General features: G+C 44.4%; 3 protein-coding genes across 3 annotated transcripts; 1 reads left to right on the forward strand and 2 right to left on the reverse strand.

The window, feature by feature from the left end:
• The first annotated feature begins 6906 nt into the window (after positions 1-6906).
• Positions 6907-9206, forward strand: LOC119844097 (olfactory receptor 52E4-like). Its single transcript, XM_038374391.2, has one exon. It carries the CDS (start codon positions 7111-7113, stop codon positions 8128-8130), a length of 1020 nt encoding a protein of 339 aa, XP_038230319.2. The 5' UTR covers positions 6907-7110; the 3' UTR covers positions 8131-9206.
• Positions 9207-27347: 18141 nt separating this feature from the next.
• Positions 27348-28286, reverse strand: LOC119842947 (putative olfactory receptor 52P1). The gene has a single exon (XM_038371786.1). The coding sequence runs from the start codon at positions 28284-28286 to the stop codon at positions 27348-27350; it is 939 nt and encodes a 312-aa protein (XP_038227714.1).
• A 32835-nt stretch (positions 28287-61121) lies between these two features.
• On the reverse strand, positions 61122-62082 carry LOC119842710 (olfactory receptor 52K2-like). The gene has a single exon (XM_038371147.2). It carries the CDS (start codon positions 62057-62059, stop codon positions 61124-61126), a length of 936 nt encoding a protein of 311 aa, XP_038227075.1. The 5' UTR covers positions 62060-62082; the 3' UTR covers positions 61122-61123.
• Positions 62083-72089: the final 10007 nt, after the last annotated feature.

The raw sequence follows: 72089 nt of genomic DNA on the forward strand, positions 1-72089 counted from the left end.
GTCTGTATGCATGTATTATTTTTGTATCTGAAGTTATAAATACTGACTGCATATCTATATTTCACATGTAGTTACAGCTGGGTAACACCCACCTGTCATGTTGCTTTCAGTTTAGATAGATTTTTGGGAAGGGACTATTCAGGGCAATGAGCCATTAAGAAAACAATAGTCTGTAGGAGAAAATGATCTCTTACCTCGTGAGCCTTCCTGAGAACGCTCCACACAGTCTATAATTAAGTCTAAGATTTAGTAATGGGCATTTTTATTAAAAGACATAGACAGGTCAAGGGCAATAAACAAAAATTCACTGCTCCATGACCTGTCCATGACTTGTACTAGATACCACTAACTAAATCTTTGGTGTTCTGTGGGAGTTCCAGGGGAGCACAGCTACTGCCCTGGATGGGGGGGGGGCTTTGGGGCAACCGCTTGTGCTGGGGGAGTCCAGGGTGATCACTGCTACTGGGGGTCTCTGGGGTGCCCACTGGTGATCTGTCATTGGGGATGGCCTGGGACCACTGCTGCCCCTACTGGCGGGGGAGAGGGGGACACCAGCCCTGGACCAGGGCAGCTGCTGCTGTTTCAAAGCAGCCCAGGACCCCCACAATGCTGCTGGTGGAGGACAGCCCCACTGTCCTTGGATGGCAGCAGCTACTGCTGGTATGGGGCAGCTCCGCCACCCAGAACCGCTGCACTGCTGCTAGCCTGGGGCCACCTGGGACTGCCATTGTTTTAGGAGGCAGCAGCGAGGCTTGCCATGTGGCCACCTGAGCTGCTCAGGTGGCTCTGGGTCAGTGGCACCTGCTGGCTGCAGAAGTCATGGACCTTCGTGACAAACTCACAGCCTTACCTATAAGTCCTGGATGCTGTGACACTACAAGGCCATGTGACAAGGCCACATAACCCTGGACTCCATATTGGTGAGTCTGTACATTTCCCACAAACTGCTCTAAGAACTAAGCTTTGAAACAAAGGGTTCCCATCATATGCTAAAGCTATATAAGGCAGGCAGTGACACCATCAGTGGTTCTTCACTCCCCACACAAGAGGACTCCTGCAAACACCTGAGGATAAAAGACTGAACTGGGGGAAGTGCAGGACCCAGGCTAAAGGGATTTCCAGCCTGTGTGTGGAACCCCAGGAAACCCAAGCTGCAAAGCAAATGCAGCTTGTGCCTTGAGATTCCGCCACACTGCTTGCATCATCAATCAGGGTGAGAAACTGCTGATTAATAGTCAGTGTTAAGCTTAGTTTGTGTTTTTATTTATTCACTAGGTAATCAAATTTGATCTGTTTGCTAGCCCTTATAATCACTTAAAATCTATCTTTTGTAGTTAATAAACTTGTTTTATGTTTTAATCTAAACCCAGAATGCCTTTAAGTGAACTGTATGGAGGTAGGTTTCAGAGTAGCAGCCGTGTTAGTCTGTATTCGCAAAAAGAAAAGGAGTACTTGTGGCACCTTAGAGACTAACAAATTTATTTGAGCATAAGCTTTCGTGAGCTACAGCTCACTTCATCGGATGCATTTGGTGGAAAATACAGTGGGGAGATTTATATACACACACAGAGAACATGAAACAATGGGTTTATCATACACACTGTAAGGAGAGTGATCACTTAAGATGAGCCATCACCAGCAGCGGGGGGGAGGGGAAAGGAGGAAAACCTTTCATGGTGACAAGCAAGGTAGGCTATTTCTAGCAGTTAACAAGAACATCTGAGAAACAGTGGGGGTGGAGTGGGGGTGGGGGGAGAAATAACATGGGGAAATAGTTTTACTTTGTGTAATGACTCATCCATTCCCAGTCTCTATTCAAGCCTACATGCATACATCTGCATGATCCCCAATCATCCCTGGCTCTCAGAAGCTCCAGGCCGCCCCAGGCTTCCCACAGCTCTTCATCTGCAAGGGGAGAGGTGCCTCTTATCACACCTGCTCCCTTGGCTCCGGGGTAATCACTGGCCGTGTCTCACAGGTGAGAAATCTCACACACGAGTAGCAAATGCTAAGACAGGCACCTGTGCGGCTTCTCTTGCTATACCCATATACACCGCAGGGTGATTCAAGGACTGCTACATAAGAACAACTTGCAAGCAGAGAAGTATGCACATTATATAATGAGAACAGGCAACTCTGGGACATGTGAGGGCCTAGATAAATACAGCTGCCATGTGCATGAGCCACTAGTAGCTGACTGAAACTGTGGACCACTGGGATACAGACGTTAAACCCAGGATGCTCTGGGATCATTTGCTCGCCAGCTTTGTTTCTCATTAATGGCGAGGGGTGTATATTCATTCCTCAGTGAGGAGATTTTATGGGGTCAAACCATTATTTTTCTCACGCAGAACATTCATCCATGCAGTGCCCCATGGGATCCCTCAGCCTCGTGAAGTACACACCTAGTGTAACATGTACAAGACTCCAAAGTCACATGAGAATTTCTCCCCATAGGGTTAAATTCAAACAATCATGAATAGAAAAAATGCCTTCGGTAAGCTCAGGCAGGAGTTTGCAGACAAAATGTCTCCAGCTCACTTCCAGGTACATGTCCATAGATTCCAAGAACAGAAGGGACCATTGTGATCATCTACTCTGTATAACACAAGCCTGAGAATTTCCCCCAAATTATTCGTAGAGCGGAACTTTTAGAAAAACGTCCAACCTTGATTTAAAAATTCTCAGTAATGAAGAATCTATGAATACCATTGGTAAATTGTTCCAGTGGTGAATTACGCTCACCATTTAAAAATGTACACCTTATTTCCAGTCAGAATTTCTTTACCTTCAACTTCCAGTCATTGGATTGTGTTATACCTCTGTAAACTAGGCTGAAAAGCCTATTAAAAATATTAGTTCCCCAGTTACCTAGTTATACACTGTTATCAAGTCACCCCTTTACCATCATTGGTAAACTAAATAGATTGAGCTCTTTGAGTCTATCACTATAAGGCAATATTTCTATTCTTTTACTAATTCTGATTCTTCTCTGAAACCTCTTCAGTGTATCAACATCCATCTTTAATTGTGGACACAAGAACTAGATACAGGATTCCAGCCGCAGTCACGTCAGTGCCAAATACAGAGGTAAAATTACTTCTCTAGCTCTTCTTCAGATTTTCTTGCTTATCATTCCAGGATCACACTGGCTTTTTTCACCACATGGTCACACTGAGAACTTATATACAGCTAATTATCCCTTTATGCCCCCAAATCTTCTTCAGAGTCATTGTGCTTCTCACGATAGTCCCCCATCATGTAAGCATTGCATGAATTCATTGTTCCTAGATATAGATATCTACATAGCTATATTAGAACACACATTGTTTGCTTCAACCCGGTCTACCAACCAATCCAGATTGCTCTGAATCAGTGATGTGTCCCCTTTATTATTTATGATCCCCCAATTTGTGTCATCTGCAAACTTCATTGATATTTAGGCATAAGAATGGCTAGCAGCTGAGTTGTTGCCACATGTCTCTGCTTACACTTGTCAGGTAACATCTGTAACTTGTATCTCAGACAAAGCAGGTTGCCTGCAGGAAAGTGTCTCACCAAAAGAAACAAGGGAAGTAACAGAGCTGCAGGCCTGTAGCCCTAAACACCAAGACCCTTGTGCCCTTCGTGCCCATTCTGTTCAGAACAAAGTCATAGCCCAACATTAAAATGACTGATAGACTAACAGACATATTGAAGCATGAGCTTTCGTGGGTGAATACCCACTTTGTCCATGCATCTGACGAAGTGGGTATTCATCCACGAAAGCTCATGCTCCAATACCTCTGTTAGTCTATAAGGTGACACAGGACTCTTTGCCGCTTTTACAGATCCAGACTAACATGGCTACCCCTCTGAAGATTAAAATGATTGTTTTCTTGGGGGAAACTTGGCTATTTTCAATATACGAATTGCAATGTGGATCAGACCTATAGTCCATCTAGTCCAGTATCCTGTCTCTGACAGTGACAGCCCAGATGCAGCAGAAGAAGTTAGAAACCCAGCAGTAGGTGGATTCAGGGTGTTACCCTAATGCCTGACAGCTAGCTCTTGGCTTGTGCCTTGAAACACCTCGGTATATAGATATTTAAAATATTTATTTAGCTGTAACTATTGTAACTGGATAGTCTTTCTGTCCATGTAAATCTCCAAACCCTTCTTCATTCTCATTTACCTTACAGCCTCAAATACCTCAAATATCAAAAAAGAAAAGGAGTACTTGTGGCACCTTAGAGACTAACAAATTTATTTGAGAATAAGCTTTCATGAGCTACAGCTCACTTCATCATATGCATTTGATGGAAAATACAGTGGGGAGATTTATATACACACAGAGAGAACATAGATTCATAGATTCATAGATACTAAGGTCACAAGGGACCATTCTGATCATCTAGTCTGACCTCCTGCACAATGCAGGCCACAGAATCTCATCCACCCTCTCCTACGAAAAACTTCACCTATGTCTGTGCTATTGAAGTCCTCAAATTGTGGTTTAAAGACTTCAAGGAGCAGAGAAGCCTCCCTCAAGTGACCCATGCCCCATGCTGCAGAGGAAGGCAAAAAACCTCCTGGGCCTCTTCCAATCTGCCCTGGAGGAAAATTCCTTCCCGACCCCAAATATGGCGATCAGCTAAACCCTGAGCAAATGGGCAAGATTCACCAGCCAGATACTACAGAAAATTCTTTCCTGGGTAAATCAGATCCCATCCATCTAATATCCCATCTCAGGGGATTAGGCCTATTTACCCTGAATATTTAAAGATCAATTACTTACCAAAATCCCATTATCCCATCATACCATCTCCTCCATAAACTTATCGAGTAGAATCTTAAAGCCAGATAGATCTTTTGCCCCCACTGCTTCCCTTGGAAGGCTATTCCAAAACTTCACTCCTCTGATGGTTAGAAACCTTCGCCTAATTTCAAGTCTAAACTTCCTGGTGGCCAGTTTATGCCCATTTGTTCTTGTGTCCACATAGGTGCTGAGCTGAAATAATTCCTCTCCCTCTCCTGTATTTATCCCTCTGATATATTTATAGATAACAATCATATCTCCCCTCCACCTTCTTTTAGTTAGGCTAAACAAGCCAAGCTCCTTAAGTCTCCTTTCATAAGACAAGTTTTCCATTCCTTGGATCATCCTAGTAGCCCTTCTCTGTACCTGCTCCAGTTTGAATTCATCCTTTTTAAACATGGGAGACCAGAACTGCACACAGTATTCCAGGTGAGGTCTCACTAGTGCCTTGGATAATGGTACTAAAATCTCCTTATCCCTACTGGAAATACCTCTCCTGATGCATCCCAAAACTGCATTAGCTTTTTTCACAGCCATATCACATTGGCAGCTCATAGTCATCCTGTGATCAACCAATACTCCAAGGTCCTTCTCCTCTTCCGTTACTTCTAATTGATGCATCCCTAGCTTATAACTAAAATTCTTGTTATTAATCCCTAAATGTATAACCTTACACTTCTCACTATTAAATTTCATCCTATTACTATTACTACAGTTTACAAGGTCATCCAGATCCTCCTGTATAATATCCCGATCCTTCTCTCAATTGGCAATACCTCCCAGCTTTGTATCATCTGAAAACTTTATTAGCACACTCCCACTTTTTGTGCCGAGGTCATTAATAAAAAGATTAAATAAGATTGGTCCCAAAACTGATGCCTGAGGAACTCCACTGGTAACCTCCCTCCAGCCTGACAGTTCACCTTTCAGTAGGACCCGTTGTAGTCTCCCCTTTAACCAATTCCTTATCCACCTTTTGATGTTCATATTTATCCCCATCTTTTCCAATTTAACTAATAATTCCCCATGTGACACGGTATCAAACGCCTTACTGAAATCTAGGTAAATTAGATTCACTGCATTTCCTTTGTCTAAAAAATCTGTTACTTTCTCAAAGAAGAAGATCAGGTTGGTTTGGCATGATCTACCTTTTGTAAAACCATGTTCTATTTTGTACCATTTACCATTGACTTCAATGTCCGTAACTAATTTCTCCTTCAAAATTTTTTCCAGGACCTTGCATACTACAGATGTCAAACTAACTGGCCTGCAGCCAGCTGGTAATAACTCATCTTAAGTGATCACTCTCCTTACAGTGTGTATGATAAAACCCATTGTTTCATGTTCTCTGTGTGTGTATATAAATCTCCCCACTGTATTTTCCACCGAATGCATACGATGAAGTGAGCTGTAGCTCACGAAAGCTTATGCTCAAATAAATTTGTTAGTCTCTAAGATGCCACAAGTACTCCTTTTCTTTTTTGCGAATACAGACTAACACGGCTGCTAATCTGAAACCTCAAATATCAAGTTCCTCAGTCTAATTAGGCATTGACCGAATAAAGCATTTTTATAAATTTGTTTTGATTTTTCTACATTTCAGTTTAATTTAATGTCCTCTTGATCTTGTGTTATGAGACAGGGAGAACACATTCTCCATCTACTCTCCACCAATCTGTATTTCATAGACTTTTCTCATGGCCCCTCTAATGCACCTCCTTGGTAAGGTAAATATCCCAGTCTTTACAACCTATATCCATATAAAAGTTTCCCCAGGCCCTTGATCATTCTTTTTGACTATGCCTGAACTCCTCTAGTTCTGCAATAACGTGTGTGAAAAGGGTGCCCTGTACTTCACAGAGGAGGCCAGAGGAGCGTGAAACTTTGACTGATTGATCTCATGGCATTTTATTTCCTTTATGATTCCCCATCCCATTCCTCCTGGATACCAAAGTTTTGCTTAGTTTCTAGCCATACTTGCACTCCGAGCAGGGTTTTACAGAGCTGTGTACCATGATGCCCAGCTCCCTGTCCTGAGTTCAGATAGTTAAATTAGAACCTTGTAAAGAGTTTAAGGAATTCAAGCTTTTCCCTCCAATGAGCATGCACATTGCAGTTTTTGACATTGAAGTGCATCTGCCATCATGTTGCCCATTCATCTTTCTTGGTTAGCTCCCTCTGAGGACTTCTCTGGACTTGACTCTGACCTAAATAATCTGGAGCCATCTGCAAATGTTGTCACCTCACTGTTCACCAATATTTCTAGAGTGTTCATAACTACACAATATTTATTGTACTATTTGTTATAAAACATGTTACTCCCCTCACTCGGCTTCTTTCCCTTTACAGACACCTTGAGCATTTCTGAGCCTAATCAATGCACAGACCACCTCATGGCAGCTTTCAACCTCAGTGACTCTGACCGTTCATCATTCATCCTAACAGGCATCCCTGGCCTGGAAGCTGCTCACATCTGGATTTCCATCCCTTTCTCTATGTTCTACATTATTGGCCTGTTGGGAAATTTCATAGTTCTGTTTGTTGTAAGCAAAGAGAAGACCCTGCATGAACCAATGTACCTGCTGCTGTGCATGCTGGTGCTCACAGAAATCGGCACGTCTACTGCCATCGTGCCAAAGGCACTGTGCATATTTTGGTTCAATTTGAAAGGCATTACTGTGGGTGGCTGCCTCACCCAGATGTTCTTCCTTCACGTGGGTTCAGTAACACATTCAGCCATCCTCATGACAATGGCCTTTGATCGCTATGTTGCCATATGTAACCCTCTGAGATACGCCATGATCCTCACCAACACACGAATAGCTAAGCTAGGGCTAGTGTGTTTGACAAGAGCTGTTCTCTTCATTCTGCCCCTGCCTCTGCTCCTGAGCAGGCTGCCATTCTGTGCCAACCGCATTATCGCCCACACGTACTGCGACCATATGGCTGTGGCAAAGATGTCATGTGGGGACATCACAGTGAACAGGACGTATGGCTTATCGTTAGTATTTATAGTCCTTGGGTTTGACCTGACACTTATTGCTGTTTCGTATGGTCTGATAATCAGGGCCATCCTCAGAATCCCCTCCGAGAAAGCCCATCAGAAAGCCTTCAACACCTGCACAGCGCACATCTGTGTGATTCTGATTTCTTGTACTCTCTCCCTCTTCTCTACTCTGACACACCGGTTCAGTCAGGGCATCGCTCCCTATGTACACATCATCTTGGCCAACCTGTATTACCTCCTCCTTCCTATGCTCAGCCCTATCGTTTATGGTGTGAAAACCAAAGAGCTTCGTGACAAAGTGCGCAAATACATCTGCACAATGTGATCACCTGGGGTCACTGACTCCAAACCTCTGTGACATGAGGGGGAAATGATATCTCCTCTTTAATCAAGGGTGTTCTATCCAAGTTTGGCTGAGCTCATCATTGTGGAAGTTCACAGACTTTAAAGCTCCTCACACCTAACATCTTATCACTCCATCATCAAGCACTGCTCTCTCTCTGTTGCTGAGTTCCCTCTCTCTGACCATATCCTGATCACTTTCAATGTCACCTATCAGCCCCCACCTCTACACACCATGTCACTTGGCATTCCTTTTACTTCCGTACCACCAGAAGACACTGCAGCTTTCTGAAGATCCTGTGTGAACAGCATTCTTGATCAGTTTGGTGAAATAAAGCTATGCTTTCTGATAGACAAAAAAAAAAAAAGAAAAAAAAATGAAAGCAACTATATTTCTGAACTTCTTTATCATAACTACAGTGATCTGGTTAGCAAAATTTACCTGATTTTTCTATGACCAATAATTCAGGAAGCCTGGAGGATAAACCAAATGTTTCAGTTGAAAAGTGCTAGTACAGGAAAGCTGCTGCAGGAATTGAGGACACTCTACTAGAACTTATTGCTGAGAGTTGTGAAACTGTGTGTTTTTGAGAACTGGACCGTGTTACCCTACATTTGAGGGGTGTGTACCCCAGAATGTGATCAAGCTAATTGCAACCATATGGTGTGCATTCAGTCACTATGAATTAATAAAAGAGAACATCACATAGTTAAGTGTTAATTGGAAAGCAGGCTTTTAGGTGCAAGGTTACAATCTAGCTGGCAGTTTCTGCTAATCAGAATGGGAGGAGTGGACAGACTAATAAATACATGAGAAAGAAAGTAGATAAATCGATGTAAACCTTGACTTTAGATGCCTCAGACAGTAGAATTTTTTTTGAAAGTTAGGAAAAGTGATGATCCAGTAGGGGTCACTATGATCTATGTGTTTTGTAGAAGTTATAAAAGATTACCTAATACAGAGTACTTTGGAGCAGTCCTCTGAAGCCATCTTTAGAGATGTTTTTCCTGACACTCTTTCTCCCTGGTGGGTGAGCAACTGGTCACTGCGAACCTGCTGTTAATTATTCAATACAGTTCCAGATGTTAGGTAAATATGTGGGATATTCTAAACCTATTGCTTATGTCTCTGTGTGCTTAAATAGAATAAACTGCAGAGTTAGACAAGAGCATGTTTACTTGTATTTAATCCTTGATCAGACAGAATTGCTGTGCTCTCATTTATTTATTCCTGACACTGCCTGGAGTGAAAGAGTTAAGTTGCCCCACCTGGGGGTTTTGAAAAACCTGCGTAACATATTGCTGTGTTAAATTATGAAATCACCTTGGAGACTAATAACTTATCACTTTTCATAGTCAATTTTGGAGTCACTTTCAGCTAGAACTTTCAAAATACATACTAACTATTCCCGTTGTCCAAGACATCAAATGCAGGTGTCGAGATTTCATCTTGGACTTTGTGAAAGACTTGAAACATAGACTGCCATCAAATGTCCAGGTGATTAGGGAGGTGGTGGAATCTCCATCCTTAAAGGTTTTTAAGGCCGGCTTGACAAAGCCCTGACTGGGATGATTTAGTTGGTGTTGGTCCTGCTTTGAGCAGAAGATTGGACTAGATGACCTCCTAATGTCTCTTCCAACCCTAATCTTCTATGATTCTATGATTGAATTGCTTGCAGTAGTAAGTCCTTCATGGCCTATATTGGTCGATTTCTCATTTTGCCATTGTTTCATGGAGACTTTGGAGAGTTGGAGCAGCAGTGGGGAGTTTTGCCTATGGTTCACTGGCCTCTTACTCAGAACAACCATGTAGAACAGTTTTGTGTCAAAGGTCTCAAACACATGGATGCCACTGGGGACAAAGGTTTTAGTGAACTTGACTTGTTTGCTCTTTCATTGTTGTTGCTATCTTTTAGTAATGCTGCATTTGAAAGACTGTTTTCTTAAATTAACTTGATACAAACAAAACTGTGCAACAAGATACAAGAGGAACTTTAAGAAAAGATTTGTCATGGTAGGGCATGCATGCAACAACAAAATCTGTGGGGAAGCATTTGCACCCACAAAAGAAATGTTCAAACTGGTCACCACTAATATATATGGCCAGCAGCAGAGGCATTCTTCTTCTTCCAGTGATGGGAGTGAGGATGAAATGTTGCCTTCTAGAGATTAACAGTAACAAACTAATTCAAATCGAAACATGGACATTGACTACCATCGCTGAATGCATTTAGAAAAACATAATAATATAATGGTCTTGCTGTTTTTACACTACATATGTTTTGGGCTCCTTTTGGCTATTTTACACTGTTACAGGCCTGGTTTGGGGTTTTTTTTAAACACCTGCCAACCCTCAGTCTGGATACAAGTACCAGTATTGGGGTTTTAATTTTGAATTTGATTGTCATCTCATGGCTTTGTTGCTAATGTGGACAAATTCCTGCTGGTAATAAAAAAAAACAATCCTTTGTTTCAAGAAATACATTTAAGTTGATTACATTTAGATTACTTTTTAAGTGATTTGGGGCTCTTAATGCAGTAGAATTCTGTCAAACCTGAGCAGCACCTCAAGCTGAACTGGACGCACAGGTGAAGCATCTGGAAACACAAGGGCCAGAGAAGCATCCCAGGAAGCAGAGCTGGGCTGGAGCCAGAGAAGAAGCACTGAGCCAGAAGAGTCAGAGCTGGTTTGGAGGCAGAGCAGCAGTGCTGAGGCAGAGCTGGGGACCTGCAGCTGGAGGAGACCAGAAGTCAGGGCTGGATTGGAACAGACCAGCTGTGCCAACAGGGAGAGAAGGCTGAACTACAGCAGGGAGCTTTGGGTTCAGAGCCAAGGCATTGTGTGCCAGCCATGCTACAAGTAACATGACAGCCAAGCACAATGGGAAGAGCAAGGTTGGACCATGGGCAGAGGGCTCAACACAGGGAGATGTCACCAGACTTCAGGTCCTTGAAGGCTGGACTCAGAACAGGAGATGTGATTCTGAAGGGAGGGTAGCTGCTGGGGAGAAAGGTCCTGCCACTTAGAGTCTGAAGGTCTGTGGCCACTGCCAGACCAAGTGTTTGACCCAGGGTATCATCGCAGCACAACCAGAGCCTGGGCAGGAGGCCTGGGACGAATGAGGAACAGACTGTGAACTTTCCTAACATCCCAGAGATGGTGGTTTGTAATGTCCCCATCCCCAACAAGTGGGGTTCCTTATTTCCTTGATTCTTTCCCATTTTTCCTTATTTTTCTTCTAGTTGGTGTTTTCTAAATTATATTAAGTTTGAATTTAATGCAGTCATTAGGGGGTCAGGGAAGCATCTGGTGTGAAGGGAGTAACCCAAGTGGGGACATCCTAGCCCCTGTCCTATGTGACCACAATGAGACTGGGGGTTTAGCCTCCCAGGAATCCTGGGCCCAGCTGTGTCGCCATTATGAGGACTCTGCCACACAGGAGAGTGGAAGGGGAGTGCTTGAAGTTAGGCAGGCCTTGGGGTAAAGGGAATGTGCGTGGGGACTCCGACCTCTTTCATTAGCCAATTCCCCTGTAGTAGTGCAGAAGCCGGAAAATTCCCCACAATGCTTCCCCACTTAGATTAGGGAACTGGGACAAACTGATGGGTTGGATTTTAGTGATGTGTAAAGAGATGTGTAACTTGTGAAATCTTCAGTTAACTGATAAAAGCTGAAATGTGTAACTTTGGGGAACTATAAGGGGAATATAATGTCACTGCATGGGATGGCTTCCCAGAGACTGTTATAATATAAAACCTTTCCCCCACCTGTAATATTTTATTATGGGGTTAGAGCAGTAAAACTGATATTTTGTGTTTGGCCTCTTGAACAGATTTCATAAAAAATGAAAGCTTGTTCAAGGAATTGACTAGAAAATTGACCAACAACCAGAATGAATCATAGAATCATAGAAGATTAGAGTTGGAAGAGACCTCAGGATGTCATGTAGTCCAACCCCCTGCTCAAGGCATTACCAACCCCAACTAAATCATCCCAGCCAGGGCTTTGTCAAGCTGAGCCTTAAAAACCTCCGATTTTGGAGATTCAGTCACCTCCCTAGGTAACCCATTCGAATGTATCACCACCCTCCTAGGGAAATATTTTTTCTTAATATCCACCCTAGACCTCTCCCACTGCAACTTGAGACCATTGCTCCTTGTTCTGCCATCTGCCACCACTGAGAACAGCGAAGCTCCATCCCCTTTGGAACTACCCATTAGGTAGATGAAGACTTCTACCAAATCCCCCCTCATTCTTCTTTTCTGCAGACTAAATAATACCAGTTCGCTCAGCCTCTCCTAATAATTCATGTGCCCCAGCCCCCTCATCATTATCATTGCCCTCCGCTGGACTCTCTCCAATTTGTCCACATCCTTTCTGTAGTAGGGGGTCCAAAACTGGACACAATACTCTAGATGTGACCTCACCAGTGCTGAATAGAGGGTAATAATCACTTTGCTCGATCTCCCTCTTTGATCTCACTGCTTCCTCTCAGATTTTGGTATTTAGACACAATGAAAGCACCCACAGAAATAATTCTCCTGAACAAAAAAAGGCCGATGATGTTTATGAACCTTCAGCTTTAAAGAAATATTGGAAAATTTTAGTTTAGTTTTTCTCATTGTGCTTCAAAGAAAGATTGTGGAAATGGTAAATTCTGTTTCAAAACTGCCACAATCCAAAGACACAGACCAAAGCAGCAGTATTACTTTCCAAAGCCACTGAACTTGTAGCTACATTTCAAGTTGAGTTCAAAGGAGCCAAACATTCAGCAGGTAAATTATCAGGAAAATGGGTCAGACAAATCAAGTCTGAAGAGAAGTGCTTGAGAAGGGCAAAAAGGCAGGGGAGCAGCTCATTTTGTGGCAGACCAGAGAGGAGAGAATAGCTCCCAGCAGCTCCAAGGGAGTTCAGCTAAGTGAAGGCAGAATTTCTCCCTGAACAACTGCCCAAATGTCCCTCTCTGAGGGAAAGGAGGGCCTGCTGCAGGGATGCACTGAGAGGGAAGCATTCGTCTGTCATCTGAATGCTGGACTTGATTGATCCCCTTTATTTGCTGTTTGGACTACCCCAGCATCAAGAAAAGGAAAATTAAGTGCTTTATAAAAAAGAGATTTGTCAAATAAACCTCAGTCTACCATATATGGAGAATTAAGGTGGCAATCAGCTAAAAATCACCACCGTTAATTTAAACTTGGATACTATGTAATAGCAACTGTATTAATGCTGTATGACTGTACTATTGCTGTGAATTATTTACAATGTGCATAACATTGCTAAACTCTTTCACAAACACACAGGTAAAAATCAACAAATGAATAGCAGCAAACAACATTAAGGGAAGGAAAAAAAAAAGTGGTAAAAATATTTTACAAAATACCTACAAAAAGGGGAAACAATTTCCGTTAGTACCAATCATAGTTTGCGTTAGTGACACTACAACCTAACGGAAGCCCATGTTATTCAAAACCATCTTGCTCAGTGTCTGAGTACCAACATTACATCCTGACACAGCAACATTTGAAAAATTGGTTACTGTCCATTCAGTAGGCTATCTGGAAGACAGCATCCATAAGAAACAACTGGATCTACATCAGCTACTAGTGTATCACAGAACAATGCAACCCCTGGACCAAAGAAAGTAGATATTCCTGTTTCCTGTCCAGTAAATTTTACCAGAGGGCATCAACCAGCTGTAAGAGTAACCTACAACATGAATGGACACTACTGTGTAGTAACTAATTACAAGTTTCAGAGTAGCAGCCGTGTTAGTTTGTATTCGCAAAAAGAAAAGCAGTACTTGTGGCACCTTAGAGACTAACAAATTTATTTGAGCATAAGCTCCGATGCATCCGATGAAGTGAGCTGTAGCTCACGAAAGCTTATGCTCAAATAAATTTGTTAGTCTCTAAGGTACTCCTTTTCTTTTTAACTAATTACAAGACGTTTATATTTAAAGGCCTCATTTGTAAGGTCGCTACTCCCAATGTCTGTTTCACGTCTCATACACATAGCACTGTGAAACACACCGTAACAATGCAATTTTAAAACACTCAGGCTACTGGTAGGGATGATAAAGGTGATAACTCTAATTTCCCTAATAAAAGTGTGGTGGCAGCATACTGTTCAAGGACAAGTCAAAGTTTGTACCTTGGGAAAGTTTTTAACTTAAGCTGGTAAGAATAAGCTTAGTGTCTTTCATGCAGGTCCCCACATCTGTACTCTAAAGTTCAGAGTGGGGAAGGAACCCTGACATGGTGGCAGTGATGGGATCATTTGAACCACAGATCATTTTGAACCAGAAGCACAGTAGGATTTTAAAAGGACATTTTTTTTCCTTTGGGCTGCTTGGAAGCAGGTTTTAAGCTGAAAGCAGATAGAGCTTTTTCTGTCTCTTTGCCTGGGGAGAGAGCATTTCCATAACAAAGGATTTTTCTGTTAGTTGAGAACAGCTATCAGAGACATAAGTTATCAGGTTACAGCACAACAAAATTTTACAAGCCAGGTTGTTTTTCCAGAGGCTGGAGTTAGCCAGACTGGAAGCCAAAGAAAAGGAAATGGAGGCAGTGAAAGAGGCAGAAAAAGCCCAGGAGGCAGCCCACAGGAGAGCTATGGAGGCAAAGGAAAAAGAAATGGAAGGGGGAAAAAGAGAGGAAGCATACACTGGAGATAGAGAAGGCAAAGGCTCAGCAGAATATACCAGATAACCCTAACAATCCTTCCCCAACAATCCACAAATGGGAGCGACTATGTCCACAGTATGATGGTGATATTCAGTGATATTGCTGAATATTTTCTCACCTTTGAGAGACTGTGCACACTCCATCAAATTCCTGAAGCTCACAAGATGACCACATTGGTCACAAAATTGACTGGAAGAGCTCTGGACATATTCAATATGATGCCTATTAAGGAGGCTTCTGACTATAATAAATTCAAGGATTTGGTTTTAAAGCAATTTCAAGTTACACCTGAAACTTACAGAGTAAAATTTCGAACCCTTAAGAGAGGGCCTGGGCTAAGTAATGTAGCTTATGTAAACCAGATGACAGATCTCTTTGATAAATGGCTCAACAGACGGGCTGTAACTAACTTTGGAGGAATGCGGGATTTGATGATACAGGAGCAATTCCTGAATATGTCCAAGGAAGATATAAAATAGTGTTATGGGATAAGAAAATGGACTCAGCAGGAAGTCTTGCTTCTTATGCTGAGCAATATGAGCAGTCCCAGACCGCCAGAGAGGTGGGGCAAACTGGAACAAAACAGGTGGAGGGAGGAGAGAGAAAAAATCCTGGTTGCAGTTGGAGAGGATACCATAAGGGACACCCTCAGACCACACCCTACTACAGGGAGCAGCCCAAGGCCCCAAATACACCCCAAGAAATACTCCAGACATCTTATCATCTTGCCACACCATTCTCCAGCAACCCACCTCACCCCAGTGACCCATCAGCTGGGCAATGTTTTAAAGGTAAGGAGCTGGGGCATGTAAAGGCCAACTGCCCCAACAGATTACAGTTTATTGCACTGGAATCACCCCAGAGGGCCTCAGGCCTAGATGCCTCCCAGATACCCTCAGAGCGGAGGGAAATTGTGAGTGTTAAAAAGGGGGGGAAGAAAATAAACTTCTTTCTAATCCACTGGGTTACAGAATAAGGAGAATAGAAACTCACTGTTATGAAGGTTCGATGGTTTTCACTCTGGGCTGCTTTCTGTATCTCATTTTTTTTAATTAAAACAAAACAATGTAAAAATGTTAAATAAAGGGCTCTGTCTTCATATAGGTTTGTCTTGTGTTTATTCCTTTACAAAACTTAATAGAACTTTCACTTGTATTTGTTAAAAAGCAGGCGAAGAAGCAGCCTTCTTATCTCTGATCCATGGGTTTACAGAGGCTGTTTTTGCTAACAGCATGCTGTTTCAAACTGTCCTTACTAAAAAAATGGCCAGTGCTCATCTCAAACAGAGGGGGGAAACATTTTTATAACTATACATTACTTTTATAAACAGGATTTCTGTGTTTTTAACCTTGGGTTGTTTCTGCAAACTCACATTTTATTGAAACACCTGTGCCCAAGGGGGGACATATAAAGAAATGTATCTTCAGATAGCCTTGTTCTTCAAAGGGCTCTTCTTCTTTTCTAATCCACTACCCTCAAAAGGCTGTTGCAAGTTGTTCTCACTAAAATCCCCAGAGGGAAAAGCTTTTAAAAACTTTCTCTTAGTCAGGGTTTAGACCTGGGGTGCTTCTGCATGCTCTTTTTTTATTGAAACATATGCAAAAGCTTTAAATGAAGGAATGTGTATTCATACAGTTTGTCTTTTAAAGTGTTTATCCTTTACAAGCCTTTCACCTCTATTTATTAAAAACTTTGACAAATTACTTTTATAAACTAACTGGCTCTGGTTTTAACCCTGAGGTAATTTCTTTTTTTTATTTTACCTTGTTAATAAGCTTAGTTACAAAGCATTGTCTTCTTCACATAACAAAAGAAAATGTTTATTTCAACAGGTATTTGGCATAATTTTGTTTTAAAAGCAGACCTAGGGCTTTCTTGTTATGTTCTGGCCTTCTTATCTCTGATCCACTGACTCACAGACCCTGTTTTTTGTTAAAAAAAGCATGCTGCTTCAAAATGTTCTTACTAAAAAATGACCCATGTTAGTCTAAAACATAGGGGAAAACTTTTTTATCACTATACATTAGTTTTATAAACAGGTTTTCTGTGTTTTGAACCCTGGATTGTTTCTGCAGACTCACATGTTGTTGAAACACCTATGCCAAGGGGGTTAAATGACAAATTGTGTTTTCAGATAGCCTTGTTTTTCAAAGGGGTCTTCTTTTCTAATTCACTACCTTCAAAAGGCTGTTTCAAGTTGTTCTCACTAAAAACATTGGGGAAAAACTTTTTCTTAGTCAGAGTTTAGGCCCTGGGATGCTTTTTTATTGAAACACCCCTGTAAGTAAAGGGTTGTGTCTTTAGGTGGGTTTTCCTTTAAATGTTTATTTAATAAGCTAGAAAAGAGGGGATTTTAGGCATTACTTTACAAATAAACACATTTTTAAATTGTTTATAGTGTGGGCCGGTCACCTTTTGTTACAGGGTCCTGTTTGTTTAGATAAGAGCAGAGCAAGTGGCCTCTTAAAAGAACAAACAAACAAAAACAAAGGCGGGAATCCTGGGCTACATTCTTTATCTTTAATGGTTAAAAAGTTTTTATTTTATATAATAAGCTTATTTACAGTCAAAGTTACTGTTCTTTTTAGTACAAGTCTTTGGTATTATTTTGTTTTAAAAGCAGGCCTTGGGCTTTCTTATTTCTGATCACAGTGACTTCTTTTTTCACATTGTTCTTACTGACCATGTTAGTCTACAACTTTTTTGTGTTTTTAATTCCTGAACTGTTTCTGAAGGCTTACCATTTATTAAAACATTTATGCCAATGGGACTAAATAAAGGAATGTATCTTTTCAGGGTTTATTCCTTTACAAGACTTTCATCTCTCTTTGTTAAAAAGTGAAAAAAGAAACAAACTTCTTCTCTTTGATCCAGGGGTTAACAAAATAAGGGAAATATAAACTGCCTGTTACTAGAAACCAGGGGTAACTCTGCCTGCTCTATTTTATTGAAACACCGCGGTAAATAAAGGGCTGTGTCTTTTCAAGTCAATATAAAGCAGAGCTTTATTCCATTACAAAACTTAATGTAACTAACTTGTGTTTGTTAAAAAGCAGGTAAAAAAGCAGCCTTCTTCTTTTTAATCACAGCTATCAGCTGCAAAGGCCTGTTGTTTTATATTGGGCTTACTAAAAAAAATAACCATTGCTAGCCTAAAACCTAGAAAAAAAACTTTTAAAAATGTTTTGTTACTAAAAGTGTATGGGTTTAACTTTTATGAAAATCCCCTTCTAAAAAACTACATAGTGGGTAAAATACTGGGGGGTCTGTTTCTTTAGATAAGCATAAGGCAGTTAAGGGGGGGGTGCTTGGGCCTATACAATTGGTTCAGAAAAATAAGCTCTATAACGCCGTTGTAAAACAACCTCTGATTGGCCCAATCCAAAGGCGGAATAACAAATCTGAAAGTTTCTAAACTGTGCAGCTGCCTCATTTTACAGAAAAACTCACAAGCTAAAAAATCTCTCTCTCTTTTTGATTAACCATGTGCTCTCTATCTTTCCTTTGTTCTTTCTTTTAATCTTCCCTGATACTGAGTGCTTTTTGATTCACTTTTTTATCATGTGCTTCCTAAATTTCCTTTTTATAGCTTTTAATGTTTTTTTAGCCAGCATCTGTCCGTGTGCTTACTCAACAGTTCTTTAATATTACTTAATGCTTTCTAATTCACTTTTTGATCATGTGCTTACTACATTTTTTTTGTTTAAACCTGGCTTTTATTGCCTTTTTAGTCAGTTTTTGGCCATGTTACTCAACAAGTTTTTAATATTGTTTAATGCTTTCTTATCGTGTGCTTTCTAAATTTCCTTTTTAATTCTGTTTTTATAGCTTTTAATGTAAGGTAAAGATCCTCTCTAAATCTTGGGACTACAGGATTGGTTCCACAAGTGCATTCTGTGACCTAGCTGTAAAACAACCTGCAGTAGGTGGGGTAGGATGTTTCGCTCTGCCTGAGTTCAGTAACACAAACAACTCTCCTTACTCAATCACACCCAATAAGCTTTTTGCTCTCAATGTATCCAAGCACAAACACTTCCCCTATTCACAGTCAAAGAGGTAAAATGTTTCACTCTGCATGTTACACAAACACTTTATTCTTTACCATCAGCTCCCCTGTTTTTTCAATAAACCTTACCCCAACGTCTCTCACTGTATCACATTTTCTATTCTTTTATAGCATCCCATCATATCTTTTCTTTAATAACCTGCCCTTTAACAACAGCTCTCCTTACACAATCCCCTTTTTTCAATAAATCTTACCCAAACTTTAAACTGCTCTCCATGTATCCAAGCACAACACTTCCCACATCCAAACGAGTACAAAATTTTTTTTCAAAACGGCCGACGGCGCCGAACTTCGGTGCCAATGGAAACAGGGTGGGAAGGTGGGACAAAAGCCCCAAACAGGGCATGGAAACCTGTCAAAAAGGCATAGTGGTGAATGCTATTGAGGTATTACTACTCCTATACTTTAATAATTTAGGTATATGTTTAGCATTTACCTAGTTCTAGAGGTATAAAAGAAAGAATCAAAATCACTGTCTGCCGGTGTAAGGGCCTCGTCTCACTGCGACAGTCTGAGGCCCTGTTCTCAGGCTAAGGCCTTTAGCTAATCAATACAGGCAGCCATATGCTGGGAAGCGACCGGTCACATCCTTACATCTTTCAGAGTAGCAGCCGTGTTAGTCTGTATTCGCAAAAAGAAAAGGAGTACTTGTGGCACATCCTAAACTAGTCACGTTGAAATAAGGTGCTATTGGGCTGTTAGGAATACAATCCTGCCCGGATAATACCTATTGCCTCCAGATAAAGATGGTTAAAGAAAACTTAGTTTGATAGCTTCCTGTCTGGCAAGAAATCACTTCTCAGTAGTTGTGGTTCTGAAACCCTCATTTCTGTATGTTTTATCTTTATGGCCCCCACTTTTCTATTGTTAATCTATCTGGTACTCTACTTGTTTCTGTCTGTTGTACAATTAATTTAGCTAGGTGTAAGTTAATTAGGGTAGTGGGATATAATTGGTTAGAGAATTATGTTACAATATGTTAGGATTGCTTAGGTGAATTTCAATAAAATGATTGATTAAGGTATAGTTGAGAATATTACTATATAAATTAGGAACAAACAGGAAGAAAGTTGCGATTCGAAAATAACGAAAAAGGAACTTGGATTTAAGCTTGCTGGAAGTTCACCCCAATAAGCATTGGCAGGGAAACCCTACAAAAGCCTTCTGGCCCCTGGAAGCCATCCAGGGAGCGGGCGGGATGCTCCTGCTGAGTGTATCAGGGCTCTTGGGAACTGCAGTGCCAGGGCCTTCCAGATAAGAAGCCCCATGGGGGAACTGGCATTGATCTGCACTTACTGCAGGTGGTGGTTTGGAGATGTGACGTTGATGAAGTGAGCTGTAGCTCACGAAAGCTTATGCTCTAATAAATTTGTTAGTCTCTAAGGTGCCACAAGTACTCCTTTTCTTTTTGTGAATACAGACTAACACGGCTGCTACTCTGAACCCTGGGCAAGAATGAGCAAAGCCACACGGCGGAGCACACCTTCATCCACACCCACTGCAGCTAGAGCTTTGGGCGGCACGTCACCATGGTGGAGCACCAGCTCGGCCACATGGCAGAGAGTGTCTTTGTCTGCACCAACTGCAGCAAGAGCTTCACCCACAAGGTAGCACTCACCATACACCAGCGCACCCACGTCCGCCAGCGCCCCTACCACTGCACCCCGTGTGACAGTGCCTACGGCTCCCATGCCAAGCTGGCTTCCTCCAGTGTCTAAGGGAAAGCCTGCACAACAACATTCTGGGGCTGCCCCTTTAAGGTCTCCCCCGTCATCTCAGCTAGGGACTGTTTCAAATCCTTGTCTGTGTCCTGGTTTCTGCGTCACAGAACCTGCCGGGATAGGAGAGGACCTTTAAAGGGGCAGAACCTGGGGCTAGCAGGCAGACACTGGGCGGAGGGCATGCCCTATATGATAAATGTACTTGACCATGCAAGCGTGCGAAGCAGTGAAACCAGCCTCGCAGTGACGGGGGGCCTCTAGGAACCAGCCAATGAAAGCAAAGTGAGAGCAGCCCGGGCAGCCATCCACCAACCCATGACATGGAGGCGATGCAGCTGCCCTCATCTCTGACACATATTTGGTCCCTGGAGACAAGCAAACCCATCACGCACTTCTCCAGCTTGATGTGCATATAAAGGCTAAACAAAGTGTTGCATGCTGGGACCTCTCTCCATGGGCTGAACCCCTCCATAATCATAATGAGGCTGGCTGAGGGCTTCACTGTAGAACTCTGTAGCTGGCTAGTTGTCCGTGTTTTGGCCACCCCTTTCCACTGAAATCCAGTGGGCTGAAATGGGTGGAAATATGCTTTAATTTAGCACGTTGAGAAGGAACCATAATGATGCTTGATATGAGGGGAGAGTTCTGCAGACTTTGGCTCTGATTACAAAGTTGCCGCTTCCATGTAGGAATGGAAAATGCCAAGAGCTGGCATTTTCACTGAGATGTTGTGCGCACCCTAAACCACATTTTGGATGGAAATTGCTTTGTAAATCATAGAATTGTAGAAGATTAGGGTTGGAAGAGACCTCGGAAAGTCATCTAGTCCAACATCCTGGTGTGATCATAGCAGAGAATTCCAACTCTCCTAGGTCATTTCTGTGTCTGAAGCACTTTGGATTCTCCATGGTGCCCAATAGACATGAAACTTGCTCTTGTTTTATTTCTAAATTTCTTTTCTGTCCAAGTGGCTCTCCTCCTGCGTTAGCTCAGAGACAAGTTCAGCACGCTAGTTTTTCCTTTGTGGTGTAGAGCTTCCTTTGGAGGCTTTGGCCCTGGGATGCAGAGGATGAAGACTGTTGAGAGGGGATGTGTATTTTATTCACAAGCATTTTAAAGAAACAAAATCTAAACTGTCGTAGTTCAATAGTACATAAAAGTTCTGTGTCCAATACCTCCAGTAAAAATGATCTCTGTGTGTGCGCTTCAATATGTTCCCAGGGGAGAGTTCTGCCAAAATCCACTGTTTTGTAACTGTAGAGGAAATTCCTTGGAAAGCAGATTTACTGGACAGGAAGATAATTTATGGCTACCTTTTGGATGGGTTTTGTGTTGGTATTAGCAGAGGCATTGTCTTTACCAATGCTGCAATATTAATGGCCACAGGATTGTTCAGCATTCTGGTGGGAAGGCTAAATCCAAAACTAGCTCTACAGCATTAAACTTTATATATGGGGGATTCAAACAAATAACAATGCTGATCAAATCAGCTTTCTACTCAAAGTGAAATGAATGGAATTATATCAGTTTACTTAAATGGTAACTGGCTCAGCATTTACTCTGTGCTTTATAATTGGTTGTGCTGAATGAAGAGGAAAACAGTGCTATTAACACAAAACTAATCCCCTGCAACTACCCTGCCCCCTGTGGCTGAAATTGCATCCTTGCATAAATACACACCAGTCGCATCAATCTGCTGGTTTGAATGTTAACTCTGCATGTAAAATCAGGAAATGACTAATATCCACTGAGGTAAGTACTATTAATTTATTTTTCAGTTTATAAAAGCAATTTAGTAGGGACAGCAGAGGGGTTGTAACCCTCCACACAAGCCGCCCCAAAGTGGACAGCGGACCTATCTCCTCCCCTGCCTGGAATCCTCCAACTCTCTGGGACCCACTATATATGCTGTGACAGACCCAGACGAGTGGGGTACAAGTGTCTGGTCTTATTGGAATCCAGGAAGTGGGCGGCAAAGCCCACCCACTGCTAAAGGATCCCCCCCAAGCCTAAGGGGGGGGGTCCACAGGACCTGGAAAACTAAATAATTATGGGGGACAACTAATGAACAACAGATACAGGAGTCTGGTAGAAGGCAAATATACTGGCCACTGGATAAACAGTTTTCTGTTCCCTGAGTGACCAGAGCAGGGGCTGCCCTAGAACAATCAGGAACCTGCTAGAACCAATTAAGACAGACAAGCTAATCAAGACACTTTGAGTCAATTAAGAACTTTTTAGAATCAATTATGGCAGGCAGGATAATCTGGACACCTGGTTTAAAAAGGACGTCCCATCAGTTAGTAGGGAAGTGTGCAAAAAGCAGGGAGTGAGAAGGTGTGCTGCTGGAGGATTGAAGAGTTCAAGCGTGATCAGGCTTCAGGAGGAAGATCCTGCAGTGAGGATAAAGAAGGTGCTGGGGGAAGGCCATGGGGAAATACCCCAGGGAGTTGTAGCTGTCACATAGTTGATACAGGGAACATTGTAGACAGCTGCTATCCACAGGGCCCTGGGCTGGAAACCAGTGTAGAGGGTGGGCCTGCGTTTCCCCCATCCCCCCAACTCCTGATAAGACACAGGAGGAGTTGACCTGGTCTGTGAGAAACACCAGAAGGGAAGGATTAAAATGGAGAGGGATCTGGCCTGTCCCTGACCGACTAGGTGGGACACAGAGACTGCGGGGATTGTTCTCCCTTTCCCCCATGCTGGCCAGTGATGAGGTTAGCTGAGTGGATGGCAGGTTTGAGCCACTAGCCAAAGTGGCCAAACTGAGGGCTGCCGTGAATCTCTGAGGCGAGCAAATCCGCCAATAAACACAGGACCCACCAAGGCAGAGGAGGAACTTTGTCACAATACTAAGATGACTTGGAGATACTGCCTTATGGTTTACATATAAAAACAGCTCAACAAACCAGCTTCCGATGGAAACACCGGAGGGAAGTGTCCTCCTGGCTGCCCCAATAAACTCATTTAAATCCAAGCATGCTGTGATGTTGACAAGCCAGTTGCTAGCTCATGCCAAGGCCCCTACGCCTCAAATTCATAGCTGGAAACCAGTCTGGCTCACCTGTGTGTGTTGGTATTGTTGAAATAGGTATTAGATTTATAAATATGTGTTTAGTGTTCACACTTTAAGAAATGCTTTTAAGTTACCTCCTGCACTAATGCTGACATCTGTGCACCATGTTAAAGGTAATATGTAAGTGCTCTTTAACTATAAAATTGTTTGTTATGAAACTGGAAACCCCCATAATCAGGGGAGAAGTTTTCCTACATGTGAGGTACCAACTATCCCCAAGAGGTGTCATCTCCTGCCCAACAAGAGAAGGCCCAGAGATACCAGACAAGCCACTGTGGAACATCAGAGGACAAAAGACTTTGTTGATTGCTCCCTCCCACACCCATGAAGAGGAAACGTGCAGTTGGCCTCATCCCATCAGCTTGAACTCAGGGGAAAAGGACTAAAAATCTCTGCTGAGAAGGAACTGTCTCTCTTTGTGCTGTTCGGATTCTGAGGGGGCAAAGATTTCTAAGCATAAGCAAGGAATTCCCAGCTGCTTAGCATGAGTTAGCCTTAATGGACACACAGAGCTTGCATATTACAGCAGCTTCTATCTCCTTTTGAAATCTAAGACTGTAACTCATTGGTGTGTGTATGTTTACCTTCTCTAAACTTGTAAGTACCTCACTTCTTTTTCTTGGTTAATAAATCTTTAATTTATTGTAGTGGTGTCTTTGGTGTGAGATCTAAGGTGCATTTGGGGTAAGTGACTGGTCCTTTGGGACTGGGAGTAACCTGAATATTGTGATTTTTGTTGTAAGGGACTATTTGTCACTAAGGCAGGCTTACTTTACAAAGGATGGCAAGACAGAGAGAACCCAGGTGACTGTCTGTGACTCCATGGTAAGGCTGTTTTAGTGCTTGTGGGGGTCACACTGATAGCTGGTTGATGACATCAAAGTATAGAGTCACAACCACTTTGGGACGTGTGCCCTTCTCCTTAGCAGTCTGCCCTGAGGTTGGTACTCAAGCTTCTTAGCCACTTCAGTCATCCAACACATGGTATTTGTACTTCAGAACATAATATTTCCACAGTTCACAAGCACACAGTCTCTCCCAACCCCAACAATTACCCTACACTACAGTCAGCGAGCAACTCTGCCATCATAACAGTGTTGCTATCTCTCATGATTTGATCTCAAGTCTCATGATATTTGATGTTTTTCTCAATACCCCAGCTCCTGGAGTCCTGGGATTAAGTGAGAATCTCAGCTGTAAAGAAAACAGCGGTTCTCAGCCTTCTGGATTCAGAGGGAACCTTGAAAACATGACACAGGTGCAACTTAATGACCTAGAACCCAGAAGACACTTTCAACCCCAATATACCTATTTGGGAGGCTTTTAAGCCAATCCTATGGGGTTTTGAGGTCTGACTCAAAGAATTCTAGTAGATTGGTGAGGCGTAATTTTCCCTTCAAAAAAACCAGGTTGTCTATTCCCCAACAAATTCTGTTTAACTATGTGTCTGACAATTTTGTTCTTTTCTATAGTTTCAACCAGTTTGCCCAGTATTGAAGTTAGGCTTACTGGCCTGTAATTGCCGGGATCACCTTTGGAGCGCTTTTTAAAAATTGGCGCCACATTAGCTACCCTCCAGTGATAACCTGTCAGGAAGCAGATTTTGTTCTGGGGTGCGATTTCCCTCCCTACAAGGAAATTTCAGGTGATTGAGTAAAAGTTATGACGGTAACTATGGTTGCATGTAACAAGGTCTTTCTCCTATCTTCTCGGTAACAACTGCCTCTTCCTATTGTATGGCCTGACTTCCCAGGGCCAGCTCAGTCCCAGTGCTCTTCCTTGCTGGAGTAGTTCAAACAGTAAATAAAGGGGATCAATCAAGTCCAGCATTCATATGAGAGATGAATGCTTCCCTCTCAGGTTGTCCCTGCTGCAGACCCTCCCTTCCCTCGGTGAGGGATTTGGGGGCAGTTGTTCAGGGGGAGATTTTGCCTTCCCTCAGCTCTTCTCTCCTGGAACTGCTGGTAGCAGGTGTGCTCTCCGCCCTGGTGACCACAAAATGAGCTGCTCCCCTGCCTTTTTGCCTTTCCCAAGCACTTCTCTTCAGACTTGATTTGTCTGACCCATTTTCCTGATAATTTACTTGCTGAATGTTTGGCTTCATTTAACTCAATTTGAAATGTAAATAGAAGTTCAGTGGATTTGGGAAGTAATACTGCTGTTTTGTATAGGTGTGTGTCTTTGAACTGTAGAGTTTGGAACCAGCATTTACCATTTCCAGAATCTTTATTTGGAGCACAATGAGAAAAACAAAACTAAAATTTTCCATTAATTTGTTTAATGCTGGAGTCTCATAAACTTCATCAGCACTTTTACTCAGGAGAATTATTTCTGTGGGTGCCTTCATTGTGTCGAAATACTGAATCTGAGACGAAGGAGTGATTGATACAGGCTGTTGATCAATTGTATAGTCAATTTCTTAACCAAGTTTTCATTTCTTAGTAAATTGTTTATTTGGCCTCTTGAATCTTTGTCAGATTTACTGCTCTAACCCCATAATAAAATAGCACAGGAAACTCTCACAAACAAGCTCTAGTAGAATGTCCTTAATTGCTACTGCAGTTCTCCTGTATTAGGACTTTCCAAATGAAATATTAAGATTATCTTCCAGGTTGCCTGATGTATTTGAAGTAGAAAAATCAGGTAAATTTTCCTCACCGGATCACTGTACGTATGATAAAGAAGTTCAGCACTGCCGTTTCCTTTGTTTTTTTGTTTGACTATCTGAAAGTGTAGTTTCTGTTCGTAAAACTGAAGAAGACCCCTGACCACATAGGGACTAATAGAAAACCACTTTTCATGCTACATCATCTTAAGGTAGTCTTAGGGTAGGTATACACTACAGCCAGGATCGACTCTCTGAGACCCTCCAAATTGACTACAGATCGCTCTGCAATCAACCTCTGTACTCTACCCACAAAGAGAAATGTAAGGTAAGTCGATGGGAGATTTTTCTCCCAGCAACCCCCTCGAAGTGCAGACCCCACTGTAACTTGACCTAAGGTATGTCAACTCCACCTACGGTTATTCGCATAGCTGGAGTTGTGCAGAGTAGGTCGACTTACTGCAGTAGTGTAGACATAGCCTTAGAGCAGTAGTCCCCAACCTTTCTTTGAGAATAGCATATTCCTATTCCCAGAAGACTTTGGTGGACGCCAGACACCCTGCCGCCAAAATGCCACAGAGAAGCGGCAGCGGCAAGAAGTGTCACCGAAGAAGCACCACTGCCTAAATACTGCTGAGAAATGGCAACGTGGGCGGTTCTCCGGTGGCTGCACTTGGCAGCGGCATTTCGGCAGTGCGATGTCCTGCGGACGCACACAACTGCCCCGTCGGGAGCCATTGCACCTGCAGGCACCGCTTTGGAGTCCCCTGCCTTAGAGTCATGGAAAGGCTCAGTAACAGGGTGTGTGAGCTTGGAGGCTGATGGGTGACAATGGGTCAGTTGATGGTCAGAGAGAGGAAACTCAGCAATTGAGAGAGCAGTGTTTGGTGATGGAGTGATAAGATATTGGTTGGGAGGAACTTCTTTGACTGTGAACTTCCACAATGCTGAGCTCAACCAAACTGGGACAGGGTACCCTGGGTTAACAAGGAGATACGCTTTTCCCCTCTTGTCACACAGGTTTAAAGTCAGTGGCCCCAGGTGATTACCTTCTGCAGATGTATTTGCCTACTTTGTCACGAAGCTCTTTGGTTTTGACCCCATATATGATAGGGTTGAGCATGGGGGGGATGAGGAAGTAGAGGTTGGCCAAGATGATGTGAATGTGGGGAGCGAAGCCTTGACCAAACCTATGTGTCAGGTTGGAGAAGAGGCCAGGGGCATAATATGTCAGCATCACACAGATGTGAACTGTGCATGTGTTGAGGGCTTTTTGGTGGGCTTTCTTAGATGAGATTCTGAGGACGGCCCTGATGATCAGAATGTAGGACAGGGCAATGAGCATCAGGTCAAACCCCATAACTACAAACATTAGCACCAAGCCATATATCCTGGAGACTGTGATATCCCCACACACCATCTTCATCACAGCTATGTGCTCACATTGCGTGTGGGGGATAATGCGATTTGCACAAAATGGCTGCTGACTCAGGAGAAGGGGTAGGGGCAGCATGAAGAGAACAGCTCTTATCAAACCTACAAGACCTAGCTTAGCTATTTGTGCATTGCTGAGGATGGTGCCATATCTCAGAGGGTTACATATGGCGACGTAGCGATCAAAGGCCATCATCACGAGGGTGGATGAGTGCATAACAGAAACCGTGTGGAGGAAGAACATCTGGGTGAGGCAGCCAGCCAGAGTAATGCCTTTCAAATTGAACCAAAATATACACAGTGCCTTTGGCATGATGAAGGTAGGTGTGGCAATGTCTGTAAGTGCCAGTATGCAGAGCAGCAGGTACATTGGCTTGTGCAGGGTCTGCTCCTTACCTACAACAAACAGAAGCATGACATTTCCCAACAGTCCGATAATGTAGAAGGTAAAGAAAGGGATGGAAATCCAGATGTGAGCAGCTTCCAGGCCAGGGATGCCTATTAGGAGGAATATTGAAGGGTCAGAGGGGGTGAGGTTGAAAGCTGCCATGAAGTGGTCGATGTGTTGATGCAACTAAGAAATGCTCAGGTTGCCTGTGAAAGGAGAGAAGCAGAGCGAGGGGGGGTTACACGCTTTATAACAAATAGTACAGTAAATACTTTTTAGTTATTAACACTCTGGGAGCAGGGGCGGCAGGTTTGTATAATTTTTGGTGGTGCCCAGAATGGGTCTAGTCCCCCTTTCCTCTCGCCCGCCCAGCCGCCCTGAAAGCCAATATATATTTTATTAAATAATATAAAAATGGACTGGAAACCATAAGTGTTTAACAGTTTCCCTTTATTGCACAATATCACTAAGAAAAAATATTTCACTAAGAATATCAACGTTATTAATACTCCTTTGAATTTGGAAACTACCAAGCATTCTTTGATCAACAACCCTCTAAAGCAAATACTTTCTAAAATTAAAACAAATATAGGGTTAGGGTTGTTGATTGTTAGTGGTCCTACAAATCAAGAATTTGTTGCTGGGATAAAATGAAGCTACAACTTGCCAGCGTCAGAAGATTTCAAGGGTCAATTAAATGTGGAAAGTCAGAAGCAGCACTCGCCTGCTTCAATATATTATATTTTGTTGTACCTGTTGTGACAAAGTGGGAATGATCTTAATGTTTTCTCTGAATACTGTGTGGGTGCCTCAGTTTCCCCTATGAATTTCTTAAGGGTCTAGGTGGTGGGATAAGGGTGTGTGATTGTTGCAGAGCCCTAGAGAGCCAGTGTGATGCTGTCTGCCACACCGTGCACCTCCTGCAGCGCGTTCGCCCGGACAGGGCTCCTGGGGAAGCCAGAGGGCCCTGCATCCCAACGCCACTGTCAGATGTGATTCTCAGCCAGCCGGTAAAACAGAAGGAGCACAGTATAAAACAGATACTGTAGGTTCTTGTAGGTTCAAAAAACAGGACCCCTCAGTTAGTTCCAACTTGGGAGGTGCGGAGCCCAGACCCAACTTCTGGGCCTCTCCCCATTTCCCCAGCCAGCTCCAAACTGACCCTGCCTCTGGCCCCTCCTCTGATCTTTTTGTGTCTTTTCTGGACAAAGAGTCCACCTGATCTCTTTGTTCTCCAACACTTTCACTTGGCACCTTGCAGGGGAGGGGCCCAGGCCATCAGTTGCCAGGAGACAGAGTGTCGGCCATTCTCTGTGCAGACAGCATCACACCTGCCCTCTAAGGCTCTGCAACAATCACACCCCCTTATCCCACCACCTAGATTCCTAAGAAATGCATAGAGGAAACTGAGGCACCCACACAGTATTCAGAGAAAACATTAAGAACATTCCCACTTCATAACACCTGTATACAACCAATTATATACTTTAAAAGGTGTAAAATAATCAAGTATTGTGCTAAACACGATCATACCCCAAACTGACTGCCAAATTTAAGTTGCAAATTTAAGTTGTTTTTCCCCCTCAGGTGCAGGCTCTGGGATGGGGCTGGGGATGAGCGGTTCACACTGGCAATACGGCTCAGGGCTGGGACTCAGGGTTGGGGTGCTGGGGGCGCAGGCTCTGGAGTGGGGCAGGGCCGGGGACGAGGAGCTTGAGGTGCAGACTGGCTGCCCCAGGGCTAGGGTCAGAGAGGACTCCCCCCCAACCACCACCGGCAGCAGCGAGCTCCGGGTGAGAGCCCCCTCCTCTTCCCCCCCCAGCACACTCACTCTGCATGTGCTCCTAGGGCTCCACACTGGGCAAGGGGCAGCTCCCTTGCCTCCCCTATGGTGGATATAGGGGTGGGGGCTGCCATCCTGTGTGGCCTCCCATGCTGCTGACCCTGACCGTAGCCTCACTGGGGATGGGGCTGCCCCTTATCCAGTGTGGGACAGGAGTGGTGACTGCGGGGCAGGATGGGGGGAGAGCAGGGTATCACAAAATTCACCCAAGCCCCAGCTGCTCAGGTTCAGGAAGCCCCCCCACACGTCTCCCCTGCAGTGGATGGGTGAGTGCTGGAGGGGGGAGGGGACTGCCATCACATGTGGCTTCCTTCCTCCCCTGCTGCAGCCTGCTGCCCTTCACCCTAGCGTCACTGCGGGTGGGAGATGGGGCTGCCCCTTGCCCAGTGTGGGGCAGGAGTGGTGGCTGCGGAGTGACAGGGGAGAGGGGCAGATCACAGGATCAAATATTCACTGAAGCCCCAGCAGCTGCTCAGGTGAGTGAGGTTCTCTTCAGGATGATCAGGTCTCCCGGAAGCCCCCTCGGCATCTCCTCCTGGTGGGGGGGGGGGAAGAGGGCTGCCAAGCACTTGGGTGCCTCCTCCTTCTCCTTCTCCCCCGGTGCAGCAGTCAGCTTCCTGCCTCAGACTGCTGCTGGGGTCTCTTGTTACCATAGACAACAGCTGCACCTGCAAGCAGGCAGGACGGCTTTCCTTCCACGGCACGGACGCTCCGGGGCCACGGAGAGGGTCGCATGGGTGGGGGAGTCAGCAGGGGTGGGCCGAGACCCCCTTCAGGCAGGGCCGGTGGAGAGACCCAGCTCCAAATATTGCTGGAGCAGGGTCCCCGGCTCTGAATTTTCTGGGTGCCAGGGGTCCACGAGCCATATAACTCACTACCTATGTCTAGGAGTCCTCTTGAGTGGGGAGTGAAGAACCACTGATGATAGGGTTCTCAGGAAGGCTCATCGGGTAGAAGATAAGTTTCTCCCAAGGCCTATTGTTTTCCCTAATAGCTCATTGCCCTGAATAGGCCCTTCCCAACCAGCTATTTAGACTGAAACTATTTTGCCTAGTGGGTGTTACCCAGGTGTAACTGCATTTGAAATACAGATACATAGTCAATATTCATAATTTCAGACAAAAATCATACATGCATACAAATAGGATAATCATATTCAGAAAGTCATAACTTTTTCAATGACATCTTACATGACCCATCTTGCATAAACTGTATCATAGTTATGCTATAATCATTTAATCATATCATAATAATATCACTATGAACAATATGGGGTAAAGTGTCACAAAAATATCAATGTTTCTTTCTACCAGTGAAATGCCTAAAGTTACATAACAACAACAAGAACTGGAAACAAAACTGAGTAAAGTTTGTGACACCCAAACTGCAGTTTTGAGGTTTGCCAAGGCAAAGAGACCCTGAAACTCCCCGAACACATTCTGTAGCAGGAAAGGTCCCAATACTGGCCTTGGACCAAAAATCACAAAGAACAAATATATTTCAGTAGCACGCCTCTCTGTGACAATCCCCTGGTATTATCTGGACCGGTGATCAGCAAGGTCACTCCAGTCCTTGACTCTGGGAGCCAGCCTTACCCTGCTCAGCTGTGAGCATCAAGCACAGCCTCTGGCATATATACTGCTCCTTGGATTGTGCAAGTGAATTACACAAGCCAATATCTTCGGTCCCAGACACATCCTAGGAACCTCTGTCTTGCAGTGTCCAGTTATGCCCACTGGACGCTGCAAGCTTATATGGGTTTGTCAATTTAACAAAGAAATTGATATGTACCAGGCTTGTTATCCCAAGGGGAGTCTCTGTCACACTTCAGATCAAAAGCACTGCTTCAGGTAGAATAAACAAACAAATGTATTAACTACAAAGATAGATTTTAAGTAATATTCAGTGATAGGCAAAAAGTCAGAGTGGTTACCAAAATAAAATAAAATAAAAGCATGCAGTCTAAACTCAACCCTACTAGACTGGGCAACATCTAGATTAAGTATTTTTCCCACCCCACTGTATACTGCAGTCCTTAATATACAAATTTGTTCCTTAAACCTGGGACAATCTCCCCAGTTGGAGTCTTGTCTTCTCAGTGTCTTAGTTGCTTGCTGGGAAGGTGGGGGCAGGAGAAGGGCACATATGTGCCCACTCCATCTGTTTTATAGCCTCAGTCCATGTGCTTGGGGAGCAGAAATCCAGGCATATCTGGGGGGCTTTCCTGAGTCTCTCCAAGCAAGGTTGAGCAATTCCCTTTGTGGGGCTTCATGCACGAGTCATTGCAATGGAGCTCCCTTACTGAACAATGGCTGTTGGTGGGTTGTTTGACATCCTGCCCGGGCATTGGTTACTTTCCTTGTTGTTGCCTCTGGAGAGCTAATATCTGGCTGATTCCCCAACTTAAAGCATGTTTTAGTGATCACCATACAACACAATTCTCATAACTCCCTATTCATTAATGATACACATGTATGGATAAAGACATGACTTTCAGCAGATCATAACCTTTCCCCTGAAATTTTACAAGACATGCTCTCCTGTCAGTTCTTCTTGGGTCCGAACAAGCTCACCCATCCTAAGAGACCACAGGATGACTCCAGATGAAGTCACTGGAGGCTCATGGCTGATGTAAGTCAGAGCATTTATTTAAGTCACTACATGTGGATTTAGAGGGAACTCCTGGATCTGTTGTGAATTTGGACTTTGATCTCAAAGGGGATCAGATTCACCCTGCATGTTTAACTTTTGGCTCCCGGCTGTGAAAATCATGGCTTTGTGTCCTGCTGCAGAGAGTGCTATTCTGTTAGACTGCTGAAAGTGTCTGAAAGAAACCCCCAATTCATGTGGTGTTCTGAGACCAGGAATGAAAGTTGGGAATTTCAAAACACAGGGGCCCTGATTTTGCTCTCAGAGATTCATAGATAGATTCATAGATACTAAGGTCAGAAGGGACCATTCTGATCATCTAGTCCGACCTCCTGCACAGCGCAGGCCACAGAATCTGACCCACCCACTGCTATGAAAAACCTCACCCATGTCTGAGCTATTGAAGTCCTTAAATCATGGTTTAAAGACTTCAAGGAGCAGAGAAGCCTCCCTCAAGTCAACCATGCCCCATGCTACAGAGGAAGGCGAAAAAGCTCCAGGGCCTCTCCAATCTGCCCTGGAGGAAAATTCCTTCCCGACCACAAATATGGCGATCAGCTAAACCCTTAGCATATGGGCAAGATTCACCAGCCACATACTACAGAAAATTCTTTCCAGGGTAACTCAGATCCCATCCATCTAATATCCCATCTCAGGGGATTTGACCTATTTAACCTGAATATTTAAAGATCAATTACTTACCAAAATCCCATTATCCCATCATACCATCTCCTCCATAAACTTATCAAGTAGAATCTTAAAACCAGATAGATCTTTTGCCCCCACTGCTTCCCTTGGAAGGCTATTCCAAAACTTCACTCCTCTGATGGTTAAAAACCTTCGTCTGATTTCAAGTCTAAACTTCCTGGTGGCCAGTTTATACCCATTTGTTCTTGTGTCCACATTGGTGCTGAGCTTAAATAATTCCTCTCCCTCTCCTGTATTTATCCCTCTGATATATTTATAGAGAGCAATCATATCTCCCCTCCACCTTCTTTTAGTTAGGCTAAACAAGCCAAGCTCCTTAAGTCTCCTTTCATAAGACAAGTTTTCCATTCCTCGGATCATCCTAGTAGCCCTTCTCTGTACCTGCTCCAGTTTGAATTCATCCTTTTTAAACATGGGAGACCAGAACTGCACACAGTATTCCAGGTGAGGTCTCACTAGTGCCTTGGATAATGGTACTAAAACCTCCTTATCCCTACTGGAAATACCTCTCCTGATGCATCCCAAAACTGCATTAGCTTTTTTCACAGCCATATCACATTGGCAGCTCATAGTCATCCTGTGATCAACCAATACTCCAAGGTCCTTCTCTTCTTCCGTTACTTCTAATTGATTCATCCCCAGCTTATAACTAAAATTCTTGTTATTAATCCCTAAATGCATAACCTTACACTTCTCACTATTAAATTTCATCCTATTACTATTACTCCAGTTTACAAGGTCATCCAGATCCTCCTGTATAATATCCTGATCCTTCTCTGAATTGGCAATACCTCCCAGCTTTGTATCATCTGCAAACTTTATTAGCACACTCCCACTTTTTGTGCCAAGGTCAATAATAAAAAGATTAAATAAGATTGGTCCCAAAACCGATCCCTGAGGAACTCCACTGGTAACCTCCCTCCAACCTGACAGTTCGCCTTTCAGTAGGACCCGTTGCAGTCTCCCCTTTAACCAATTCCTTATCCACCTTTTGATGTTCATATTGATCCCCATCTTCTCCAATTTAACTAATAATTCCCCATGTGGCACGGTATCAAATGCCTTACTGAAATCTAGGTAAATTAGATCCACTGCATTTCCTTTATCTAAAAAATCTGTTACCTTTTCAAAAAAGGAGATTAGGTTGGTTTGGCACGATCTACCTTTTGTAAAACCATGTTGTAACAAGTACCTGCTGAGCCCCTTCTTCATTTTCCAACTCTGCAAACCTATTCCTAAGCTCTATTTCTCGTTCACTAGCCCGTCTTTTCCTCTGCCTGGTTCTTTTAGTCACATTTTTCCACTGACCACTTTCCTCACCCAGTCTCCCCTCAAAATTCCCCAGCCCTGCTTCCATCCGTGAGTCTGAGCTTTTCCCTTCAGATACCTCATATCTTTGCTCCATCATCTGCTCAAACCCCTTCCTAAACTCAACGAGACTTTCCACCTGCATCTCCAAACCTCGGATCTTTTCTTCCATCAGCTCTATCAGATGGCATTTCATGCAGAAAAAACTCTTACTGGTCCCCCCCTCCAGGATCATGTACATACCACAGCTTCCACAACCAGTCATCCTCAATGTGTCTTCCACTACAGGAATCACTCCCACAGCTGCCTCTGTATCTGTCATCGGCTTCCCACCTAAATCATGTTAATCTGGGAAACACAAGCCACACCAAAAAGAGCACCCCCCTCAGCAAAAGCAAACCCCAAACAAGCACCACAATACAAATTCCCCTTACAAACTCCCACTCCGAGTGACTAGTGTCAATCTATAGTGACCCAGTGAAGACAGAATGTGAGAGCAGAATATAGCCAGTGTGTGGCCCATTCTTGTTGTGAAACATCTGGTTGCACAGATACCCACTGCAGAAGCTTTGGCTGCATTTCCTAACAGGGCCGTGACTTTGCTGAATTGGAAAACTTGAGTAAACCAAAGGAAAGAACACACAGCACAAAAAAAGAAAGTTACTGAGATAGATAGAAGGACACAGTAAGAGAAAAGGAACTAAACTTAAAAACAAATATTTGTCTAAACTCTTTCCAATACATTTGTAGTTCCAATTTTACCAGGTAAATCCCTTGGTGTTTCTGAGAGTACTAAACAACTCAAGTCACCGTGCTGGTGAATTCTTGCCCAGATGGTTCTTGACTTGAAGCCTGGATCCCTTCCTGAGCCCTCAGCACTGACTTTAATGCAGAAACAGGTAACTCACCGAAATCCCGCTCAGCAGAGAAAGAAAATCTCCTTAATGCTGCTGCAAGGCAGAGTCTTGAGAATGAGTGTATGAATGTCACATGTCTGGCATTTCACATGCTGCACTGCAACCTTTATGATCCCCATGAACACTCCCCGCGAACTGTCAGGTTGGCCAGGACTCCTGTAGGATTCCCTGGGCTCTGTGAGCAGCAGGAAAAGCAGAAAATAGACCCTAGAGAACTTCAGCCTGAGATCCCCTCCCCTGGGAGTGAAGAAATGATCTGCCAGTAACAAGGGCTCAGATTTACAGAGCAAAATGCAGTTTGCAAACTGTTCAGTGCAGCAAATGATGATAGATTTCTTTCCTGTGTGTAGTGCACTGCCACCTGCACTCTGTGGGAATGCTGCCACAGGATTCGGGGCCAAAAACAATTTTCAGTTGATCGTAGCAGTGTACCGCTGCATACCACCCATGCAGTTGTAATAGCCATTCCATTCGCCTCTGAAAAATCAGTGCCACCCTGTAGAGGCGAAATTACATGATCCTGAATTTATGGAAGCCAAAGGGCATGCAAAAGGCTTTCTTATCCCAGGATTCTGGCATCAACAGTATTTGCCAGTGTGCATTTGTGATGTCTAAAATTGAATATATATCTGAGAGCTACCAACTGTTTTAATAGTTAATCTATTCTCTGCATCAGGGATACATCAAATTTCAATACTGTGTTGATCTTTCACAAATTGATGAAGAAACTGGTTATGATATCCTGGGTCAAAACTAGTATAATGGGACTTCTCCACTGACTGTGTGATTCCTTCTCCTCTCCCTGTGTTCAAATTTTTTGGAATTCATCTTCCATGGTATCCCACATTTTATGAGGGAACAGCCATGGAATTTGCCTGATTTGTTGCCCTGGGGCCATTTCAATATGCTGGTATTTTAGCTAGGTGTGCACTGCTTGGGTGAGAACATCATGGTAAAGGAATCAAACAACTGCTACATCTGGATCTTCTGTTCGGGCTACTGTCTCTATCCCCATATTTTCATCATAGGTGCCTTGTGTCCAAATTAGGGCTCCAGAAGGTATGAATCTGATGGGTTGCCACCCCTGGGGTGCAGTCTGGGAGCCATTAGAGTAGAGTTGGAGCTTGCAAAGGGATTTAAAACCAATAGTAAAAGGTTCTATAGCCATATAAATAAGAAGAAAACTAAGAAAGAAGAAGTGGGGCTGCTAAACACTGAGGATGGAATGGAGGTTAAAGATAATCTAGGCATGGCCCAATATCTAAACAAATAGTTTCCCTCAGTCTTTAATAAGGCTAAAGAGGACCTTAGGGATAATGGTAGCATGACAAATGGGAATGAGGATATGGAGGTAGATATTACCATATCGGAGGTAGAAGCGAAACACAAACAGCTTAATGGACTAAATCGGGGGGCCCACATAATCTTCATCCAAGAATATTAAAGGAATTGGCACCTGAAATTGCAAGCCCATTAGCAAGAATTTTTAATGAATCTGTAAACTCAGGAGTAGTACCGAATGATTGGAGAATTGCTAATATAGTTCCTATTTTTAAGAGAGGAAAAAAAGTGATCCCGGTAACTACAGGCCAGTTAGTTTGACATCTGTAGAATTCAAGGTCCTGGAAAAATTTTTGAAGGAGAAATTAGTTAAGGACATTGAAGTCAATGGTAAATGAGACAAAATACAACATGGTGTTACAAAAGGTAGATCATGCCAAATCAACCTGATCTCCTTCTTTGAGAAAGTAACAGATCTTTTAGATAAAGGAAACACAGTGGATCTAATTTAACTATATTTCAGTAAGGCGTTTGATACTGGGCCACATGGGGAATTATTAGTTAAATTGGAAAAGATGGGGATAAATATGAACATCAAAAGGTAGATAAGGAATTGGTTAAAGGGGAGACTGCAATGGGTCCTACTGAAAGGCGAACTGTCAGGTTGGAGGGAGGTTACCAGTGGAGTTCCTCAGTGGTTTTGGGACCAATCTTATTTTTATTACTGACCTTGGCACCAAAAGTGGGAGTGTGCTAATAAAGTTTGCAGATGATACAAAGCTGGGAGGTATTGCCAATTCAGAGAAGGATCGGGATATTGTACAGGAGGATCTGGATGACCTTGTAAACTGGAATAATACTAATAGGATGAAATTTAATAGTGAGAAGTGTAAGGTTATGCATTTAGGGATTAATAACAAGAATTTTAGTTATAAGCTGGGGATGCATAGAAGTAACAGAAGAGGAGAAGGACCTTGGAGTATTGGTTGATTTTAGGATGACTATGAGCTGCCAATGTGATATGGGTGTGAAAAAAGCTAATGCGGTTTTGGGATGCATCAGGAGAGGTATTTCCAGTAGGGATAAGGAGGTTTTAGTACCGTTATACAAGGCGCTGGTGAGACCTCACCTAGAATACTGTGTGCAGTTCTGGTCTCCCATGTTTAAAAAGGATGAATTCAAACTGGAGCAGGTATAGAGAAGGGCTACTAGGATGATCCGAGGAATGGAAAACTTGTCTTATGAAAGGAGACTTAAGGAGCTTGGCTTGTTTAGCCTAACTAAAAGAAGGTGGAGGGGAGATAGGATTGCTCTCCATAAATATATCAGAGGGATAAATACAGGAGAAGGAGAGGAATTATTTAAGCTCAGCACCAATGTGGACACAAGAACAAATGGGTATAAACTGGCCACCAGGAAGTTTAGACTTGAAATTAGAGGAAGGTTTCTAACCATCAGAGGAGTGAAGTTTTGGAATAGCCTTCCAAGGGAAGCAGTGGGGGCAAAAGATCTATCTGGCTTTAAGATTCTACTCGATAAGTTTATGGAGGAGATGGTATGATGGGATAATGTGATTTTGGTAATTAATTGATCTTTAAATATTCAGGGTAAATAGGCCTAATCCCCTGAGATGGGATATTAGATGGATGGGATCTGAGTTACCCAGGAAAAAATTTTCTGTAGTATGTGGCTGGTGAACCTTGCCCATATCCTCAGGGTTTAGCTGATCACCATATTTGGGGTCGGGAAGGAATTTTCCTCCAGGGCAGATTGGAGAGGCCCAGGAGGTTTTTTGCCTTCCTCCGTAGCATGGGGCATGGGTCACTTGAGGAAGGATTCTCTGCTCCTTGAAGTCTTTAATCCACAATTTGAGGAATTCAATAGCTCAGATATAGGTGAGGTTTTTCGTAGGAGTGGGTGGGTGAGATTCTGTGGCCTGCGTTGTGCAGGAGGTTGGACTAGATGATCAGAATGGTCCCTTCTGACCTTAGTATCTATGAATCAATGAAACTGCTGGGCTGGCCCTTGTTCACACTGCTTTGCTGGTGATTCAGCCCCTCCAGGCCCTGTGATCACCAACACTACAACAGATCGTGCCACACACCAAAACTCAGCCTCCCAGGTATAAACAGCAGACACCAGTGAATTTCTCAGCTCCCAAGGTCATACCCCTCCTCTGCAGCTTATAAACCCAAAAACACACTGTCTTACATGGCACAGGAATCTTTACAATGTAAGTTCATTAATATAGTTCCTCCTCCAGTTCATGTCGGAAGGAAACACCATAAGCTAAGATAAAATTTTTCCCAGATACTTCAGTCAAAGGCACACTGGTTTAGATAAAGCAGAAAATCAATTTTAACTAGAAATATATTTGTATTGATTATGATAGAAAAATAGATCAAAGCAGATCAAAGGCCTAGCAAATAAACAAAACCACAAACTAAGCTAAAATGCTCGTTAGATTGAATATGGATTAGCAATTACTCACTCTGGCTGGTGATACAAGCAGTCCACCAGATTTCCATATGGAGGCTGAAAATCCTTTTAACATGGGTCTAGCACTTTCCCTAGTTCCTCGTCTGTTTCCAGGAGTTGTCTTGCTTTTTGAGGGAGGCCACTGTATGATGTCACACCCCTCCTTATACAGCCTTAACATATGGCAGGAATGCTTTGTTCCAAAAAGAGTTCCCATTCCAGTTTGTGGAAAAGTACAGGTACCCAAAATTGAGTTCAGGGTCATGTGGTCTGGTCACATGCCCTTGCATGCCCTTCTGAGTCATAGCATCCATTATCCATAGACTGTCAGGAACATTCTCAGGAATGCTCACTGCGTGGGGGATAAGCTGCTCCTCAGGCCATCCAAAATTGGCCCTGACCGAGTTGTAAGAAACAAATCCAGGCATTCCTCGGTGTGTTGGGGTATTACTGATGATTTATCCCCCACTTTGCCACAAGGGCAAGCCCTGTGAAAGACCTAGTGAAGGCCCATGGACCTGATCTGGTGAGAAAGTCTGACACAGCAGAGAGAGCATTCACAGACCTATGGACTGCCCTCTGCAGTAACCCCCTACTGATAGCCCCAGATTTCACCAACGAATTTATCCTGCAGACGGATTCATCGGAAGTAGGGTTGGGGGCTGTTCTGTGGCAGATGGTCGGGGAGGAGGAACACCCAATTCTCTACCTCATTAGGAAACTTCTTCTGAGGGAACAAAAATATGCAGGAGTGGAGAGAGAGTGCCTCACAGTAAAATGGGCCGTGAAAACATTGCACTACTACCTGCTCGGGCACAGATGTATCCGATCATGCTCATCTTCAATGGATGCAGCAGAACAAGGAGAAGAACGCAATATTGACCAGGTGGTTCTTATCCCTCCAACCTTTCCAGTTCCATGTGCAACACAGAGCAGGGAGCTGTCACGGCAATGCCGATGGCTTGTCATGTGTGCACTGTCTGGGGTCCTAAGCTGTCCAACCCCTTGGTGCTGAGCAGCGGGGAGGGATATGTGACAGACCCAGACCAGTGGGGTACAGGAATCTGGTAGAAGGCAATTTTACTGGCCACTGGATGAATAGTTTTCTGTTCCCTGAGTGAGCAGAGCAGGGGCTGCGTTAGAGCAATCAGGAACCTGCTAGAACCAATTAAGACAGGCAAGCTAACACCTGGAGCCAATTAAGAGCACAATAGAATCCATAGGTGCTGACTCCATGGGTGCTCTCCGCCATGCCCCAGCTCACCTGCACCTTCGCTCTGCTCCACCTCCTCCCCTGATCATGCTGCTGGGTCTTGCTTCTTCCCCCTCCCTCCAAGCACTTGTGCTGTGAAACAGCTATTTCACGCAGCAAGCCTGCAAGGGATGGGGAATGAGGGGGAATGTGACATGCTTGGGGGAAGAGAAGGGACCAGGACGGGGAGGGATCCAATAGGGGCAGGGAAGGGCAGAGTTGGGACAGGGAGAGCGCGCTGCCAGGGGATGCGAGCACCCACCAGCGCTGACAAAAGTTGGTGCCTGTGCTAGAATCAATTATGGAAGGCAGACTAATCAGGATACCTGGTTTAAAAAAGACCTTCCATAAGTTAGTGGAGGGCATGATAGGAGCAGGGAGTGAGAAGGCATGCTGCTGGAGGACTGAGAAATAAAAGCGTGATTAGGCTTCAGGAGAAAGATCCTGTGGTGAGGATAAAGAAAATGCTGCAGGAGAAAGCCATGGGGAGTAGCCCAGGGAGCTGTAGATTTAGCTGTGTCATTAATATAAATGGAAGTGTAACCACCTTTCTGTATACCGTGCTATAAAATCCCTCAAGGCAAAATCCTTTCACCTGTAAAGGGTTAAGAAGCTAAGGTAACCTCGCTGGCACCTGACCCAAAATGACCAATGAGGGGACAAGATACTTTTAAATCTGGAGGGGGTGGAAAAGGCTTTTGTCTGTCCATGTGATACCTCTAAAGTTAGTAAGTAATCTAGCTAGAAAATACATTCGGTTTTCTTTGTTTTGGCTTGTAAATTTGTGGCCGCATACTGTTCAAGAGCAAGGCAAAGTTTTTGCCTTGGGAAAGTTTTTAACCTAAGCTGGTAAAAATAAGCTTTGGTGGAGCTTTCATGTGAGTCCCCACATCTGTACTCCAGAGTTCAGAGTGGGGAAGGAACCTTGACATGGTGGCAGTGGTAGGATCATTTTGAACCAGAGATCATTTTGAACCAAAAGCACAGATCTGAAGAGGTTGGGGGTTTTTTTCTACTGAAAGAACTTAGAGGTTTTTTTCTGCCCCTTTGTCTGGAGGCAGAAGTGTTAGTGGTTTTAACAAAAGGATTTTTCTGTAAGCTGGGAACAGTTATCAGAGACAAAGATATCAGGTTACAGCACAAATTACACTTGAAATTTACAGAGTAAAATTTCGAACCCTTAAAAGAGGGCCTGGACTAAGTAATGTGGTTTATGTAAACCAGATGACAGATCTATTTGATAAATGGCTCAAAGGACGGGATGTAACTAGCTTTGGAAGAATGCGGGATTTGATGATACAGGAGCAATTTCTGAATATGTCCAAGGATGATATAAAACAGTGTTTATGGGATAAGAAAATAGACTAAGCAGGAAGTGTTACTTCTTATGCTGATCAATACGAGCAGTCCCGGACCGCCAGAGAGGTGGGGCAAACCAGAACAAATCGGGTGGAGGGAGGAGAGAGAAACAACCGTGGTTGCAGTTTCAGCGGATACCATAAGGGACACCCTCAGACCACACCCTACTACCAGGGGCAACCCAAGGCCCCAACTACACCCCAAGGAACACTCCAGACACCTATTGTCCCACCACACCATTCTCCAGCAACCCACCTCACCCTAGTGACCAGACAGCTGGGTGATGTTTTAAATGTAAGGAGCTGGGGCATGTAAAGGCCAACTGCCCCAAGAACCCCAACAGATTACAGTTCATTGCACCGGGGTCCCACAAAAAGTCCTCAGGCCCAGATGCCTCCCAGATACTCTCAGAGACTGGAATCCTCAGAGACAGTTGGTAGTTCCAACTAAATACCGGATAAAGCTCTTAAGCATAGCCCACGATGTTCCTAGTGGCCATGATGGGGTAAACAGAACAAAAGACCATTTGGAAAGTCGTTCCACTGGGAGGGAATGGGAAAGGATGTTTCTACCAATATCTGGTCTTGTGAGGTGTGCCAAAGAGTGGGGAAATCCCAAGACCAGGTCAAAGCCCCACTCCAGCCACTCCCCATCATTGAGGTTCCATTTCAGCGAGTAGCTGTGGATATTCTGGGTCCTTTTCCGAAAAAGACACCCAGAGGAAAGCAATACATACTGACTTTCATGGATTTTGCCACCCGATGGCCAGATGCAGTAGCTCTAAGCAACACTAGGGCTAAAAGTGTGTGCTAGGCACTAGCAGACATTTTTGCCAGGGTAGGTTGGCCCTCCGACATCCTTACAGATGCAGGAACTAATTTCCTGGCAAGAACCATGAAAAGCCTTTGGGAAGCTCATGGGGTGAATCACTTGGTTGCCACTCCTTACCACCACCTAACACATGGCCTGGTGGAGAAGTTTAATGGAACTTTGAGGGCCATGATACGTAAATTCATAAATGAGCACTCCAATGATTGGGAACTAGTGTTGCAGCAGTTGCTCTTTGCCTACAGAGCTGTATCACATCCCAGTTTAGGGTTTTCACCATTTGAACTTGTATATGACCGTGAGGTTACAGGGTCATTACAGTTGGTGAAGCAGCAATGGGAGGGATTTACACCTTCTCCAGGAACTAACATTCTCGACTTTGTAACCAACCTACAAAACACCCTCCGAACCTCTTTAGCCATTGCTAAAGAAAACCTAAAAGATGCTGAAAAAGAACAAAAAGCCTGGTATGATAAACATGCCGGAAAGCATTCCTTCAAAGTAGGGGACTAGGTCATGGTCTTAAAGGTGCCCCAGGCCCATAAAATGGAAGCATTGTGGGAAGGGCCATTCACGGTCCAAGAGTGCCTGGGAGCTGTTAATTATCTCATAGCATTCCCCACCACCAACCAAAAGCCTAAGGTGTACCATATTAATTCTCTACAGCCCTTTTATTCCATAGAATTAAATGTTTTGTCAGTTTACAGTCAAGGGAGGAGATGACGCTGAGTGGCCTGAAAGTGTCTACTATGAAGGGAAAAGTGATGGTGGTATGGAAGAGGTGACCCTCTCCATGACCCTTGGGCGTATACAGCGACAGCAGATCAAGGAGCTGTGCACTAGCTATGCACTGATGTCCTCCGCCACCCCAGGACTGAGTGAACGGGCATACCACTCCATTGACATAGGTAATGCTCACCCAATTAGAGCCCAACCTTACCGGGTGTCTCCTCAAGATAAAACTGCTATAGAATGGCAGACCAAGAATATGCTCCAGATGGGGGTAGTCTTCCCCTCTGGCAGTGCATGGGCGTCTCCAGTGGTTCTAGTTCCCAAACCGGATGGGGAGATAAGTTTTTGCGTGGACTACCATAAGGTAAATGCTGTAACTCGCCCAGACGACTATCTAATGCCGCACACAGATGAACCATTAGAGAAACTGGGACGGGCCCAGTTCATCTCTAACTTGGACTTAACCACGGGGTACTGGCAGGTACCACTAGATGAATCTGCCAAGGAAAGGTCAGCCTTCATCAGCCATGTCAGGCTGTATGAATTTAATGTACTCCCTTTCGGGCTGTGGAATGTACTCGCCACCTTCCAAAGACTTGTAGATGGTCTCCTAGCGGGATTGGGAGAATATGCAGTCGCATACCTTGACGATGTGGCCATATTTTCAGATTTCTGGGCAGAACACCTGGAATCTACAACAAGTCTTCGACTGCATAAGTGAGGCAGGACTAACTGTTAAGGCTAAGAAGTGTCAAATAGGCCAAAACAGAGTGACTTACCTTGGACTCCAGGTAGGTCAAGGAATTATCAACCCCCTACAGGCCAAAGTGGATGATATCCAAAAGTGGACTGTCCCAAAGTCAAAGAAACAGGTTCAATCCTTCTTAGGGTTCACTGGATACTACAGACGATTTGTACCACAATACAGCCAAATCACCGCCCCACTGACAGACCTAACCAAAAAGAAACAGCCATATGCAGTTCAGTGGACTGAAGAGTATCAGAAGGCCTTTAACCATCTTAAAGCGACACTCATGTCTGACCCTGTGCTAAGGGCCCCAGACTTTGTCAAACCATTCCTAGTAACCACAGATGTGTCTGAGCGTGGTGTGGGAGCAGTCTTAATGCAGGAAGGACCGAATCAAAAATTCCCTCCTGACGTGTTTCTCAGCAAGAAGCTGTCTGAGAGGGAAAACCACTGATCCCTCTCAGCCTGAAGTTCGAAGCTGCCAGTGCAGGAAATCAGGGGCAGAAGTATTCTTGGCACTTAAGTTGGCAGCCCCAAGGGGGCTGTGATACAACCCATCACAGAGTTCATCCTCCATTTCATGTGGGAAGGAAATGTCATAAGCCTGTGTTAACCAAGCTGAGATTTTCTCCAGACACTTCACTCAAAGGCACACTGGTTTAGATCAAGCAAAAAAACAAATTTAACTAGAAAAATATGGACTTTAAATGATTATAGAATCATAGAATCATAGAATATCAGGGTTGGAAGGGACCCCAGAAGGTCATCTAGTCCAACCCCCTGCTCAAAGCAGGACCAAGTCCCAGTTAAATCATCCTAGCCAGGGCTTTGTCAAGCCTGACCTTAAAAACCTCTAAGGAAGGAGATTCTACCACCTCCCTAGGTAACGCATTCCAGTGTTTCACCACCCTCTTAGTGAAAAAGTTTTTCCTAATATCCAATCTAAACCTCCCCCATTGCAACTTGAGACCATTACTCCTCGTTCTGTCATCTGCTACCATTGAGAACAGTCTAGAGCCATCCTCTTTGAAACCCCCTTTCAGGTAGTTGAAAGCAGCTATCAAATCCCCCCTCATTCTTCTCTTCTGCAGACTAAACAATCCCAGCTCCCTCAGCCTCTCCTCATAAGTCATGTGCTCTAGACCCCTAATCATTTGTTGCCCTTCGCTGTACTCTTTCCAATTTATCCACATCCTTCTTGTAGTGTGGGGCCCAAAACTGGACACAGTACTCCAGATGAGGCCTCACCAGTGTCGAATAGAGGGGAACGATCACGTCCCTCGATCTGCTCGCTATGCCCCTACTTATACATCCCAAAATGCCATTGGCCTTCTTGGCAACAAGGGCACACTGCTGACTCATATCCAGCTTCTCGTCCACTGTCACCCCTAGGTCCTTTTCCGCAGAACTGCTGCCGAGCCATTCGGTCCCTAGTCTGTAGCGGTGCATTGGATTCTTCCATCCTAAGTGCAGGACCCTGCACTTATCCTTATTGAACCTCATTAGATTGCTTTGGCCCAATCTTCCAATTTGTCTAGGTCCTTCTGTATCCTATCCCTCCCCTCCAGCGTATCTACCACTCCTCCCAGTTAGTATCATCCGCAAATTTGCTGAGAGTGCAATCCACACCATCCTCCAGATCATTTATGAAGATATGAACAAAACGGGCCCCAGGACCGACCCCTGGGGCACTCCACTTGACACCGGCTGCCAACTAGACATGGAGCCATTGATCACTACCCGTTGAGCCCGACAATCTAGCCAGCTTTCTACCCACCTTATAGTGCATTCATCCAGCCCATACTTCCTTAACTTGCTGACAAGAATGCTGTGGGAGACCGTGTCAAAAGCTTTGCTAAAGTCAAGAAACAATACATCCACTGCTTTCCCTTCATCCACAGAACCAGTAATCTCATCATAAAAGGCGATTAGATTAGTCAGGCATGACCTTCCCTTGGTGAATCCATGCTGACTGTTCCTGATCACTTTCCTCTCCTCTAAGTGCTTCAGGATTGATTCTTTGAGGACCTGCTCCATGATTTTTCCAGGGACTGAGGTGAGGCTGACCGGCCTGTAGTTCCCAGGATCCTCCTTCTTCCCTTTTTTAAAGATGGGCACTACATTAGCCTTTTTCCAGTCATCCGGGACTTCCCCCGTTCGCCACGAGTTTTCAAAGATAATGGCCAAGGGCTCTGCAATCACAGCCGCCAATTCCTTCAGCACTCTCGGATGCAATTCGTCCGGCCCCATGGACTTGTGCACGTCCAGCTTTTCTAAATAGTCCCTAACCACCTCTATCTCTACAGAGGGCTGGCCATCTCTTCCCCATTTGTGTTGCCCAGCACAGCAGTCTGGGAGCTGACCTTGTTAGTGAAAACAGAGGCAAAAAAAGCATTGAGTACATTAGCTTTTTCCACATCCTCTGTCACTAGCTTGCCTCCCTCATTCAGTAAGGGGCCCACACTTTCCTTGGCTTTCTTCTTGTTGCCAACATACCTGAAGAAACCCTTCTTGTTACTCTTGACATCTCTTGCTAGCTGCAGCTCCAGGTGCGATTTGGCCCTCCTGATATCTTTCCTACATGCCCGAGCAATATTTTTATACTCTTCCCTGGTCATATGTCCAACCTTCCACTTCTTGTAAGCTTCTTTTTATGTTAAGATCCGCTAGGATTTCACCATTAAGCCAAGCTGGTCGCCTGCCATATTTACTATTCTTTCGACTCATCGGGATGGTTTGTCCCTGTAACCTCAACAGGGATTCCTTGAAATACAGCCAGCTCTCCTGGACTCCCTTCCCTTTCATGTTAGTCCCCCAGGGGATCCTGGCCATCTGTTCCCTGAGGGAGTCAAAGTCTGCTTTCCTGAAGTCCAGGGTCCGTATCCTGCTGCTTACCTTTCTTCCCTGCGTCAGGATCCTGAACTCAACCAACTCATGGTCACTGCCTCCCAGATTCCCATCCACTTTTGCTTCCCCCACTAATTCTACCCGGTTTGTGAGCAGCAGGTCAAGAAAGGCGCTCCCCCTAGTTGGCTCCCCTAGCACTTGCACCAGGAAATTGTCCCCTACGCTTTCCAAAAACTTCCTGGATTGTCTATGCACCGCTGTATTGCTCTCCCAGCAGATATCAGGAAAATTAAAGTCACCCATGAGAATCAGGGCATGCGATCTAGTAGCTTCCGTGAGTTGCCGGAAGAAAGCCTCATCCACCTCATCCCCCTGGTCCGGTGGTCTATAGCAGACTCCCACCATGACATCACTCTTGTTGCACACACTTCTAAACTTAATCCAGAGACACTCAGGTTTTTCCACAGTTTCGTACCGGAGCTCTGAGCAGTGTCAGAGTAGTGTCAGTAATGTCAGAGTCAGCAGTGTGCCCTTGTTGCCAAGAAGGCCAATGGCATTTTGGGATGTATAAGTAGGGGCATAGCGAGCAGATCGAGGGACGTGATCGTTCCCCTCTATTCGACACTGGTGAGGCCTCATCTGGAGTACTGTGTCCAGTTTTGGGCCCCACACTACAAGAAGGATGTGGATAAATTGGAAAGAGTACAGCGAAGGGCAACAAAAATGATTAGGGGTCTAGAGCACATGACTTATGAGGAGAGGCTGAGGGAGCTGGGATTGTTTAGTCTGCAGAAGAGAAGAATGAGGGGGGATTTGATAGCTGCTTTCAACTACCTGAAAGGGGGTTTCAAAGAGGATGGCTCTAGACTGTTCTCAATGGTAGCAGATGACAGAACGAGGAGTAATGGTCTCAAGTTGCAATGGGGGAGGTTTAGATTGGATATTAGGAAAAACTTTTTCACTAAGAGGGTGGTGAAACACTGGAATGCGTTACCTAGGGAGGTGGTAGAATCTCCTTCCTTAGAGGTTTTTAAGGTCAGGCTTGACAAAGCCCTGGCTAGGATGATTTAACTGGGACTTGGTCCTGCTTTGAGCAGGGGGTTGGACTAGATGACCTTCTGGGGTCCCTTCCAACCCTGATATTCTATGATTCTATGATTCTATGGTTCTATGACTCATATCCATATCATATTTTGTTTAGTTTGTCCACAATAGGCTTATAAAATTTATCTTTACTGCACTGGAAAGTACATAAGACAAGCCTGCTATGCCATCCTATCATAGACTGTCCCACATCACTGCAAATTCCAAAACAGTGTCCCCAGTCAAGGCCTGTGTCTTGGAGAAAATTACTTAATAATTTATAAAGCTCTTCACCAGTTGCTCGTGTTGGTAGTGGACGGCAAAACAGAAATTCCTCTTTTAATTCTATTGCTGTAGCAGAATGAATATACACCAGCAGCTCTGGAGGATTTGCTATACTGGAAAACCTCAGAGTTATGTACACGTTGGAAATGAAGGTTGTTCGTAACACTGAAATGTTCATAACTCTGAAAAAATGTTATGGTTGTTCTTTAAGAAGTTTAGAACTGAAGAGTGACTTAATACAGATTGGAATACAAACTTTCCTATGCAGAAGATAAATGCTGCTTTCCCCTTGTTTTTAGTAGGATTCATTGAACACAGGATTCTACTGTATGCAAGTGTTGAATTGATTGAAAGGGCACTTGTATATTTACTGAGAAGAGCATCAGTGCTCTCCGGTTCACATGTTAGCTCTGCATATACACTTTTATCTATTTCCATTGACTGGGATGAAAACCTGAGATTACATTCACCCAACAGTGTTTCTAACACAGCCATCTGCCCCATTTTCATTTATCACTCAAATTTTACCTGGCTGATATTCTCCTTGTCCAAGTATACTCGTGTTAAGGTTCTTTCCCCACTCTGAACTCTGGGGTACAGATGTGGGGACCTGTACGAAAGACCCCCTAAGCTTATTTCTACCAGTTTAGGTTAAAAACTTCCCCTAGGTACAAAGTCTTTGCTCTTGGATTAGATAAAACACTGCCACCACCAAGTGTTTTAGACAAAGAACAGAGAAAGGATCACTTGGACTTCTGATTTCCCCAAAATATGCCCCAAGCCCTTACACCCCCTTTCCTGGGGAGGCTTGAGAATAAACAAGATGAGCACTGTTAGTATATAGATATTCAGTCCTGTGTGTAAAGGCCTAAACTCTAAGAATTTAGTTGTATTCTTATCACCTAGCTAGTTATAGAGGTATCAAGGTTACTTCTCCACTCTGAACTCTAGGGTACAGATATGGGGACCTGCATGAAAACCTCCTAAACTTACTTTTACCAGCTTAGGTTAAAACTTCTCCAAGGTACAAACTATTTTACCCTTTGCCCTTGGACTTCCACTGCCACTACCAAACGTTTGACTGGGTTTACTGGGAAAGCGTTGTTTGAAAACGTCTTTCCCCCAAAAATCCTCACCAAAACATTGCACTCCCCGCCTGGGGAAGGCTTGATAAAAATCCTCACCAATTTGCATAGGTGACCACAGACCCAAACCCTTGGATCTTAAGAACAATGAAAAAAGCAATCAGGTTCTTAAAAGAAGAACTTTAATTGAAGAAAAAGTAAAAGAATCACCTCTGTAAAATCAGGATGCTAAATACCTTACAGGGTAATTAGATTCAAAACATAGAGAATCCCTCTAGGCAAAACCTTAAGTTACAAAAAGACACAAAGACAGGAATATCCATTCAATTCAGCACAGCCTATTTCCTTGGAAATTTAAAGAAATCATAATCTAACGCATCTCTAGCTAGATTACTTCCTAAGTTCGAAGAGTCCATTCCTGTTCTGTCCCCAGCAAAAGCATCACACAGACAGACAGACCCTTTGTTTCTCCCGCCCTCCAGCTTTGAAAGTATCTTGTCTCCTCATTGGTCATTGTGGTCAGGTGCCAGCGAGGTTATCCTAGCTTCTTAACCCTTTACAGATGAAAGGGTTTTTCCTCTGGCCAGGAGGGATTTTAAAGATGTTTACTCTTCCCTTTATATTTATGACAAGATTTATAAAAGAGAGATTCAAAATCACTGTCTGACTGTATAAGGCCTTTTCTCACCATGACAGTCTGAGGCTCTGTGCTTAGGCTAAGGCCTCTGGCTAAGCAGCAGAGGCAGCCATAAGCTGGGAAGTGAACGGTCATATCCTCACATTTCAAACTAGCCCTGGTCTACACTAGGCTTTGAGGTAGAATTTAACAGCATTAAATTGATTTAACCCTGCAACTGTCCACACAATGAATCCCTTTTTTTCAACTTAAAGGGCTCTTAAAATCGATTTCCTTACTCCACCCCCGACAAGGGGATTAGTGCTGAAATCGGTTTTGCTGGGTCGAATTTGGGGTACTGTGGATGCCTGTGGATTGGCCTCCAGGAGATATCCCAGAGTGCTCCATTGTGACTGCTCTGGACAGCATTCTCAACTCAGATACATAGGCCAAATAGACAGGAAAAGGCCCGCGAACTTTTGAATTTCAATTTCCTGTTTGGCCAGCATAGCAAGCTGCAGGTGACCATGCAGAGCTAATCAGCAGAGGTGACCATGATGGAGTCCCAGAATCGCAAAAGAGCTCCAGCATGGACCAAACGGGAGGTACGGTATCTGATCGCTGTATGGGGAGAGGAATCCATGCTATCAGAACTCCGTTTCAGTTTTCAAAATGCTAAAACATTTATCATAATCTCCCAGGGCATGAAGGGCAGAGGCCATAACAGGGACCTGAAGCAGTGCCCCATGACACTTAAGGAGCTGAGGCAAGCCTACCAGAAAACCAGAGAGGCAAACGGCCGCTCAGGGTCAGAGCCCCAAACATGCTGCTTCTATGATGAGCTGCATGCCATTTTACGGGGTTCAGCCACCACTACCCCAGCTGTGTTGTTTGATTCCTTCAATGGAGATAGAGGCAACACGGAAGCAGGTTTTGGGGATGAGGAAGATGATGATGATGAGGTTGTAGATAGCTCACAGCAAGCAAGCAGAGAAACTGGTTTTCCCAACAGCCAGGAATTGTTTCTCACCCTGGACCTGGAGCCAGTACCCCCCAAACCCACCCAAGGCTGCCTCCTGGACCCACCAGGTGGAGAAGGGACCTCAGGTGAGTGTACCTTTTAAAATAGTAAACATGGTTTAAAAGCAAGCATGTTTAATGATTAATTTGCCCTGGCATTCGTGGCTTTCCTGGATGTGCTCCCAAAGCCTTTGCAAAAGGTTTCTGAGGAGGGCAGTCTTATTCCATCCACCATGGTAGGACACTTTACCACTCCAGGCCAGTAGCACATAGTCAAGGGTCACTGCAGAACAAAGCGTTGCAGTATATGTTTTCTGGCATTCAAAAAACATCCGTTCTTTATCTCTCTGTGTTATCCTCAGGAGAGTGATATCATTCATGGTCACCTGGTTGAAATAGGGTGCTTTTCTTAAGGGGACATTCAGAGGTGCCCGTTCCTGCTGGGCTGTTTGCCTATGGCTGAACAGAAATGTTCCCCACCGTCAGCCACGGGGAGGGGGGAGGGACGAAGGGCTAGCCACGCACTCGGGGGGAGGCAAAATGCAACCTTGGAATGAAAGCACATGTGCTATGTATGTAATGTTAACAGCAAGGTTTACCGTGAAAGAGTGTACCCATTGTTCTATAAAATGTGTCTTTTTAAATACCACTGACCCTTTTTTTTTCTCCACCAGCTGCATGTGTTTCAAGGATCATAAGATCTCCTCCTTCTCAGAGGCTAGCGAAGATCAGAAGGCGAAAAAAACACACTTGTGATGAAATGTTCTCTGTCCTCATGCTGTCCTCCCACACTGACAGAGCACAGACGAATGCTTGGAGGCAGACAATGTCAGAGTGCAGGAATGCACAAAATGTGCGGGAGGAGAGATGGCGGGCTGAAGAGAGTAAGTGGTGGACTGAAGAGAGGGCTGAAGCTAAAAGGTGGTGGCAGCGTGATGAGAGAAGGCAGGACTCAATGCTGAGGTTGCTGGAGGATCAAACTAATATACTCCAGCGTATGGTTGAGCTGCAGGAAAGGAAGCAGGAGAACAGATCACCCCTCCAGCCCCTGTGTAACTAACCGCCCTCCTCCCTAAGTTCCCTAGCCTCCTCACCCAGACGCCCAAGAACGTGGTGCAGGGGGGCCTCCGGCCACCCAGCCACTCCACCCCAGAGGATTGCTCAAGCAGCAGAAGGCTGGCATTCAATAAGTTTTAAAGTTTTAAAATTTTAAAGTGCTGTGTGACCTTGTCCTTCCCTCCTCCACCATCCCTCCTGGGCTACCTTGGGAGTTACCCCCCTGTTTGTATGATGAATTAATAAAGAATGCATGAATGTGAAGCAACAATGACTCTATTGCCTCTGCAAGTGGTGATCGAAAGGAGGTGGGGAGGGTGGTTAGCTTACAGGGAAGTAGAGTGAACCAAGGGGCGGGGGGTTTCATCAGGGAGAAACAAACAGAACTTTCACACCGTAGCCTGGCCAGTCATGAAACTGGTTTTCAAAGCTTCTCTGATGCGCACTGTGCCTTCCTGTGCTCTTCTAACTGCCCTAGTGTCTGGCTGCATGTAACCAGTAGCCAGGTGATTTGCCTCAACCTCCCACCCCACCATAAACGTCTCCCCATTACTCTCACATATATTGTGGAGTGCAAAGCAAGCAGTAATAACAGTGGGAATATTAGTTTTGCTGAGGTCTAACAGAGTCAGTAAACTGTGCCAGCGTACTTTTAAATGTCCAAATGCACATTCTACCACCATTCTGCACTTGCTCAGCCTGTAGATGAACTGCTCCTGACTACTGTTGAGGCTGCCTGTGTATGGCTTCATGAGCCATGGCATTAAGGGGTAGGCTGGGTCCCCAAGGATAACTATAGGCATTTCAATATCCCCAACGGTTATTTTCTGGTCTGGGAAGAAAGTCCCTTCCTGCAGCTTTTGAAACAGACCAGAGTTCCTGAAGATGTGAGCATCATGTACCTTTCCCGGCCATCCCACGTTGATGTTGCTGAAATTTCCCTTGTGATCCACCAGTGCTTGCAGCACTACAGAATAGTACCCCTTGCGGTTTATGTACTTGCTGCCTTGGTGCTCTGGTGCCAAGATAGGGATATGGGTTCCGTCTATCGCCCCACCACAGGTTAGGGAATCCCATTGCAGCAAAGCCATCCACTATGACCTGCACATTTCCCAGGGTCACTACCCTTGATATCAGCAGATCTTTGATTGCGTTGGCTACTTGCATCACAGCAGCCCCCGCAGTAGATTTGCCCACTCCAAATTGATTCCTGACTGACCGGCAGCTGTCTGGCGTTGCAAGCTTCCACAGGGCTATTGCCACTCACTTCTCAACTGTGAGGGCTGCTCTCATCTTGGTATTCATGCGCTTCAGGAGAGGGGAAAGCAAGTCACAAAGTTCCATGAAAGTGCCCTTATGCATGCAAAAGTTTTGCAGCCACTGGGAATCGTCCCAGACCTGCAACATTATGCGGCCCCACCAGTCTGTGTTTTTTTCCTGGGCCCAGAATCGACGTTCCACCACATGAACCTGCCCCATTAGCACCACGATGCCCGCATTGCCAGGGCCCGTGCTTTGAGAGAAGTCTGTGTCCATGTCCTCATCACTCTTGTCACTGCACTGACATTGCCTACTCACCTGGTTTCGCTTTGCCAGGTTATAGTTCTGCATATACTGCTGGATAAGGCGCGTGGTGTTTAATGTGCTCCTAATTGCCAAAGTGATCTGAGCGGGCTCCATGCTTGCCATGGTATGGTGTCTGCACAGAAAAAAGGTGCAGAATGATTGTCTGCCATTGCTCTGATGGAGGGAGGGGAGAATGAGAACATGGCTTACAGTGTTGGCTTACAGGGAATTAAAATCAACAAAGAGGGTGGCTTTACATCAAGGAAAAACAAAAACAACTATCACACAGAATGGCCCCCTCAAGGATTGAACTCAAAACCCTGGGTTTAACAGGCCAATACTCAACTCACTAACCTATCCCTCCCTCTGGTGTTTCAGGCAGGGCTGAATCTCCATTAAAGTTTTCAAGGTGCCCTTGACAGAGGGGTTGGGGGAAGCAAATGAATACAAAACAAATCTGGTCTATTTCTTGTTTTGATCCACTCCATCTATCTTTTACATCTTTGACTGGCAGCAGACAGTGCGGTAGGACTGCAAGCCATCCTCATCCCCTGCCTGCTCACCATAAGATGGTGCAATAGGATTGCCGGCAGGACTAAAGAGAATGACCTGGTCAAGTTACTCCTAATTTAGTCCCTGTGCCCATGTCTGCCCAGGCGCTCCTGACTGACCTTACTGAAGTGGCCAGGAGCACCTAGGACATAATGACAATGGTTTTCAAGCCTATTGCACCATCTGCTGCCACAAGGCAATAGGTTGCTGCTGCTGTGTAGCAATGCAGTACCGCATCTGCCAGCACCCAAGAGATATACGGTGACAGTGAGCTGAGCGGGCTCCATGCTTGCCATGGTATGGCGTCTGCACAGGTAACTCAGGAAAAATGGGCAAAGTGATTGTCTGCCATTGCTTTCACAGAGGGAGGGCCTGATGACATGTACCCAGAACCACCTGCGAGAATGTTTTTTGCCCCATCAGGCATTGGGACTCATCCCAGAATTCCAATGGCCAGCGGAGACTGCGGGAACTGTGAGATAGCTACCCACAGTGCAACACTCTGGAAGTCGATGCTAGCCTCGGTACTGTGGAAGCACTGCGCTGAGTTAATGCACTTAGAGCATTTTGTGTGGGGACACACACAATCAACTATATAAAAACAATTTCTAAAAAAACGACTTCTATAAATTCGACCTAATTTTGTAGTGTAGACATACCCCTAGACTCGTTGAAATAAGGTGTTATTGGGCTGTTAGGAATACAAACTGGTCCTGATAGAGCCTATCATCACCAGAGAAAGGGAAGTGCCTAGAAAATGTAAAAGGAAACTTAGTTTGATAGCATCCTGCCTGGCAAGAACTCACTTATCAATAGCTGGGATGTGAAATCCTCATTTCTAAGTTGTTCTTTCATTGTAGTTCCCATTTCCCTATTGTTTGTCTGTATAATCTCTGTCTGGTTCTGCGATTGTTTCTGTCTGCTGTACAATTAATTTTGCTGGGTGTAAACTAATTAAGATGGTGGAATATAATTGGTTAAATAATCATGTTACAATATGTTAGGACTGGTTAGTTAAATTTCAGTAAAATGATTGGTTAAGGTATAGCTAAGCAGAACTCAAGTTTTACTATATAGTCTGCAGTCAGTCAGGAAGTCAGGGTGGGAAGAATGGGAACAGGGAATGGGGGTGGGGAAATTGGAATCATGTTTTGCTAAGGGGGGGGAATGGGAAGAGGGACACAGGTGTAAGGCTCTGTGGTGTCAGAGCTGGGAAGGGGGACACTAAGGAAGGAAACTGGAATCATGCTTGCTGGAAGTTCACCCCAATAAACATCGAATTGTTTGCACCTTTGGACTTTGGGTATTGTTGCTCTCTGTTCATGCAAGAAGGACCAGGGAAGTAAGCAGGTGAAGGAATAAGCCACTAACAAGCACAAAAAGACCCAAAAAAACCAATCAGATTCTTAAAAATCAGAACTTTATTAGAAGAAGAAAAAAAAAAAGAAAAGAGAACAACTCTGTAAGATCAGAATGGAAGACAATCTTACAGGCAGTCAGATTCAAAACATAGAGAATCCCTATAGGCAAAACCTTAAGTTACAAAAAGACAAAAAAAAAACAGGAATACACATTTCCTCCAGCACAGCGAATTTATAAGCCAAAACAAAGAAAACCGAATGGATTTTCTAGCTAGATTACTTACTAACTTTACAGGCTTTGAAGGGCGTGCATCCTTGATCTGTTCCTGGCAAAGGTATGACACAGACAGACAGACAAAGGCCTTTCCCCCCTCCCCCCCGTCCAGATTTGAAAGTATCTTGTCCCCTCATTGGTCATTTTGGGTCAGGTGCCAGAGAGGTTACCTGAGCTTCTTAACCCTTTACAGGTGAAAGGATTTTGCCTCTGGCCAGGAGGGATTTTGTAGCACTGTATGCAGAAAGGTGGTTACCCTTCCCTGTTATATTTATGACAACTAGTAAGAACTGAATAGTCAAGGAAGGCTTGCTTTTTTCACAGGTTGTTTGTGAGAATACTCTTCCTCCATGACAGAGGTAACTGCGGCACCATGACACTCACAGAACTTCTGGTCTTCCTCCCAAACCGCATCCCACTTAGTGCTGGCTCACATACACTCTAACAATTTAACAGTTCCCTGACGTACATATCAAGCCTGAGAAAGTATTGTCTCTTGAGTCTGCAGAACTTTGTGTGCCATGTGAATCATATTAAGAATACACAAAAATCAGTTTTCTGCCCATTCTTCACCAAACTGAAAGCTTCAATAAATCTTCAGTAGCGTGGTTCTGATAGTCCCAACAAACTGCTGAGAAGTGTTCTCATGGCTTTTTTTTACAACAGATGCCTTTTTCCATCTGCATGCCCATCTTGTGTCACATAAGTTAGACAATTCCATTTCACTCCAAGTGTTTTCTGACCCTCTAAGTAAGCATGGTGTATGCCAGGCTGTGGCAAGATGGTAAACAAGCCCTCTAGAGTGTAAAAAACATCCTGTTGCTTTCCAGTTTACATTTCAGGTTTCAACTAAAACCAAATTCAATTTATGAACTATGCAGTGAGTATATACAGCAGTGGGGTGATCTTGCACCATTTTTTGCTGTACTCCACTTACATGACCTGCTACGACACCCACCCGTTCATAACAGTGTGCTATGACTGGCAAGTTTGCAGTCCTCGATGCTTATAAGAACTGCTTAATGTTGTGATAGATGGTGCCAGCATCCTCAGAACAATCCACAAATGCTAGAGATCATTCCTTTATTTTCTGGTTTTCTGTCTCATCCATAATGTCATTTCTTCTTGTTTAAAACTGAGTGTTGTATCAACAAGAACAGTACAAAACCCATTCTCCTGAACTTTCTGAATGATTGTGCTTTTCACAATATCAGCAGCAATTCGTAAAAGCTCATTATGAGTTGAGTGGCTTTTGAGATGGAAAGAATCATTCAGGGTATTTTTGTTTGTGTGTTCGTTTTTTTTTTTTTTTGCAAATTCTTCATCATACTCTAAATTAAATTGCATAATTCCACAAAGTTTCCATGTTTTGCTGATTCTTCTCTCTCTTCCTGCCCCTGCAGTGCAATTCCTTGCTTAGCCAGGTAAAGCATTGATGATTCTAGCAGCTTAGTCTCTGTTTTCATGTAATGCCAACTGTTTAAAAAAAAAAGCCACTTTTCAGAACACTGCTTGTGTATGGCAGATTGTATATGTTTCTGAAGTTTTTTTCCTATATTTTTCCAGTCTCTTACTCCACTTTCAGTGAACGCAGGGTCTCTGAAAAAACTGGAAAACTGTCTGCAAGGAAAGCAGAAAACTGTATCTGCCTGCTCACTGTACTCTTAAATTGAAGTATCTAGTAATATTTCAATGTAAATGAGAAAAATCGTAACACAACTTTGCTGATTCTAGTGTCCCCAATTCATTTTCTCTCCCTCTTTGGACTTTGCACCACTTAATCACTGATGGCATATCCATGCCTCTGGTCTTTGGTTGATGTCTGGCTCCTATACCTGGCCCAGCTGTGTGACTCCTCCTGCTGTTACGCCTTGAGATACTGGAACAACTCAGCTAAGGGGGCTGGAGTACGGAGGGCCAGGAGGCCAAGGCCCATTTTGAAACATGGTTCTGTTTTTTTACTGGCAAATGGCAGGTGGTAGGGGCCTTGGGGGAGGGGAGTTTGGTCTGTAGGGGAGGAGGGACTCAGCAGGCAGTGGGCAAAGGACCCTGGGGAAATGAGAGTGGAGGAGACGAAGGAGTCAGAGAAGCACATGTGGGAGGGCATGGGGGAGGGGGATGGAGGACAGGAGGGACTCGGTGATCTGTGGGTAGTGGGGCCACGGAGGAAGGGGTGGTGGAGAGGAGGGAGTCCAGACTAGAGCCAACACCGTGGGGAACGGAGGGCCCCACGGGGCGATGGAGAAGGGGAGAGGCTCGGTGAGTGGTGGGCTGCGGGGGCCTCTCGGGGGAGGAGAGGAAGGATTCAGCTATAAGCAAAGGGGGCCTCGGCAAAGGGGCAGAGCAGGGATAAGAGGAAGTGGAGTGTGGGGGGGCCATGGGGAAAAAGCGGGAGGGGGCATCGGGGTGGAGCGCAGGCCAGGGCCTAGATGTCCCCTCTCCCAAAGGCGGCAGGTTGGGGGCTGCACAGCTGAGGGAGGTTTAGCCTCCCCTGGCCTATTATACCTGCTGCCTACCTGGGCCTCTTCCTACCACCTCCCTGCGAAGGTCCCAAGGTGTCCGTCTGGGGTAAAGCAGCAGGACGGGTGTCTGCTCAGCCCAAGGAACCTTCTGGCGGTGGCATGTAACAAGCTCTCACTCCTTTCTTCTCAGGCAGCAACTGCCTCTTCCTGTGACGTGGCCCAACCTCCCAGGGCCAGCTCAGTCCCAGGGCTCTCCCCTGCTGGGGTAGCCCCAAGAGCAAGTAAAGGGGATCAGTCAAGTCCAGCATTCATGTGAGAGACGACTGCTTCCCTCCCGGGGTGTCCCTGCAGCAGGCCCTCCCTTCCCTCAGGGAGGGATCTTTGGGCCGTTGTTCAGGGGCAGATTCTGCCTTCCCTCCGATCCTCTCCCCTGCACCTGCCTGTAGCAGGTCTGTTCTGCTCCCTGGTCTGCCACAAAATGAGCTGCTCCCCTGCCCTTTGCCTTTCTCAAGCACTTCTCTTCAGACTTACTTGATCTCTCTTCCCCATTTTCCTGATAATTTACTTTCAGAACATTTGGCTTCTTTTAACTGAATTTGAAATGAAGCTACAAGTTCAGTGGCTTTGAGAAGTAATGCTGCTTTGGAGAGGTCTGTGTTTTCTCTGTTTTGTATAGGTGTGTGTCGTTAGATTGTAGATGTTTTGAACCAGCGTTTACCATTTCCAGAATCTTTCTTTGGAGCACAATGAGAAAAATCAAACTCAGATTTTTCATTAATTTCTTTATTGATGGTTGCTCATAAACTTCATCGGCATTTTTGCTCAGGAGAATTAATTCTGTGGAGGCCTCCATTGCATCTAAATATTGAATCTGATAGGAAGGAGTGATTCCTACTTGTTGTTGATCAGTTGTTGCCAAATAAACAATGTCAGGTTTCCTGCTCTTATCCCATAATAAAATAGCACAGGGAAAAGCTTTTATCTGATACCAGTCTCTGGGAAGCCATGTTGTACAGTGATGTTGTATTCACCTCATGCAGAAATTGTATTCCCAAAAGTTACACTTTTCAGATTTTATCATTTGTATGAAGATTTCACAAGTTACACATCCCTTTACATGTCACTAAAATCCAACCTGTCCATTTATCCCAGTTCCCTAATGTAAGTGGGGAACTATTGTGGGGAACTTTCCTGGCTTCTGCATTATCCCAGGAGAATTCGCTGAGGAAAGGGTCTGAGTCCCCACTCCCACTCCCTTTTCCCACAGGCCTGCCTGACTTCAAGGACTCTCCTTCCATTCTCCTGCATGGCAGAATCCTCATAACTGTGACAAGGCTGGGCCCAGGATTCCTGGGAGGCTGAACCCCCAGTCTCATCATGGTCACTTAGGACAGGGGCTACAGTGTCCCCGCTCTGGGATACTCTCTTCACATTGGATGCTTTCCTGACCACCTGATCACTACATTGAGTTGAAACCAAATATAATTTATTAAACAGCACTTGTAAGAACAATAAACAAAAACATGGGAAAGGTTCATGGAAACAAGAAACCCCGCTCTGTGGGCATGGGGATATCAGAAAGAGCCCTCTCTGGGACACAAGGAAAGTTCATAGTCTCTTCCACTCCAAAATTGACTCCAAAATCAACTGGGCAAAGCCGTAAGTTATTTTTACTCAAAGGTGATGTAGTAATTAAATACAGCAGTCCAGTTCTCAAAAACGCATGGTTTCGCCACTCTCACCAGTAAATTCTAGTAGAATGCCCTCAATTCCTATAGCAGCTTTCCTGTATTAGGACTTTCCTATTGAAACATTAGGATTATCGTCCAGGTTTCCTGATGGATTTGACATAGAAAAATCAGATACATTTTGCTCAATGAATCACTGTGCATATAATGAGAAAAGGAGTACTTCTGGCATCTTAGAGACTAACAAATTTATTTGAGCATAAGCTTACACCTAATAAAGAAGTTCAGCATTGCCTTTTCTTTCTTTTTCTCTTTGGCTATCTGAAAGTGTAGCTTCTGTTTGTAAAACTGAACAAGACCCCTGATGGCACAGGGACTAATGGAAAACCACTTTGCATAAAAATGCTACAGTATCTTATGGGAGTCTTAGGGCTACAGATGGGATTGATGCTCTGAGATTGATCCACTCATTGTCGATTTAGTCAGTCTAGTAACGACCCGCCAAATTGACTACAGATCGCTCTGCAGTCAACCCCCTATGAGAACAGTAAGATAAGTCGATGGGAGATTTTCTCCCATCAACTATCCTCCCCTCTCCTCCAACACACACAAAATGTAGACCCCGCGGTAACTCGACCTAAGGTACAGCAACTCCAGACACCTTATTCACGTAGCTGGAGTTGCGTAGAGAAGGTTGACTTACTGTGGTAGTGTAGACATAGCCTTAGAGTCATGGAAAGGCTGAGTAACAGGGTTTGTGGGCATGGAGTCTGATGGTGGACAATAAAAGAGGTCAGGTGATGGTCAGAGAGAGGAAACTCAGCATCGGAGAGAGCAGTGTTTAGTGATGGAATGATAAGATATTGGATGGGAGGAAATTCTCAGACTATGAACTTCCACAATGTTTAGTTCAACCAAACTGGGACAAAGCGACTTGATTAAAGAGCAGATATGATTTCCGCCTCTTGTCATACAGGTTTCAAGTCAGTGGCACCAGGCAATCACCTTCTGCAGGTGTATTTGCCTACTTTGTCACGAAGCTCTTTGGTTTTGACCCCATAAATGATAGGATTGAGCATGGGAGGGATGAGGAGATAGAGGTCAGCCAAAATGATGTGAACATGGGGAGCGATACCTTGAGACCGGTGTGTGAGATTGGAGAAGAGTCCAGGCGTATAATATGTCAGCATCACACAGATGTGGGCTGTGCAAGTGTTGAATGCTTTCCGGTGGGCTTTCTTAGAGGAAATTCTGAGGACGGCCCTAATGATCAGACCGTAGGACAGGGCAATGAGCGTTAGGTCCAACCCATTGATTACGACCATTAGCACCAAGCCATATATCCTGGAGACTGTGATGTCCCCACATGCCATCTTCTTCACAGCTATGAACTCACATTGCGTGTGGGGGATAATGCGGTTGGAACAGAAATGCTGCTGACTCATGAGCAGGGGTAGGGGCAGAATGAAGAGAACAGCTCTTGTCAAACCTACAAGCCCTAGCTTAGCTATTTGTGCATTGCTGAGGATGGTAGTATATCTCAGAGGGTTACATATGGCAACGTAGCGATCGAAGGCCATTGCCACTAGGACGGCTGAGTGCATAACAGAAACCGTGTGGAGGAAGAACATCTGGGTGAGGCAGCCAGCCAGAGTAATGCCTTTCAAATTGAACCAAAATATACCCAGTGTCTTTGGCACAATGAATGTAGGTGTAGCAATGTCTGTAAGCGCCAACATGCAGAGCAGCAGGTACATTGGCTTGTGCAGGGTTTGCTCCTTACCTACAACAGACAGAAGTGTGAAATTTCCCAACAGGCTGATAATGTAGAATGTAGAGAAAGGGATGGAAATCCAGATGTGGGCAGCCTCCAGGCCAGGGATGCCCATTAGGATAAATGTTGAAGGGTCAGAGGGGGTGAGATTGAAAGCTGCCATGAGGTGGTTGATGAGTCCATACGACTCAGAAATGTTCAAGGTGCCTGTGAAGGGAGAGAAACACAGTGAGGGGGTTGCATGCTTTATAACAAATAATATGGAAAATATTTTATAGTTATTAACAATCTAGGTGTCCTCTTGAGTGGGGATTGAAGAAACACCAATGATGTCATTCCCTGCCTTATATAGCTTTATCCTATGGCGGGAACTCTTTGTTTCTAAACTTGGTTTGCAGGGTAGTTTGTGGAAAATTACATACTCTCCAAGATGGAGTCCAGAGTTATATGGTGTGATCATATGACCTTGTAGAGTCATAGCATCCATTACATATAGGCTGTCTGAAGCATTCTCAGGTAAGCTCACCAGGTGGGAGATAAATTTCTCTTAAGGCCAATTTTTTCCCACAATGGCTCATTGCCCTAATAGGCCCTTCCCAACCAGCTACCTAGGCTGAAAGTATTTTGCCTAGTGGGCGTTACCCAGGTGTAACTACAGTTGAAATACAGATACATAGTCAATATTCACAACTTCAGACAAAGATTATACATGCATACAAATAGGATAATCATATTCAGAAAGTCATAACTTTTCCAATGACATCGTATATGACCCATCTAGCAAAAATGTACCATAATTATGTTATAATCATATAATCATATGATAATAATATCACTGTGAACAATGTGGGGTACAGTGTCACAAAAATATCAATGGTTAATTCTACCTGTGAAATGCCTGATGTTCCATAACAACAAGAATTGGAAACAAAACTGAGTAAAGGTTGTGGCATCCAGACTGCAGTTCTGTGATTTGTCCAGCTGTCCATCTACATGCCGCTCTGAGACCCTGTGACATTCCCCTCTGGTGTTATCCGGAGCGTTGATCTCTTAGGTCACTCCAATCATTTACACTGGGAGCCAGCCTTACCCTGCTCAGCTGTGAGAACCCCCCACTTCTGGGTTGTTCACACAGTCTTTAGCATGTAAGCTGCCGTTTAGATTGTGCAACTGAATGACACTAGGAAATATCTCCGGACCCAGACACAACCTTAGGAACCTCCCTCTTCCAGTGTCCAGTTATGCCCGCAGGACACTGCAAGCTTTTTTGAGTTTGTCAAATTAACAAAGAAATTGATATGCACCAGGCTTGTTAACCCAAGGGGAGTTTCTCACACGCTTCAAACCAAATGCACTGCTTCAGATCAAATAACTAAACAAATTTATTAACTACAAAGATAGATTTTAAGTGATATTAAGTGATAGGCAAAAAGTCAGAGTGGTTACCAAAAGAGAATAAAATATAAGGATGTAGTCTAAACTCTCAACCCTATTAGACTGCGAAGTATCGAGATTAAACAGTTTTTCTCATCCCACTGGATATTGCAGTCCTTAATATACAGGTTTGTACCTTAAACCTGGGTCAATCTCCCCTATTGGAGTCTTGTCTTCTTCTCAGTATCTTAATTGCTTGCAGCGAAGGTGGGAGCAGGAGAAAGGCCAAGTATGTGTCTGTTTTATACCCTCAGTCCATTTGTGTTTGGGGAGCACAAGTCCAGGCATGTCCGGGGGGCATTGCTGAGTCTCTCCAAAAAAGGTTTAGCTATTCCCTTTGTGGGGCCTCGTGCACGTGAGTCATTGCATTGGAGCTCCCTTGCTGGACATTGGATGTTGATGGGTTGTTTGACACCCTGCCCTGGTATTGGTCACTATCCTTGATGTTACCTCCGGGGAGCTAATATCTGGGTGATTCCCCAACTTACAGTATGTTTTAGTGACCACCGTACAACACCATTCTCATAACTTTATATTCATTAATGATACACATCTATGGATAGAGACATGACTTTCAGCAGATCATAACCTTTTCCCTGATACATTACAAGGCATGCTTTATATGTAAAATCATGATTATATGAAAATGAGGATTATGGGGGTTAAAGTACACTCCACAAAGTATAGAATATCATAGCTCCCCTCTTAGTTTACTGCAAGAGGGTTAGTCACTGACTAGCTCAAAGGCACTTTGTGTTATCATTCTCTTCACACCGGCCATCAAGGCTATGAGACGGCATGCCTAAGTTTCCCCATTCAGACACTACAAACCAGGTTTCTGTGCTGTGATCAGATTTAACATCAGTAACAAAAGCTTTCTTATCCCAGAACTTACCATTAGTACCCAAAATCTTGATCACAGATGGGTATTTATAAGTAACTTTATGCTACTATGCCCTCTGTTCAGATAGTGTAGTTTGAGGTTAGTTTGTTCATTACCCATGGTGTCCTTTGACTCTCTCAAATGTACTCAGTCAATGGCTTGTCTTTCCCTCCAGGGTTCCCCTCTGTGTGGGCTCTGAATTTAATCATGTTTCTGAAATCTTGGTGTGTCAGAGTCTGGCAAGATAGTTGTTCAGGGAAACTGCATTTTGGCTGGCCCTTTGCTTAGTGGTCTACCAACCCCAGGACTGTACATATACAGAAAATCTAGTGCTCTTATTGAGGTTATGTGGTGTTTCCCCCTCCCAGCACTGAGTCCTTTCTTGCCCCCTTTTCCTAGAGGACTATGATCTGTGCTCTGTGGGCTACATCTGTTTACCCTTTGATCAGATGCACCTTTTTCCCAGCAGCTTTCTCATGACTGCTTTCTGTGTCTCACCAGCATGGGGGAAGACACCCCCTTCTCTGTCAATTGGGCCATTTGTATTCTCACAAACTACTTCCTGGTCTCAACTCCTCTGTTGTCACAGGCATTGGACCTGCATCTTGATTTAAGGAGACACAGTTAGTTTCCAAAAACGTATCAGAAATAGCATCCTGAAAAACTTGGACCTGGATTGGGGTACCCTCTGCCACCCCTTTCTCTGTCCCTGAGAAGTCAGCTGTGTGACTGCTCCCCTCCAGGACGTCAGTTAAACAGTTCCTTCTCAAAACCTGGGTCACCGGCTGAGTTCCTGGGTGCACAGATGCTGACCCAGCCATCCTCCTCATGCCCTGGGCATCCGACCCCAAGTGACTAGTGAGGAGACATTCCTTTACCCCCACTATTCCTTCCCCAGTTACTTCCTCTGGGCCCCCTCCTAAGACACATTTCTCTGTGCTCCCGAGGAAGGGTTCTCTCTCTTGTTCAGTTGCAAATCTCTTCCAGCAAACAACTGGGACAGCTTCCTTAATCACTGGCAACATGCCTCCTGCCCCGTGCCTCAGGGCATGTTGTCTTCTGCTGAAAAGGAGCTAGTCTCATTCCCTCCCATACTTAGAAGCACCCTGCTACCCTGAGTTACAGAGTGACAGGAATCCTCACTCACCTCAGTGGTTTCTGAGATTCCCTGCCCCTTCTCTAGGCTCTCCTCTGGGACACATTTCTCTATGCTCCCTAGAGTTTATCTTTGGTTCAGCTTGACCTGCTGGAAGCTAACAACCTGGACAGTTCTCTCCCTGCCAGGTATGACACCCCATCCCTTCCTGATGTGACGTTGCCTCCAGCTTGAGTGCAGGCGTTGGTCTCAACCACCCTCCTGCCTGGAAGCATGTGGCTTCCCCCTGCTGCACAAGAATCAAGGACACTCTCTCCCATTCTCTCAGCAGTTCCTGAGACCTTACCCTTTCCCTCAGGGATCCCAGCTTAAAACTCCCTCCTGCGGCAGGCAAATACTTTAAACTGAGCTACACAGAAAAATCATTACCAAGGAGCAGGTCGACTAAGAGGTGTTCCATTACTCCACAGTCAAAACTTTCCAAATCTTCCCACAATACATGGATTTTATCTAATGGTATGAGGAATCTGCTTTCGCCCACCCTCACAATCTCTGCCATTTGGCCAGGTGCATACTGACCTTTGGGACCACACTCTGCTTAATCAGAGAGATCTGGGCCCCTGTATCCCTCTGCCTCAAGTACTCCCTGCCATCAGTTTGGAGAGCCTTAACATGCTCCATATCTGGTTCTGCAGAGGCTAATCTGACAAAACCAATATGATTGGTTTCAGTTGCTAGGGGAGTTTCTGTGGTGAGGCAGCAGAATTAACATGAACTATTGGTTGCCTGCTTCATCCTAGCACAGGGTCTTTATTCCTCAGGCGATCAGTGGAATTACACTGATAGCACCTTTTGAGCCCTTCTGCTTTTACAGGAGATTTGGGATGGGGGTTAGAGGAATGTTTTTGGGTAAGAGAATGTTTAGGCTCCTGTCATAAATATAAAGGGAAGGGCAAAAACCTTTAAAATCCCTCCTAGCCAGAGGAAAAACCCTTTCACCTGTAAAGGGTTAAGAAGCTAGGATAACATCGCTGGCACCTGACCACAATGACCAATGCGGAGACAAGATACTTTCAAAAGCTGGAGGGATGGAGAAACAAAGGCTGTCTCTGTCTGTGTGTCTGATGCTTTTGCCGGGAACAGAACAGGAATCGAGTCTTAGAACTTAGTAAGTAATTGAGCTAGAGATGCGTTAGATTCTGATTTCTTTCAATGGCTGAGAGAATAAGCTGTGCTGAATGGAATGGATATTCCTGTTTTTGTGTCTTTTTGTAACATAAGGTTTTGCCTAGAGGGATTCTCTATGTTTTGAATCTGATTACCCTGTAAGGTGTTTACCATCCTGATTTTACAGAGGTGTTTCTTTTACTTTTTCTTCAATTAACATTTTTCTTTTAAGATCCTGATTGCTTTTTCTGAGTTGAGTCTGTGTTCACCTATGGAAATCGGTGAGGATTTTTATCAGACCTTCCCCAGGAAAGGGGGTGTAGGGTTTGGGAGGATTTTGGAGGGAAATACGTTTTCAAGCGGGCTCTTTCCCAGTTATATATCTGTTAGATGCTTGGTGGTGGCAGCAATAAAGTTCAAGGGAAACAGGAAAATAGTTTGTACCTTGAGGAAGTTTTAACCTAAGCTGGTAAAAATAAGGTTAGGAGGTTTTCATGCAGGTCCCCACATCTGTACCAAGTGTTCAGAGTGGGGAAGGAACCTTGACAGCTCCCATTCCCCTACTGTCTTCCCAGGGGCAAAATGGCATCCTCTCTTCCCACCAGTTGCAAACCCCTCTTTCTGTGGCCTGCCCTCAATAGCCACCTGAGTCTGTTCAAAGGCATCAACTAAAAAAGCCATCTCAGCCCCAGACTTTACATCTTTGTCCCACAGACACTGCTTCATCTCAGCCTTACATATGCTTAGTTAATGCTCTTGAGGAACAAGTCCAAGCGTTCCTTCAAAACTTGCCACCTCTTTACCCCTCACCCATTTTCCCAACTAATCTTTCATTTTGTTCACATATTCCCCATTACTCATCCCAATATCCCTCTTAAGATTCCTAAATTTAACTCTCTACGTTTCAGGGGTAATCTGACAACTTTGCAAAACAGTATATTTAAATTTACAATAAAAGTCTAAAGCATCTTCGATAGGCATTCCATTGAACACATTTGGAGCTTTGCCAGTTAATTTTGCAATCAGGATAGGAACTCTCTTACCATCAGGGATTTCATGTATTACACACGGCCTGTTGAAGACTGTCATATATTCAGCAATATCATTGTCTTCACTGTCTTTAGGACATGGGTGTTTCCATTTGTGGATTTTTGGAGTGATGGGAGTCATTAGGCTCAGGGATCTCTGGTTCTGTTTCTCTATCAAGTCCGGTTGTTGTTTTTTCTCTCTCTCTTTCTTCCTGCTCTCTCTCTCTCTCTGCAACCTCCTCCCTGGCTGCCTCTGCCTCCATAGCCCTTTGGTGTGCAACTTCCTCTTCTTTGAGCCTCATTTCTGTCTCACATTTGAAACCCATGGTACTTTCCCTTCTCTGATGCTTCCAGTCTAGCCAGCCCTAGTTTTGTAGACTCCCTCACTGGTAGTTGTTATTCTGCTTGCTTGTGCTTATTTCCCTCACTCAAAATAAACAAACAGAAAATAACATAACGGTGACCTCCTCCTGACTGTTCTTAGCCACTGCACTTAAGACTCATGTAAAATCACAAATATCTGTGCTTAAAGTGTGAACTTCACTTTGAGTAACAAGCTGCACATACACCCTGCTCGATGTGGCACTGTGACGTTCCCCTCATGTTATCTGGACCAGTGATCTGCTAGGTTACTTTCCTTTCTGTTGTCTCTGGGAAGCTAATATCTGGCTGATTCCGCAACTTACAGAACATTGCAGTGACCACCATAGAACACAATTCTCATAACTTCCTGTGCATTAATGATACACATCTATGGATAGAGACATTGCCTTCAGCACATGATAACCTTTCCCCTGATACCTTACAAGGTATGTGTTATGTGTAGGATCAGGATTATATGAAAATGAGGAATATGGGGCTTACAGTAGGCTCCCTCAAGGTATAGACTGTCACAGCACTCACAAAGCCTCAGTGCTACTCGCCTGTCACTGTACACCCCCTGCCTGTCCCCAGAACCTCCAGCATTGCAAGCCTGCCTGTATATACCCTGCTTCTTGCCCCACAACCCCTGATGCTGGTCCCCTGTCCATGTAGGTCCCCCACCCCCATAATTTCCATCCCTGCCATACAGGGATATCCCTCACCCAGGACCAAAACCAGGTACCATACAACACAGTGACAGCTCACAGAAATATCTCCTCAGACTAGGTTAAACTCAGGGTCTGCCTGCCCCAGGGAAAATGGGGAGATGTGACTTAACTGCCTTTCTGTGGGCAAAGAGAACCCTGGAAGTAGGTCAGCCCGAGCAGGAAAGGAGAGAGCGACAGACCTGGGAGGAGGGAGAACGTATGTGGGACTAAAAGATGCCAGCATGAGTAACTCTTCCTGAAAAAGACACAAAGCTTTAATGTATTGTGGCCAGTTAGAAATCCAGGGGCTTCTTTTCTGTGTTGACAATTGCTGACATTGCCACACATCTGTAGTGGCTTTCTCATGGAGGAAGTATGGTCTGGATGGGGGATGGTGTCCGAGACCATCTGCTACAGTGTGGTCTACTTTCCATTGCAGTCTGAGACACTTCCCGGACCCAGGAGGCCTCATGATGTCTCTTTGGTCTGTGCATAAGGGAGGATGTTCATTCTCCATTTTGCATGATTTCAGGACTCCGTGCCACTGTGATCTGGATACTGCATGTCCTGCTGTCCTGTCCCCATCCCCGAACACACTGCGTGTTCCTGGACCTTCCCCAGTAACATTTCCAACACCACCTCTAACGCTTCTCATCCTCTCCAGAACTGGAAATGAAAGGTCTCAGAGAGAGCAGACCCCTCTCACCCCTTGAAATAAAAATTGTTATCCTAAATCTTCTGAAGCTTTAAACCTGTGAGTTTGAGATTTCAGCAAGTCTCATGTCAGTTCTTCTTGGGTCCGAACAAGCTCACCCATCCTTCGAGACCACGAGATGGCTCCGGATGAAGTCACTGGAGGCTCATGGCTGATGTAAATCAGGGCATTTATTTAAGTCACTACATGTGGGTTCAGTGTGAACTCCTGGCTCTCTTGGGAATTTTACCTTTGATCTCAAGGGCACCAAATTCACCCTGAATGTTTAACTTTTGGCTCCCGGCTGAGAAAATCATGGCCTTGGGTCCTGCTGCAGAGAGTGCTATTCTGTTAGGGTGCTGAAAGAGTCTGAAGGAAACCCCCAGTTCATGTGGTGTTCTGAGACTGGGAATGAAAGTTGGGAATTTCAAAACACAGGGGCCCTGATTTTGCTCTCAGAGAGGCCAGTGTCAATCTGGAGTGACCCAGTGAAGGAAGAATATGAGTGCAGAATATAGCCAGTGCGTGGCCCATTCTTGTTGTGAACCCTCTGGTAACACACATACCCACCACACAGGCTTTGGCTGCACTTCTGAATGGGGCAGTGAAGTTGCTGAATTGGAAAACTTGAGGAAACCACAGGAAAACTCACACAGCACAACAATAACAAAAGCAGTTACTGAGAAAGATAGAAGGACACAGTAAAAGAAAAGGAACTGAACATAAACACAAATATTTGTCTAAACTCTTTCCAATACATTTGTAGTTCCAATTTTACAAGGTAAATCCCTTGGTGTTTCTGACAATACGAAACAATTCAAATCACTGTGCTGGTGAATTCCTGCCTGGATGGTTCTTGACTTGAACCCTGGAAACCTTCCTGAGCCCTTAACACTAACTTTAATGCAGAAACAGGCAACTCACCAAAATCCCGTTCATCAGAGAAGGTAAATCTCCTTACTGCGACAGGAAGACAGAGTCTTGACAATCAGTGTACAAATTTCATATGTCTGACAGTTGGAATGCTGAACAGCGAACTTTATGATTCCCCTAAACAGTCCCTGTGGACTTTCAGGTTGGCCAGGGCTCCCAAACAATTATCTGGACTCTGAGCAGCAGGAAGAGCAGAAAATAGACCCTAGAGAACTTCTGCCTGAGAACCGCTCCTGGGAGAGAAGAAATGATTTGCCGATAACAGGGGCTCAGATTTTCAGAGCAAACTTCGTCTTGCAAACTGTTCAGCCTAGCAATTGATGATAGCTTTCTTTTCTGGGTGTAATGTACTGCCATCTGCACTCTGTGGGAATGCTGCCACAAGATACGGGACCAAAAACAATTTTCAATTGATCATAGCAGTGTGCTGCTGCCTACCGCCCATGCAGTTGTAATATCCATTCCATTAACCTCTGAAAAATCAGTGTCATCCTGTAGAGGCCAAAGTATGTTATCCTGATTTTATGCAAGCTGAAGGGAGTGTAAAAGGCTTTCTTCTCTCAGGATTCTGGCATCAACAGTATTTGCCAGTGTGCCTTTGTGATGTGTTAAGTTGAATATATATCTGACAGCTACCAACAGTTCTAATAGTTAATTTACTCTCTGCATCAGGGAGGCATCAAATTTCAATACAATGTTGATCTTTCACAATTGATGCAGAAACGGGTTATGATATCCTGTGTCAGAACTAGAACAATGGGACTTCTCCATTCACTGTGTTTCCTTCATCTCTCCCTGTGCTAAAATGACCTGGAATGACCATCTCTCATGGTATCCCACATTTTGCAAGGGAACAGCCATGGAATTTGCCTGATCTGTTGCCCTGAGGCTATGTCAGTGTGCTAGTATTTTAGGTAGGTGTGCCCTGCTGGGGTAAGAACATGGTGGTAAAGGAACCAATCAACTGCTACATCTGGATGTCCTGTTTGGGATACCGTCCCTACCCCCTTACTTGTATCACAGGTCTCTTGCAGCCAAATTTGGGTTCCAGAGGGTATGAGTCTGATGGTTTGTCATCCCTGGGGTGCAGTCTGGGAGTCGTGAGAACTGCTGCACTCCTCTAAACACCTGGCCCTTTTTCACATTGCTTTGCTGGTGATTCAGCCTCTCCAGGCCCAGTGATCAACAAGACTATAGCAGATTTCAGAGTGGTAGCCATGTTAGTCTATATCAGCAAAAACAATGAGGAGTCCTTGTGGCACCTTAGAGACTAACAAGTTTATGTGGGCATAAGCTTTCATGGGCTAAAACCCACTTCATCAGATGCGTGGAGTGGAACATACAGTAGGGAAGCATAAATACACAGCATGTGGAAAGATGGGAGTTGCCTTACCAAGTGGGGGCTCAGTGCTAACAAGCCAATTCAATTAAGTTGGAAGTGGCCTATTCTCTACAGTTGACAAGGAGTGGAAATCATTTGTGTAGTGTTAATGAGACCAATGTAAACAAGGTGGCCCATTTCAAACATTGTTGAAAAGCATGTTTGAGTATTTAGCAAGGGAAAATTAGTTTTTGTAAAAACAATGAGGAGTACTTGTGGCACCTTAGAGATTAACAAATTCATTTAGTTTTTGTAGTGACCCATCCACTCCCAGTCTTTAATCAGGCCTAATTTGATGGTGTTCAGTTTGCAAATTAATTTCACTTCTATACAGCAAACAGGGGAAGATCAACAATGACCTCTCAAAACTGAAAACTCTCATAAAAAACAACCTTCCACTCAAATTTCCTTGTGGCTGGATTTTATAAAAACTAGACAAGCCATTTACAACACACATTTTGCTTCTCGACAGAAGAAAATGGACACTAAACTATCTAAACTCCTAGA

Source organism: Dermochelys coriacea, chromosome 1 (genome assembly GCF_009764565.3).
Source record: "Dermochelys coriacea isolate rDerCor1 chromosome 1, rDerCor1.pri.v4, whole genome shotgun sequence".
Classification (NCBI taxonomy): Eukaryota; Metazoa; Chordata; order Testudines; family Dermochelyidae; genus Dermochelys; species Dermochelys coriacea.

What these genes read in the sequence shown, in the direction of transcription:
- LOC119844097 (XM_038374391.2), top strand. Translation starts at nt 7,111, where the DNA reads ATGTTACTCCCCTCACTCGGCTTCTTTCCCTTTACAGACACCTTGAGC.
- LOC119842947 (XM_038371786.1), bottom strand. Translation starts at nt 28,286, where the DNA reads ATGGCAGCTTTCAACCTCACCCCCTCTGACCCTTCAATATTCCTCCTA.
- LOC119842710 (XM_038371147.2), bottom strand. Translation starts at nt 62,059, where the DNA reads ATGGCAGCTTTCAATCTCACCCCCTCTGACCCTTCAACATTTATCCTA.